The sequence below is a fragment of the Heloderma suspectum genome, chromosome 2, assembly GCF_057233095.1.
Source record: "Heloderma suspectum isolate Gila_16-S chromosome 2, 16-S_ref, whole genome shotgun sequence".
Lineage (NCBI taxonomy): Eukaryota > Metazoa > Chordata > Lepidosauria > Squamata > Helodermatidae > Heloderma > Heloderma suspectum.
The window spans coordinates 404,470,640-404,526,137 of NC_139459.1; the positions used below are offsets into that span (position 1 = coordinate 404,470,640).

General features: G+C 51.2%; 2 protein-coding genes across 9 annotated transcripts; one reads left to right on the forward strand and one right to left on the reverse strand.

The window, feature by feature from the left end:
* Positions 1 to 2,414: 2,414 nt before the first annotated feature.
* LOC146356714 (class II histocompatibility antigen, M beta 1 chain) lies at positions 2,415 to 14,794 on the forward strand. Of its 5 annotated transcripts, XR_014787323.1 has the most exons (7): positions 2,415 to 2,851; positions 5,786 to 6,070; positions 8,054 to 8,335; positions 8,903 to 9,019; positions 9,808 to 9,843; positions 10,618 to 11,141; positions 12,755 to 14,794. XR_014787323.1 is itself a non-coding variant. In XM_084831938.1 (6 exons), the coding sequence occupies exons 1-6, from the start codon at positions 2,791 to 2,793 to the stop codon at positions 10,623 to 10,625; spliced, it is 789 nt and encodes a 262-aa protein (XP_084688064.1). In that variant the 5' UTR covers positions 2,415 to 2,790; the 3' UTR covers positions 10,626 to 14,794. The 5 variants fall into 5 exon arrangements, 4 of the variants coding, with proteins under 4 accessions (XP_084688064.1, XP_084688063.1, XP_084688062.1 ...); XM_084831938.1 differs by having other exon boundaries at positions 10,618 to 14,794; XM_084831937.1 differs by lacking the exons at positions 10,618 to 11,141; positions 12,755 to 14,794 and having other exon boundaries at positions 9,808 to 10,332.
* A 555-nt stretch (positions 14,795 to 15,349) lies between these two features.
* RING1 (ring finger protein 1) lies at positions 15,350 to 28,122 on the reverse strand. 4 transcript variants are annotated; one of them, XM_084831931.1, is made up of 7 exons: positions 28,061 to 28,122; positions 26,723 to 26,806; positions 25,831 to 25,991; positions 24,007 to 24,222; positions 20,981 to 21,277; positions 18,524 to 18,692; positions 15,350 to 17,696 (listed from the first exon to the last, which is right to left on the reverse strand). In XM_084831931.1, exons 2-7 carry the CDS (start codon positions 26,798 to 26,800, stop codon positions 17,595 to 17,597), a joined length of 1,023 nt encoding a protein of 340 aa, XP_084688057.1. In that variant the 5' UTR covers positions 26,801 to 26,806; positions 28,061 to 28,122; the 3' UTR covers positions 15,350 to 17,594. The 4 variants fall into 4 exon arrangements, with proteins under 4 accessions (XP_084688057.1, XP_084688055.1, XP_084688056.1 ...); XM_084831929.1 differs by having other exon boundaries at positions 15,350 to 18,108; XM_084831930.1 differs by having other exon boundaries at positions 26,723 to 26,809.
* Between the last annotated feature and the right edge of the window lie 27,376 nt (positions 28,123 to 55,498).

A 55,498-nucleotide genomic window follows, 5' to 3' on the forward strand; every position in this document is an offset into this window, starting at 1 on the left:
CCTCCGGTAGCAGAGGCGGTATACCTATGTGCACCAGTTGCTGGGAAACATGGGCGGGAGGGTGCTGTTGCACTCATGTCCTGCTTGTGTGTTTCTCATGGGCAGCTGGTTGGCCGCAGTGTGAGCAGAGTGCTGGACTAGATGGACCCTTGGTCTGATCCAGCAAGGCTCTTCTTATGGTCTAATGGTGAAGAGGAGGAGCAAATCCAGGGGGCTGCTGTCAGTGGGCCCCTGCTGGGGCAAGGCGTCAGCCTTTGGCAGGTGTCCAACCATGCCTACCCTTGACGCAGGCCCTGGCTGGGATCATTTCTTCTCAGGACTTGCTCCCAAACAGTGCACAAAATGAAATGCACAGAGAATTTACGATCACATATTGCAGTAAACACCACCCTCAGGATCCTGTGTGTCACCTCATTCCACTGCCTGCATAGGCCAAGCTGTGCTCCGGTAACTTGAGATGTTGTTTTTGGCCACCGAGGGAAGTAGACTGGGTCTTGGGTTTTTTGAGCAGCGAAAGCGCTCCGAAAGGCACCGAGCAAAAGGGAAGTGTGCGACTGGCAGAAAAGAGGAAGCCGGAAAAGGAGATGGCTGCCTGGCCATGTCTGTGTGTGAGCTTTGGACATCCTCTGTGCAGGCAGCTTCTTTCTTGCTCAACTGCACAGTGTGATTCTCCGTGGCTTGGGTGGGCATCAGCTCTGTGCAGCCTCCTTTGGGTGCCGTTACCAGGCTCTCACTTTCTGTTCCCTAAAGCTCTGAGATCTGGGTGGGAGGCTTGCATTGTCACCCCACCGTTAGGAGAAGCATGTTGGGTGGTGGCGCAAGTCAGGGCCTTCTTTCTGGCAGCCCCCCAACACCAGAATGCTCTCCTTGCCCGAGAGGAGTCAACTTTATTGATGTTTCAGTGCCAGGCTAAGATCATTCATTTTGCCCAGGCGTTTATTGTATTTTTGCAGGTTCATTGTTGCTTTGACAATGTTATCTGCCCTGGGGTTTTTATGATGGGAGGGATATCGGTCCATCAGTCAAGTTTTCACTGGCTGTCTTGCAGTATTGCCTGAAGCTCACCGAGCATGAGGGGGAAGCCCCCAGCTAATTCTATAAACGTGGCAATATCATAGTGCCAGGGACCACACATGGAAAAGGATATTGTAGAGGTAGAAGAAGGGCAACTAAAATGATCGAGGGGCTGGAGCATCTCCCCTATGAGGGACGGTCACAACAGCTGGGATTGTTTAGCTTGGAAAAAAGGAAAGTAAGGGGAGACACGATAGAGGTGTACAAAATTATGCACAGTATGGAGAACGTGGATAGGGAGAGATTTTTCTCCCTCTGTCATCATGCTAGGACCCACTGGGGACATCCCATGAAGCTGATTGTTGGGAGATTCAGGACAGATAAAAGGAAGTCCTCCTTCACACAGCGCATAGTTAAACTATGGAATTCACTACCTCAAGATGTAGTGATGGCCACCAGTTTGGATGGCTTTAAAAGGGGGTTGGACAAGTTCATGGAGGAAAAGGCTATCGATGGCTGCTAGTCCTGATGGCTATGTGCTACTACCCCCAGTATCAGAAGCAGTAGGCTGGGGAACACAAACGGGAGGGCGCTGTTGTGCTCATGTCCTGCTGGTGGGCTTCCCATTGGGGCACCTGGCTGGCCACTCTGGGAACAGAATGCTAGACAAGACGGGCCCCCTTTGGTCTGATCCAGCATCAGGGCCCCCCCGTGTCCTCATCGGGGGTGGGGAGGTGGCACCCACACAGCCCCCTTGCCAAGCTCATGTTCTGAGAAGGCACCATTTGTGCCTTGGCTAAGGCTGTTTGAGCTGCTCTTCCAAGGACAATTCCTTGGGGTGCCTTGTGTAGGAAGAAAACAGACCCAATTAAAATGCCCTTCTTGCAAATCAGATCTGTTCACAACATTTATGGTTTTAAATGGAAAGCGGCCACATGCAGAGAGCACCTGTTGGTTCCCCCCCCCCCACCACACACACACACCCATTTATTTATTTTTTTAAAACTTTTGTATCCCGCCCTATAGCGTTAAGATCTCAGGGCGGCGTACAGATAAAATAAATTTAAACAGTATAAAACAAGGCATAATGTAAATAGCTAGAAACGTATTAGATCCGCAGCCGGGGTGCCACAGCAGGAAAAGGCCACGTGAGAGGGTATTAAAAGGGCGTTGAGACCTCACCGGGATCAGGGCCTCCGCCGGCGCCCCGCGCGTCGCGCTCCTCTCCAGGCGCACTTTCCTTCTCAGGCTCCCGGACCGGGCCGCTTCGCCCGGCGACCGATGACGCGGCGGCGGCCGCCTTCCCCATTGGCTCCCCGGGGGACGGGACGGGGATTTCCGGCTGCCCCCCCCCCCCCCCCGCGCTTCTCATGGGGGCGAGGGTGGGTCGGGCTGGGCCCGGACAGAGCAGCAGCTGCAGCGGCAGGAGGGGGCTTCTTGGGGCCTCTGCTCTCCTTCTGCAGCACAGAGGCCCCTCCCGCCTTCTGGCGCTTCCAGGACCCCCCTAGAAGTTGGGATCAAGCCAGACCGACTGCCCCCCCTGGACGGAGGAAGGATCTCTGAAGGGACCCCCCCCCCCCGAGAAAAGTTCAGCCAGCAGGAGCTGGGACCCGAGACATCCCCCAGGAGATCCGAGTTTGGGATCTTCCGCTGGGCAAGGACCCCAGCTCGATCTCCCCAGGAGCGCGGATCGCACCGTCCCCAAAGCGGACCGCCGCGCGCTCCCTTCCTCCTCCTCGCTTAGGCACGCACCCGGAGGGAGCGACCGGAGCCAGGATGAGGCCTCCCTGGCTTCTGTCTTGGGTGCTGTGCCTGGCGCTGAGTCACCTGAAAGCAGGTAGGGCTGCACTGCGGGGGGGGGGGGGATCTTGCGGGCGGGGATTGAGCGGGGCGGAGAATAGATGGACCCTTGGTCCGCTCGAGCGTGGCTCTCAGTCCATCGCTCTTGTGTCCGAGGCCACGATCTGCTTCTGCTGAAGTTTTATTAGGGTGTTGCTATTGTGGATTCATTCATCAGCATCAGCATCAGCATCATCACCCCCCCACCCCCGCCATTCTTCTGAGGAGCACAGGGCGGTATCCTTGAGAGTCTCCCTTTCTCCTCCGCCGCCACCCGCCCACTTTGGCCTCACAACAGCACCCCTGCGAGGTAGGCTGGGCCGAGCAACGCGGCGGCCCAGCAAGGTCCGCCAGCGGGCTCCGTGGGTCCCGAAAGGGGGCGGGGGGAGCTGGTGAAGCACAATAGGTCTGGCGCCTGGAGCAGACCGAGCTCGCTGCCAGGGGCGGGCCGGGCCGGGGGTGGCCTTTGGTAGCAGATCGATTCCGGGAGGGCAGAAACGTGCTGCCCGGATGGAACGGGGGAGGGACAGAGCCGCATGGGTGCGTGCGTGGGGAGGGGGGTTAATTTGTGCCGGGGGGGGATGGCGCTCAGGCCCCAGGATGTATTTCTATCCAGGGCTGAACCCCCAAACGTGGCCTGACAGCAGGGTGCCTCTGGCTATGTTCACAGTGCCACAGCGACACCCCCCCACACACACACACGCACACGCACACACATCCCCACACAGAGACCTGGGACGAGGGGCGCCACGGGGCAGTTTAACGTTAAACGGGTGAGGGAGGGTGAAACAATCCCCCCACCCGCCAAACCAGCAGCTGCTTCCTTCCCCCTTCCTGGAGTGAAAAATACGGACCTGGCAGGTCATTACTTCCAGCCCTCCTCCAGGGGTGGGGGGGGTTAATAACTCCGGGTGGGCGGCAGGGGGCAGCGAGTTTCTTTGGCTTCCTTGTCATTCTTTTGATGAGAGCCAGTGCGTAGTGGTTAGAATGTTGGACTGGGGAGATCTGGGTTCAAGTCCTCACTGAGCCATGCAGCTCACTGGGTGACGTTGGGCCAGTCACTGACTCTCGGCCCAACCTACCTCACAGGGTGGTTGTGAGGATAAGCACCGGGTTGGGGAAGGTTGTCCTAAACCAACCCTGATCACACCCCTCCCCAGGCAGAACGTTTTCTGGTGCCCAGGAGGAGTGGGGGTCTTTCTTCTTCCAGTCTGGCATAGCAGCAAAACCACAGGCCAAAGGGGCTTTTCGTTTGGGGTACAGGGAGAGGGGGGTGAGCCTCACTCCAGGCGGGTCAGAAAAGTTGCAAGGGGGAAAGAACAGCTGCCTGGGATGTAGCTTTGTCCACCCTGCAGGTGAGAAAGAGGTAGTATTAGGCTTCCCTGGAATTGGGGAGAGGGACTGGACTGGAAAGAGAAAGTGCATGGGGAGGGGCATGGGGGGGAAAGGCGGAGCACTCATTTAAAAGCACAGCGGTGTGTAAACACGTTTTAACTCGCCTTGACTGCTACAGAGGATGAGAGGCAAAGGTGGGCAAAAACTTCCTGCCTCTTTAAGACTAGCACAAGAAAGGGGAATTTTGCTGGGTGCAACTTCTCATACAAGAAAAAGAGAACCATCGGCCTATTGGGGAGAAATCCCTCTTCTGCAGGATGCCTCCTTCCTTTGCCTCAGGACCCCCCCCCCCACTTTCTGTGCCCACTGTGGAGGGGAAAAGATTGGCCAGAGATTTAGGACAGGTGAAAAGATGCATATGGAACGCATTCACTCGAGAAGATGTGGCGATAGCAAGGCTTCTTAGGTGATTTTGAAACAGGATTTGAGAAATTCACGGAAGAGGAGAGGTCTCTCAGTAGCTGCTAGTCATGGTAACAGAAGAAGAGCTGTGCTGGATCAGACCAAGGTCCCATCTAGTTCAGCACTCTGTTCCCACAGTGGCCAACCAGCTGTCGACCAGGAACCCACAATCACGACATGAGTGCAACAGCACCCTCCCACCCATGTTCCCCAGCCACTGGTGTACATAGGCTCACTGCCTCTCGTACTGGAGGTGGCACATAGCCATCAGGACTAGTAGCCATTGATAGCCTTCTCCTCCATGAATTTGTCCAACCCCCTTTTAAAGCCAGCCAAATTGCTGGCCATCACTACATCCTGTGGTAGTGAGTTCCATAGTTTAACTCTGTGCTGTGTGAAGAAGTCCTTTCTTTTCTCTGTCCTGAATCTCCTACCAATCAGCTTCATGGGAGGACGCCAGTGGGTTCTAGTATGATGACAGAGGGAGAAAAATCTCTCCCTATCATTCTCCACACCATGAATAATTCTGTACACCTGTCATTTCATTCATTCATTGAATTCATTCATTTATTATATTTCTATACCACCCCATAGCCAAAGCTCTCTAGGCAGTTCACAAAAATAAAAAAGCATTAAAATACATTATATAAAGTATAAAACCATTCACGTAATGACATAAAACAAATAGCACACACAACATACATTGAAAACAATGTAAAACAATCAGCCAGAGACAATCGCAGAGATGGTCTCCCCTCCCTCGCCTTTTCTCTCAGCTGGGCAGTCCCAGACACTTCGCAACCTTCCCTCGCCGCGGCCTTACTCCAGCACCTGGATCATTTTAGTTGCCCTTTTCTGCACCCATCCCAGCTCCACAATATCCTTTTTGAGGTGCACTAGATCAGCTCTCTCCAGAGAAGTGGGGCTACAACTCCCATCACCACCAGCCATCAGGCTGAATGGCTGGGGATGCTGGGAGTTGTAGTCCAACACTTCTGGAGGGCACCAGGCTGGGTGAAGGCTGAGCTAAGTTGTGGGGGGGGGTCTCTCCGGGGGTTGTCCCCCCTCCCAAAGATGTGCCCACTGCCCGAACTCTCTCCTCCCCCTCCCCGCTCCTTCCCTCCTCCCACTGCAGGGGGCTTCGTTCTGCACCTGGAGACGGACTGCCCCCTTTCCGCCGACGGCCGAGTCCTCTGGGCCAACTGGACCCTGGCCTTCAACAAGGTTCCCTTCACCTGCTATGTCAACGAGTACCGGGCCTTCCTGCCCTGCGGCCTTGGAGCGTCCTTCCCCTGGAACTACACTGCCGTACCGCTCTCCAACTATCTCACCAGTATAGCCCCCAACATGGGAACGGTGGCGCAGGAGGGCTGCCAGCAGCAGATCCAGTCCCTGTGGGAACGGACCGGGGACAGGCGGAGTGAGTCAAGGGGGACAGACGGGCTGCTGAGGCAGTATGCAGTCCAAGTAAGGCCAGCAGGCCTGAGGCCACGGTAGATGGCCAGCGGCTTTGCCTTTGGGGGCAGCGGTGCAGCTAGGCCCAGACCTAGGGGCCGGGCCCCTAAATAACCACCAGAAGAGGTGGCGGGGGCAGCAGCAAGGAGGCCCAGAGCCAGCCCAGATACGCCAGGCCCCACTGGGGTGCCGCAGCCCCCGTTCCCCATTCTTATTTTTTAAAACATATTCTAGTCAGGGGGCGGGTGGCTGGTGGCTGGGCAGATCCCCAGATGCAGGCATTCACTGTACTATTTTTTACTTTGGAAATGTGTTATTATCTAAAATTATCTTGCTGCACCACTGTTTGGGGCATCACAGAATCCTAGAGTTGGAGAGATCCTCAGAGGCCATCTGGTCCATCCCTCTTCTTGATGGAGGAAATTCAGACTTAGACCATTCCAACCAATGGCTGGCCAGCCTTTGCTTGAAGGCTTCCAGCAAGGGAGAGCCCACAACTCCCCGTGGTAATGGGTTCCGTTACCAAACTGCCCTCACCGAAAAAAGACATCTCTCCTAATGTCCATGGTCTCCCTTTTTCTGCATCAATCCCTCCTTGGATTCTGGTATCCTGAGACTTGAAAATGAAGCCTTTGGGGGCACTGATGCTGCCCCCCTCAACAGATGCCTCTGGACACTTAGCTTGGGAAATAAAACCTGTTTCCCCCCCTTTGCTGAAACCAGGGTGGGATGAAACAGCTCATGGGAGACAGGTGGAAAACTCAGATTTAGGACTTAGAGGGGGGGAAATCCTGCAAATTTGGGAGTGGGGGGTGAAATCAGAATTTTGATTCACACTTTGGAACCTTGGAAAGATTCTTATACTCCTTTTGAAATTCAAGTTTGGGAGATGGATGCTTTAAAAACCCAAAACAAAAGAGAAGGACACCATCCTTCTGGAAGCACCTTGACAACAATGCCGTGATTACTCGAAGCCAACATGGATTTGTCAAAGACAAGTCCTGCCAGATGAATCTGATCTCATTTTTTGATCAATTAACCTCCCTTGTGGACCGTGGGAATGCTGTAGACATCATATACCTCACCTTCAGCAAAGCTTTTGACAAAGTGCCCCTTGTAGGCCCCTTCCAACCCTACTGTTCTATGATTCTATGATCCTCCAGTAAGGAGTTGCCAAAGGGTTATGCACCAATTCTTAATGATGAACGTTGAGATACTAACATGTATGCAGAAGTGATTGATACCTTTACAACATCTCCCTTCTAACTCCAAAAATCCCCATCAGTATCCATAACTTGGAGGATGTGTGTTGGGAATGGGGGGAGAAGTAAGATTTAGGAAAACTGGAGTTAATTATGCATTGCTGGTTTCACATGCTGCCTGCAAACATTAGTTCTATTAGAACCAATGGGTGGAAATGGTGGGGAAGCAGATTTCGGCTAAACATTAGGAGAAACTTCCTGATACGAAGAGCTGTGTGGCAGTGAAACAGGCAGCCTCGGGAGGTGGTGGGTTTTCATTCGCTGGAAGAATTTAAGCAGAAGGCTGGATGGCCACCTGCCAGGAATGCTGTAGTTTCATCTTGCAGTGTGCAGAGGGTAGGACTAGATGCCCTCCAAGACCCCTTCCAACTCTATGATTCTATAAAATTTGAGACAGGAGAATTTACTTGACAGTGTTCCCTCCCCCAATGTATTTCACTTATAACCTAGGTTTGGAAGCTGAAAAGAAAACATGCAAGACATCCCACGTGAAGGGGAGGGGTGAAGATAATTGGGTTTGGGGGCTGCATAAAGAACAGACCTCTGTCCAATGCTGACAGCATAAGGGCACTGATGGCAAATGATGGCGCATCCTATACTGAAGAACACACAGCCCAAATGAGCCCCTGATGATAACAGCTGAAAATAACCGTGACTCCATCTTTTTCCTCTCTCCCTCTCCGTAGCACCCCCAAATGTCCGCATTTTCCCCGTCACCCCTCGGAACACCCCTGCACCCATCATGCTGGCCTGTGTCGCGTGGGGCTTCTACCCTCGAGAGGTGGGCATCACCTGGCTGTGGAATGGGGCCCCTGTGAAGCATGGCGTGGGCCCGCTCGTGGTCTCCAGCAATGGGGACTGGACGTACCAGGCTCGGCTGACGGTGCCGGTCGACCCCCAACGCGGAGGGACCTACACCTGCCGCGTGAACCATGCCAGCCTTCCTGAGTCTCTCACCACAGACTGGGGTGAGAGAGAGGGGAAGGGGGCTGAGATGGCATGAGCTTTGGGGGGTCATGCAATGTGGTGGGGTGGGGGGAGCCATTCTCCAATTTGATCTGCCCCAGAACCTTTTTTAAACGTCAGGATGAAGCCCTACTGCTTGGGAAATGATAACCGAAGCAGTGTGCCTCTGTTCCTGTGCAGAGTGTCCCCGCCCCTTGCCCCTCTCCAAGTAATCACAAGGAGCCCCCACTTTTCTGGGAGGAATAGCTTCGGGGACCATTTCCCCTCTCATTTTAGAGACGTCAGAGGGCAGGGACACCCATGCCTCACACACTGAATTAAAGGTTTGGGCTTATTTCATCTTTCTCCAGTGACTGCTGAAAGGGCTACAGAAACTTGCAAAAACTAACTTACTCAGAGACTAGGGTGGGGTGTGGATGGGAGAATATGGGTAATGACACAGGCAGAAATGGAAGGGGTCAGCTTATATTTCTTGCATGTTCACCTCAGCCGGGGCCCATCATGGGAGACACCCCATTAGTTCATTAATACGTTAATAGCCCCCAACGCCTCTCTTTCTTTCTCCCCAGTGCTAGGCCTGTCTCCTGAGCAGAGGGTCAAAGTCGGGGTCTCCATGGCTGGGCTGGCCGTGGGCATCTTGGTCTTCACTGTTGGCATCACCTGCTGGGTGAAGCGAGTGCCAGGAGGTAAGAGCGAGAGAGAAGAGAGTGGACTTTGGGAGCCAGGAAGCATTTTGGGGTGACGTACCAAGGACAGAATCATTTTCCATGGATCCAATAGCTTACAAAGGCCTCATTCTCTCGGGGGGGGGGGAACCCCTGTGGGGGCTGTACAACTTCTGGTTGCAGACAGGGCTTGTATGATAGAATGTGTCCTCCCCCCCGCCCAAGTTCCCTGTACATAGAAAACAAGCATGCCAAGGAGTGACCTGGGCCTGAAGCACTGGCTTTCCACACACAGGGGATTTTGTAGGATGGAGGAGCTGTCAATCATGTAAGCCCCCTTACCTGCTGCCTGAAGCAGTATAGCTCTCTTGTGAGAAGAGCCAGGGCTCAAGCACACAGATGTAAAAAAGCTCTATGTAAAAACGAAAGGGGTGGTAAAAAAATTCTGCACTCCTACACACAACTGCGTGAATTATGCAGATCAGAAACCTGGATCTCTTTGCTTTGTCCTTCAGTTTCTGCCAATTGTGTGTGTGTACGCGTGCGTGCGTGTGCACACACACACAAGCTAACCACGGGGACCCCTGCTCAGCCCCACCCCACATGTGGATTTCACTATGGTCTGGACTAAAACCGCCATCATCCCCTAGTCAGATAAAATTGGGACACAGCAGAGTTTGACTGCAGTTTTAACTGAGCCACCACCAGGGTTCTTCACCCCCATATGCATGTGGGTGCACCTGTCCCTCCTTGGGAAAGACTCCGAAATGCCTCTAACTCACCACCACCGCCCTTCTTCCTGTTTCCAGGTTATGTTCCCATCGACGGCAACACCTATCCCGGAGGTAAGCACTGAATGCCCGTCTCTCACAGAACCTCTCAAAGTCCTTAATTCTGGGCCTTCACACAGCCCCCCTCCCAGCCCCTGGCAAAGTCATACCAAGGATGATACCAAGGATCAGTCCACAATCCTTTTCAGGATAATTCCATGATCAGTCAATGGTCTTTTTCTTTTTCCTTTACCCCACCCTCACGAGCAAAGGGCTGGATGTGCCTGATCTCATCTGATCTCCGTCAGCCCTGGTTAGTCCTCGGATGGGGGACCGCCTGGGAACCAGGCTTCCTGCACTGAGCAGGGGGTTGGACTCGATGGTCTTGTAGGCCCCTTCCGACCCTATGATTCCAAGACCCCACACATTGGGGGGGAGGGGCGGCTGTGGCATTTCAGAAAAAATGGATACAAATCAGGGCCACATGCACTTACACAAAAGTAATGAAAACTAGCCTGCAGAGTGACACTATGCATGATTAGATGATTAGGAGACTGTTTAGCTTGGCCGTGGGGGGCGGGGGGGTTCCATCTATTTCAGCATCTTGTTTCCAGCAGTGGCTGGCCCAGTGCCTCTGGGTGAGCTCTCCCACCACTCCCTTTTGTCTTCACAACAACCCTGCAAGGTCAGCCAGGCCGAGACATAACCTCAGACGATGCAGTGACTACACAGCCGAGCGGAGACTTGGGCTCTCCCTGCTCCAAGCCCACCACAATCAAAGGTACCATCCTCAGTTCTCCACCCACCATGCCACAACCTGTATAACGCCTCCCGTTTTGTCCCCTTCAGATCACTAACTGCACAACTCCACCCAGACCCTCTGCTGCTGCTGCTCCTTCCCCGAAGAGACCAAAGGTTCTGCCCGCCAGAGGTCCACCATGTAGATCTCATGACTGCCTCAGAGCAGGAAGCATCAGTGGGCTATCAAGGCTTAGACATCCTAGCTGCAGATGGCGAGCCGGGAGCAACTAGAAAATGCACCAGCCATCCCATCTCAACCCCGTACAGGCCAACCGCATGCGCACACAACCATCTCAGTCCCACCTCCTTTGCTGTACCATCACTGCCCTTGCTGCCCCATTTTTCCCACCAAGCACCCTCGTCCTCCTTTTCCAGAGGTGCCCACCACTGCATTGGACGTCTTTAGTTTTTAATCATGGCAGCAGTCACCAAAATAAACAGTCAAATGTCTTTGGACACGCTGCAGAGCCCTCTCTTATTTCAAGGGCTGCGTCAGATGTTCTGGGGAGCCCTGCGTTCATGGAGAAGCAGCCGGGGCTAAACAGCAGGCAAAGGCGCTACATCACAGCTCAGTGGCAGAGCCCCCGCTGTGCATGCAGAGGGTCCCAGGCTCAATCCCCAGCATCTCCAGGTAGAGCTGGGAAAGAATCCTGCCTGAAACCCTGGAGAGCTGCTGCTGCCAGTCAGTGTTGACAACACTGGGCTAGATGGGCCAAGCTGGATGGCTTATGTCTACGGATAAGGCCGCTTCCGATGTTCCTATGCGTGTGTATTTGTGTCTGATGCAGAATCCAATTTGCTGGGCATCTCAGCTTTTCTTCAGAATTTTTTAAAGTTCCATTTTTAAAACGAGCATGCTTTTAGTCCTTGTGAGTGCTTAGCTTGGCTGGGGAGTGGAGGCTGTTTTTCAGTCTAAAAATGGCCCAGAAGTACTTCAGAACAGAGGAAGCTGTTGTCTATACTGTAGACTCCACAGCAGGGTTGTACAACCTTTTTGGCCCAAGGGCCAAATTGGGCAGCACTAGAGGGCTGCACTAGAGATGTAAAATTTCCAGAAAAACGGGGAAAAAATGGGGGTGTTTGGAAAAAACGGAAATTTTGGAAAAATTGAAAAATAAGCAATACTTATTTTTGTAGTGCTCTCTACAGATCTAAAGTTGCTTTGTTGCTTTAAGACAGCCTTCACCAACCTGGTACCCTCCAGATATTTTGGACTTCAGCTCCCATCAGCCTCAGGCAGCATGGCCAATGGTCAGGAATGCTGGGCACTGTAGTTCAAAACATCCAGAGGGCATCAGGTTGGGGAGTATACAGCAGACTTTCTGTTCCTAAAGTTATTTTATGTACGGCTTAGTTTGCTCATAAAATTATCATATTTTAAAACTTTTAAAAGTAAACTCAGTAAATTTGTAATTATTATCTGAATAGATTAGAAGTACATTAAATGACTGCTACAGAAATACAGGACTCTATAGAACAAAACCCAGCAATGCACATTTACTGCCAAGAATGCACAATGGTGACTGTACCCACATGCTGGGAAATGGAGCATAAAAGTCTATCAGTAAAATATACTTTAGATCAATAATTTTAATATGGAATGAAACAACTAACTGTGCTGGGAAACTTACAGAGAGGATTAAAAATATATTTTTCCCCATGCTTCATTATTTCCAGACATTTTACATCTCTAGCCTTTCTATAAAAGTGTTCTTATTACACAGTTTTTAGAAATCATTTTGTGGGGAGTAAAGGCTGGGTAACAATATAGAAATGCCTCGTCTTAAATTCTAAAAGGAAATATTTCATAACCCAAAGCTGTTCAATTTTTCCATTTTTCAGGGAAAAAACAAAAACGGTCCTCAGGGAAAAAACAGGGGAAATCCTTTCCCCTCCTAATTTTTCTGGTTTCCCCCCAGGCCTTCACATCTTTGGCTGCACATGTGGATTAATACACACACACGTTTTTCAGCTAGCGCTAGCAAGGGAATCCCCAGGCAGGGCTGCTGCTGTTTTTCAGCATGAGTAGATGCGTGCGTGTGTGGGACAAGGGCGTCTGGCAGGGTGTACTTTTTGGACCCCTGGTCTACACCAACTAGCATCTATTTTCCGGAGATGCTGCCTTACCTGGAGATGCTGCTGGGGACTGAGCCTGGGACTTCCTGCATACAAAGCAGGGGCTCAGCTGCTGACCGACGGCCCTTCTTAACGTCCTGTGGCGGCTGGTGGTTGGCCAGCACAGAAGTATGCAAAACAAGCACAGGCACACTTTGCATGGTTAATTCATAGGGGCTGGCGATTAAAAGGGAAACCTTCTGCGTCATCCTTCTTTCAGCCCAGAGATGGACTCCCAGGGGTTCACAGTTTTGGCCCATGGGGAAGTGATGCGAAGAAGAAAGCCAGAGCGGGGGAGATACTGCAGCCCCCAAAAGAGGAGCTAAGGGTACACAAGTGTTTAACAAGCCAAACTGCTTCGTTCACTCCCTGTTGGTGGCAGCAAAATACCACTAGTCTTCATTGAATAGTAGGGAACTAGGACAAGGGAGAGAGGAACAACTGAATTCCTTGAGATCTAGCAAGTTGAAAATTCACTCTCAGTGCATGGAGTTCACAACAGCCCTGAGAAAGTACAGGTGGGAACACAGGACATGACCTTATAGTGAGTCAGAGCATTGCTTCAGCTCCCTCAGTACTCGGTACCCTAACTGGCAGAAGCACAGAGAGGGTCTCTCCCAGCTACCTGGAGACTTAACCTGGGTGGCCCTACCAGGAAGAATGTGGAAAGCCACAAACAGGCCTTAAGAGGCCTGGAATCATCACTGGGAGGCCTCGAGCTAAGCACTTTTTCTCAGCCTCAGTTTACCCAATCTGTAAAATGGGAACAGTTGTTACCCACCCTCACAGGCCTGTTGCGAGGGGAGAATACAAATGGACAGTAAATGCTGTTGCTCTGTAAATGAGAAATGGTTGTTGTTTTCATGTCTGTGTGGGCTGGTTCCCCCAGACTCCTCCTTTCTTGACCACCGTTACCAGTTGTGCAGCCAGAGTGGCTAATCCAAAGTAAAAGGAAAGGGTCCCCCCTCCTCCCCATTTCTGCATGGGCAGAGGGTTAAGAGGAGTAAAAATAATAAAATGAATTGATTCCCCACTTTTCTTGAGCTGGGGGTGGAGTAATTATTCTAGAGGTCAACAGTCAGCCCTTCCCAGAATGACCTGCAAAAAGGGCCCTGCTTGTGGAAGGTCCCTCCACCTGATTTTTAGGCCACCCCCTTGCCCTCTGCCACAGCTCACCCCATTCAGCAAGGTCTCCCAGTGCTCTGTGTAGCATTTTCAAGGGATTGGAGGGGCTGCCATGGGAAGGGGGGCAGGGGGGCTGATCCAGCTGAAATCTGGACCCAAGCCCAGATACGTTGGCCTACAACTCCCAACCTTGGCTGGGAATGCTGGGAAACTAACTGCACAGCAGGGACGCTGTACGTGTAAATCTACAGCAGGGATAGGCCACTGTTTTTTGATGTTTTGACCTACAACTCCCATGATCCCTCACCATTAGCTATGCTGGTAAAGGCTGTGTCAGGAGCGCCCTAGCTGCCTCTTGCAGTCCCCTCCAATAGCCAACTCAGGACACAGACGACGAGGATTCTTTCCAAGGCTTTATTCCTTTAGTATCTGAAAGAGTCATAAAATAATAATCACTAGCGACTAAGCAAGGAACTGCACTGGGGATAGATAGCAGAGTAGCCCAAGCTCCAGGTAAGGCAGTTGGTACCCATTTGAAGGGGAACCACGGGAAGACCCTGAACTTATGGGCTAGGAGAGATCCTCCCTCTTTCCCTTGGGTCCTCGGGACGCGACCGTTGCTTGCGTGCCAAACGAGCGCTACGCCTCCTTTCCACGCCCTCCACCTGTCGTCGCTCCCTGCATCAGAGCCGAGCATCCAGCAAGCCCCCCTCCAGTGCTCTCTCGCTGCCAGGGTCACTATCTCTTCCAGGAATGCTGGCAGGAGGAATCTCTGCCAGCTGCTGTGCTTGTGAGAGATGAACGGGCTCCTCTCCCACGGATTGCTGTTCCTCCTCAGAGTCAGAACTGCTCTGGGGCTCTATAGGCTCAGTTTCCACCCTGACAGGCTGATGGGAATTCTATTCCAAAACCCCTGGAAGGCCACATGTTTCCCACACCTGATCTACAGCTTTGAGTAGGTGGGTGGACTCGATGACCTCCAAGGCCCCTCCCAACTCAAAAAGATCGATGAGAACGTAGACATGATAAAAAATAATTAAAGTTAAACATTTAGGAGCCTCTATGTGATCGGAAGCAGTGTCTCCTCCCCTCCCTAGATGTGGTGCATGTGCGTCAGGTCAGGGGGTTCCCACACCTTGGCACTTTGGGGGCCAGCTAAAGGACCTCACAACTCCCCGGAGCCTAAAAGAAAGGAAACAGCACTTCAGGGGCTTCCTGAGTAGCTCTCTGCAAGCCAGAGATTTACATCCAGGACTCAGATGACAAATAGTAAGATGTGTTTTGATACAACCCTGCAACAAAAAAATCCAGTCGAATATGCAAATTTCAGCATGAAAATAGAAAGCCAAGAAAAGTCAGTGGCGCCTGAGGGGCAGTCAAATTGTGGATGGGTCCAGAGCACAGGGACACAGCTCCTACTTTGGATGCAAACAGATCAAACACCAGCATCTCCCCATATTCTACTGGGAGCCCTTCCTCCCCCCAAATCACCCCCTTTCCATCTCCTTGCCCAAAGAAAGCTTTTCCCCCCAAACGAAGGAACCTTAAAGACTAACAATTTTATTATACCATGAATGTCCTGGATCAGGGCCCTCTTCTTCAGATGCATAAAGTGAGATCCTAACCTGGTAGGCATGGATACAGATGGTACGGAGGGATGGAAAAGAGTGACCTCAGAGGTAAACGGCATGCGACAAGGACAAGCAGCGATGACGACGGAAGCACAGCTAGCCGACAACAGGGCGGCCTGATGATAACACAAACATGGCATGCTAATTCACAGATGTCACGTGGCAAGCGCCTGTTATCCTGATTCAAGCCAGAGGGGACAGAATTGGATTTCCTGCTCAAATGGAATTCAGCAGTTTGACGCTGGAGTTTCCCTCTGCTGAACTTTCTTTGGTCAAGGATGACCAGTCATTACGCACATGCGCGTGCAACACGTCCACACGTGCTGCCTGCCAACGTGGGATTGCATTCCGTGCATCTGATGAAGTGGGCTGCAGTCCACAAAAGCAAACGCCATAATAAAATTGTTTGCCACACGCTGCAACGCAGACCACCATGTTGCAGCTTTGAAACCTTCTGTAAAAAAAAAGGTTCCCACCAAAGTGACTTTTCCACCCTGTGGGCTAGGGATGTCAGAGAATTTCGCCACAAATCTCGGGGAGGCCGAATGCCAGCGCATTCAGCCCCCCGAAATTGGCGGCGGAACGGTCTGCCCCCCCCCCCCCCCCCCGGGGACGGGACTTACCTTGGGCAGATCTTTCTGGCGGCAGCAGCAGCAGCTGCTGGTCTTCTGACCGGCTGCTGCCGCCGCTGCCATTTCCAGTTAAAAAAAACAAAAAACAAAAAAAGTGATAGGCTACATAAAGATTTACGTAGCCTATCATGGCTAGATTTTTAAAAAACACCGTGATAGGCTATGTAAATGTTTATGTAGCCCATCACGGCTGATTTAAAAGAAAAAAAAATCGCACGTACGCAAATGGCGGCGCCCATGGGCGCCGCCATTTGCGTTCCTTATTTTGGCATGTCTTAGTCTACGTAAACGTTTGCGTACGCGCTTTTTTTTTCTTTTAAATCAGCCGTGATAGGCTACATAAAGATTTACGTAGCCTATCACGGCTGACTGCAGGGATGCAAACGGCGGCGGCTACAGCCGCCGCCATTTGCATCCCTGCTAGCCAGTGGCCAGATGTCCAGCCGCTGGCGGAGCCGGCCGGTGGCTCCGCAGAATCCCTGCGGAGCGGAGCCGGCCAGCCAGAATTTTGGGGGGGAGGGACAGAGTGCCTCCCCCCCCAGCCAGAATTTCGGGGGGAGGGATGGAGCGCCTCCCCCCCCCCCTTGAATCAATTTCGCTAAAAGGTAAGTGACTTTCGTACATCCCTACTGTGGGCATCTTCGGGCCTCTTGCTGGAACTTCACACCGAGGAATGAGCTGTCAACTGAGAATCAGAGCAGAGGGAGGTGCCCATGTAGCCCCCCCCCCCCCACCGAGACAGGATGTCCTACCCAAACATCAAAATCCTTCCCCCGAGAGCTGCCTTGATGCCCATCCTGTGTGTCTTCTTTCCGACACGTAACGCTTTCAGCCTCTAGCACCGCTCCTGGTTCCTGCGTCTCTGACTCCTGGCCTCTAACCCACATCTCCTGATCCTCCAGAAGTGGGAACTTCCTTCCAGCAGAAAGAAGGCAGAGCCAAGAGCCAGGAAATCCAGAGAGGAGCAATTCCTGGATCTTATGCCCGGCTCTACACCTGTGGGGGGGTCTAGGGCACGTTCCCCTTGAGGCTGGCTTTCTCCGTCCCACCCACTCCCAAAGAGAGACTCCAGACACAGCCTTTCAAAGAGGCCAAAAATTCCGTGATGAATTCAATTCCACAAAAACAGCTGTAAAAAGGCCAGAAACAAAACCCCTCCCACAGCAGCCGTAACCCCCATACCCCCCCCCAACCCCAGCATGGGGTGAAAGCAGCGCGGACAGGAGGCAGCAGTCACTCGCGGGCGGGGGAACAAAAGGAGAGGGACACCACCCACTCCTCGCAAGGAGACAAGTCTTTGTTGGGGGGGTGCCAGTTTTTTCCGGGGGGGGGGGCGGGAGAAGCAATTGCAGCCATTCAAGCACTTGTCCCTGGGCACCTCCACCCGCCCCTTGCCAAATGTCTTCTTCTAACAGGTCCTCTCGCAGAGTCCCGGGAGGGTGGAGCTGCCGCCGCCCTGCCCCGCCCCCAGTCCACACACACACACTTGCTGTGCTCCAGCCGTTTCGGGGGGGTCCAGCAATTATTTCTGCTCCTTGGTGGGTGCGTAATAAAGCTCCAAGGGTTTGCTCAGCTTCCAGTACTTCTCGTTCACCAGCTCCAGGGTCACGGATCCGTTCAGCGTCTGAGTGGAGGAAGGAGGAAGTGGAGAGGTGGGGTGGGGAGTAGCCAGAGAAGCCCCCCCCCCCCCGCCCCGTCCCTGCTCAATGATTTCCACTGTGAAGTCTGACCCTTTGCCCCAAAGACAGGGACACTGACCCTGTCGCCCCTCCAGAGGTCAACCCAGGTGAAACTGTGTTCCAAGGAGGGAGCGGAGGACGCTACTGAGCAAGCAGGTAACTCAGGCAAGTGTGCCAAGCTGCGTGCTACAGGCAAAAGCCACGCACAAGGAGAAAGATGCACAGAGCCAATACGACCTGGACTTCCTTGGCCTCCCAACGTCGCAGCAACAGACTGCTGATAGTGAGCAAAACCCGTGGGCCAAGATATCCCTGGACGCAAATCCACACCCCCGTTCTCTTCCTGGGCATCAACTCCTAAGGTCCAAAAGGGAGGGGGAAGAAACCTCCCACAGTGACAAGCCGGGGACAAGAGGGAACCACAACCCCTGAATGTGACTGCCGCATCAGAAGGGAACCCTGGCAACATCCCTCACGAAGGCAGGCATGAACGCTGCCCCAGCTTCAGGTGGAGTCTTTGCATCACGACTCTTCCCAGGAAGGCTCAACCCAAACTTTACAGCCCCGACGGACAACAACCTCCTCCGCATTTGGCCCCAAACGTGTGGCTGGTGGACTCTTGAGCCCGCAGCTTCTTCTATCCTAACCAGCTCTTCCGTCCCCACTATGCCTGCACAGCGCTGCCGCATCCCGCTGCCCACAGCCCCTCTTCTGATCTGCCTCTGCAGGGAACCTGTTCCCTTCCCAATTGCTCTCCTCCTCCCACCCTTACCGTGAAGGCCCCCCCAGCTGTGGTGATGTAGATGGTGTACTGCTTCTCGCTGACGTCTTCCAGGGCGGGGCCTTCTGGGCCCGGGCCCGGCGCTTCCTCCAGGGCGATGCGCAAAGCCAGGTACTTGGAGAGGTGATCCACCGTGGCGTTTGCTGTGGTCTTGACGTACCTGCCAAAGAGGGAGGGAGGCAGAAGTGAAACCAGGGGAGAAGCCCACCTTCGAGGGGGGTCTCCACGGCTCTTCGAGGGAGGGAGCGGGAATTCTCAGTTGATACTCACAGATGACCTCCCCCCGTCCCCACCCAGCAACACACACATGGCTGATGCTACAGCCTCCAAAAACATGGAGGCCAATATTCTGAAGAATATTATTCAATTATTATTTGAAGATAATAATAATACTCTCCAAAATTAACTGAGGGTATTTTCAGGGGCCAAAGTACACCTCCAGGACGCATGAAAGATCAAGGTGTGTTCTTGATCTTTCTTTCATTCCTTTATTACATTTACGTACATTCAGAAAGATGATGGGATGGACCGTGATATCAAGGGGGGTCCCCACCAGAGCTCAGTTTGCCAGGGGAACCTCAAATCTGGGGCTGGCTGTGGGCCTCACAGCACCCTTCCCTTGAGGTATTGGCCAAAGACTGTCTTTTTCAGAGTGTTCAGCGTCCTCCCTGTGCATTCAAGAGGCAGGGGAACTGCTTTAGAACTTTTGGCAAGATTAATGTGATTATAGAATATTTTACCATTTTTACTCAAGCAGGACCAATGGGCTCAGTCCTGGGCCCAGTGCTCTTCAACATTTTTATGAATGACTTGGAGGAGGAGGTGCAGGGAATGCTGATCAAATTTGCAGATGACACAAAATTGGGCAGGATAGCTAATACTTTGGAAGACAGAAACAAAATTCAAAGTGATCTTGATAGGCTGGAGTGCTGGGCAGAAAACACCAGAATGAAATTTAATAGGGATAAATGCCAAGTTCTGCACCTGGGAAAAAGAAACCAAATGCACAGTTACAAGATGGGGGATACGTGGCTCAACAACACTACAAACAAGAAGGATCTTGGAATTGTTGTCGATCACAAGCTGAAGATGAGCCAAGAATGTGATGTGGCTGCAAAAAAGGCCAATGCTATTTGGGCTGCATTAATAGAAGCATAGCTTCCAAATCCCGGGAAGTACTAGTTCCCCTCTCCTCAGCACTGGTTAGGCCTCATCTGGAGTACTGTGTCCAGTTCTGGGCACCACACTTTAAGAAGGATGCAGACAAACTGGAGAGGGTTCAGAGGAGGGCAACAAAGATGATCAGGGGACTGGAAACAAAGCCCTATGAAGAGAGACTGAAAGAACTGAGCATGTTTAGCCTTGAGAAGAGAAGACTGAGGGGAGATGGGATAGCGCTCTTCAAGTACTTGAAGGGTTGTCACAGACAGGAAGGCCAGGATCCCTTCTCGATCATCCCAGAGTGCAGGACACGGAATCATGGGCTCAGGTGACAGGAAGCCAGATTCCGGCTGAACATCAGGAAAAACTTCCTGACTGTTAGAGCAATACGACAATGGAGCCAATGACCTGGGGAGGCGGTGGGCTCTCCCACGCTGGAGGCCTTCAAGACGAGGCTGGACAGTCACCTGTCAGGGATGCTCTGACTTGGATTCCTGCACTGAGCAGGGGGTTGACTCAATGGCCTTGTAGGCCCCTTCCAACCCTACTATTCTGTGATTCTATGACCTTGAAGATGGGGAAGAATCAAGGCTATAAAATAGCCACTTGCCCGGTCACTGGAATAAGCAAACCCCATGACACTGGCCAGATGCAAATAGATAGTGAGTGTCATACAAACATGAGAAGAGCCGTTTCTCTCTGTGGCCAACTGGATGTCCCAGTGGGAAGCTCACAAGTAGAACAGGGGTGCAACGGGACCCTCCTGCCCATGTTCCCCAGGAACCGCTGAACATACTGTCCCTGACATGGGACGCAGCACAAAGCCCTCAGGACTAGTAGCCATGGACAGCTTTTCCTCCAGGAGTTTGTCCAACCCCCTTTTAAAGCCATACAAATTGGTGGCCGTCGCTATGTCTTGGGGAAGCGAATTCCATAGCCTGACCCTGCTGGGTGAAGACATCCTTCCTTTGATCTGTCCTGAATCTTCCACCAATTCATGGGATGAGAAAAACGTCTCCCTCTCCACTTTCTCCACCCCGGGCATAACGTTGTACTCCTCTCTCCTGTCTCTCCTCCCTCGCCTTTTCTCTAAGCGAAGCAGCCCCAGGTGTTGCAACCTTTCCTCATAGGGGAATTCCTCCAGCCCCTGGATCATTTCAGTTGCCCTTTTCTGCACCAACTTGCCCAGATGCCCAAGGCCAAACCGGAAGGGGTGTTCACAGGCACGTGGCAGAATACAAGGCTGGAGAAGGAAGGTCCCCGGTTCCTCCCTAGCCCAGATCTTACCTGGTCTGAGAGTAGGCGCCCTTCTCCACCAAGACCGGGTGGGGCCGGAAGACGAGCTCGATCTCGCTGCTGCTGGGCTCGGCCCCGGGCTCGGGGCTGCCCCGGCCTCCCTCATGCGAAGTCTCCGGCTCGGGGCATGACTCGTCGGACGCCCGCGACCGCTTGCGGCTGGGCCCGGCTTCAGGCTGGCTGGGGGCGGAGGCGTTGCTGAGGTGAGAGCGGCTGTCGCAGTTGTCCTCTGCGCCACTGAAGGTGGTGTTGTCTGACTCCAGGGGGTGCTTCCGGACTCGCTGGCCCCTGGAGGTGGGAAAAGAGGCACGTGTGGAGTGCCAGGGAGGCAACAGCAGACCCGATTTACAGGCCCATGGTCCCTCCATGCCACCCCAGAGAGCAGAAGATGGGGGGGTGAATGCCGGAACCCCAACAGAGGAGAGGGGGGCATGGAAGCAGGCAGGGAAGACCCATCAACATGCCCCTCCCCATCAGCACCTACAATATGGGGCAGAATGCCACTGGCCCACCTTACAAGGTTCCTGTGAGCATTGCTGGGATAATGCGTGTCAGCCTTCCCGAACCGGAAGTGCTCCAGAGGGCACTGAGTTGGGGATGCCTGGCCTATCTGAAGTGCATTCAACACTGAAAGCTCTGTGGAGATGCTAGGTATTATCAATATTCTTATCGCCTATGAGTTATCCACAGTTGAACTACTACAAGCGAGAAGGATCTTGGAATTGTTGTCGATCACAAGCTGAAGATGAGCCAACAATGTGATGTGGCTGCATTAATAAAAGCATAGCTTCCAAATCCCAGGAAGTACTAGTTCTCCTCTCCTCAGCACTAGTTAGGCCTCATCTGGAGTACTGTGTCCCGTTCTGGGCACTGCACTTTAAGAAGGATGCAGACAAACTGGAGAGGGTTCAGAGGAGGGCAACGAAGATGATCAGGGACTAGAAACAAAGCCCTATGAAGAGAGACTGAAAGAACTGGGCATGTTTAGCCTTGAGAAGAGAAGACTGAGGGGAGATATGATAGCACTCTTCAAGTACTTGAAAGGTTGTCACAGAGAGGAAGGCCAGGATCTCTTCTTGATCATCCCAGAGTGCAGGACACGGAATAATGGGCTCAAGTGACAGGAAGCCAGATTCCGGCTGAACATCAGGAAAAGCCTCCAGACTATTAGAGCAATATGACAATGGAACCAATTCTCTAGGGAAGTAGTGGGCTCCCCCACACTGGAGGCATTCAAGACGAGGCTGGACAGCCACCTGTCAGGGATGCTCTGACTTGGATCCCTGCATTGAGCAGGGGGTTGGACTCGATGATCTTACAGGTCCCTTCCAACCCTACTATTCTATGAAAGGCAGGGGCATCATTTTTGCACCTCAAGTGAGATGTCAGAAACGCCCACAGTGACCACTTCTCCCAGTTGCCAGATCGCCTTCACTGGAGGGGTTCAAACAGAGGCTGGACGGCCATTGGTCAGGGATGCTGTAATGACACCTTGCTGTGCAGAACCTGTTTTGTGCAGGGGGTTAGACTAGATGGTTTCTGAGCCCCCTTCCAACTCTAAGATCCTATGACTCCATTACATGTGGCAACCGCAGCATGTGCAACACAACTCTTCCACATTTGCAAAGCCACACCGGATCCTGCCTGATTTCAGGAGAAGAGACCCAACCTCCCCATTTTGCCTTCTGGCCCAACACTGGATCCTATTGCACATGGACAACCAGACCATCCTGCATGGGGAGGCAGTGCAGTTCCATCCCTCCAGCCCCAAATGCACCAAGGCCTCACGTGGGACGTTTCAGTCCGACAGCAAATGTTATACTGGGGATGTTAACGACAATAACTTCATATAAAAAAATATAAAATACCACCCCAGAGTAACTCAAAGTAAGTCTTGGCATATTCCTGAGCAGGATAGAAACCTGTGGCCATGTGCAAAACTGCTTGACATGCAGAACTTCTTGATGTTGCATGGTGCACTTTTGGGAGGCTGAGCAACCCCGGAGAGGGAGAGGGCCCTGTTTTTTAAGGGGACAAACAATATCCCACAAAAGTTTTGATCAATGTTTTTTGCATCACGCACACAGATTGGATTTACTTTCATGTCCCTATCCGGCTAACGAATACGCAAACGCTTCTTTTGAATTGCCCTACGGTTGTTTATTCTTTAAAATGAACTTCTTGCCATTGGCATCCTGGAATAACTCTTGCCGTTGTACTGACCTGAAAAGAAAGTCAGATGTATTTTTTTTTTGGCATGACAGATTTGCCAACTAATTGTCTGTCCGTTTCCACTGACGTCTCTCTCTTTCCCCTGACAATGGAAACAATTGCTCAGCTCCGAATGTTTCCCCTGCCCGACCTCACTGGGCTCAGCCTCTGCTTTCCCCGACTCTCTGCGTTTGCAAGGACTCGGGTTCACACGTTACCATCTCCTCCCATCCCAGCTCCGTTCTGGCAAGAGACGGAGCAGTCAGTCAAACTGGTTCTTGATGCTTCGGCCTTCATGTCTTCTGACGTGAAGGGGCAGGGATGGGAGAGGAGGCCACGTCAAAAGTTATGGATCTTGGGTGCTGCCACAATAGCCTCATCCCCCCAAACTGTCAGGCATCAGTTCCCCCCCCCCCTTCCCAAAATATATCAAATCCTGGAGGGAGGAAACTTTGGATCATGCAGTCAAAGAATACAGACTATTTAACAGGCACGATGTAAGCACTGCATTGCGTGGTCATCTTAAGGACTCCGAATCCAGATCCCCTTTACTCATGCACAGCTCTTGTGGCTCATCTCCCCTTCACTTCCCCGCTTTCTTCCTCCTTCTCCTCTCTGTGCCCTCCTCTCTCTGAGCTCGCAGACTGCAACTGGTCCTGCAGGAGCAGAGGAGCAGCGGCAGCACTGGACACTGCTCCATAGTCACAGTCATGGGCGCCATGGGAGAGGCCTTCTGGCATTTGCGGGACCCTGGAGACACTCTGGGCACATCCACATGGTGCTACCCCCCCGCCAAGCCCGGCTACCTGTTCATGGCCTGCATCTTCAGCCCCTCTTCCATGCTGCTCCGGAGGGCCTGCTGGTTGTGAAGGCGGTTGAGCTTGGCCAGCACCCGGTCCTGGTGGGCTTCGTACTCGTCCCGGCTTGGGTAGATCTTGGAGATGAGCGCATCGAAATTGGGGTCGGGCCGCAGGGAGCGTTTGGAGACTAGCTTCTTCCGGCATGTGGGGCACTCTTTATTCCTACAGCGACAGAAGGGGGGATGGTGGGGGTGTGAAAGGCACCAGGAAAGGGTCGCAGATCCTCCCCTCCCCTGCAACACACCAGCAAACCTGTTCTTTCATCCAAGTCCCTGCATTTGGGCATCAATTGCTGTTACCTGCCCTGGGTTCCTGAGTCTGAACAGACAGCAAGTTTAACAAAACAAAACCAGGCCTTCCCTGCACCCCCCATTTGGCACTGATGTCTCCCGCTGTTTCTGGGAGAGGTGGGGGAGAATTTAATCCCTCCCCCCATAATACCGAATCCAGATTCCCTCACTTCCAGCTCCTCCTTTCCACCTCCAAACAGGCACAATTGTCCATTACCCACTTTGGAGCACACACAGTCCTTGAAACCCCAATCCCTTTCCCCGCCATGTCTTTTGGGCTGTAAGCCTGAAGGGGCAGGGACTCTTTCATTATTAATATTTGCATGCTGCTCTGGGAGCATTTTTGGGCTGAAGAATGGGATAAAAATGTTCTACAGAAATAAACCAGGCTGTTGTTTCAAGGTGTCTGTTTATATTGTTGTTGTGATGGTTATTTGATACTGTCAACACATTTTACTATTTTTAGGGTGTGGGTTAACTTTTGCAAGTTACTTTGCATTTGGTTCGAAATCAGGAGAGCTGGGTAGAAATCAGGCACAATCATTCCAGCTCCTGAATGAAGCCTTTACTCTTCAAGCACCTCAGCGACTGCTCGCACACAGGCTTGCTCCTGCAGCTAGCTAGGGACACGCTCCTGTTGGACACAGGGGCCCTGTTAAATTCTATTCCAAAACTTTTATGCTGATGTATTCTTGAGGCTTCTTTTAATTATTCTTGCTGTGGTTTTTGCTACATACATCATAAGCAGCTTTGGAAATCTTTTACCTTGGAAGGCAGAGTATAAATGAACAAACAGCAGCCTGACACCAAAAAGAGAACGGTGCAGGGGGAACCCAAAGATTACATCGGGTGAAAACCTCTTCTGACCACAACATGCTTGGGCCAAATGTGAGTGCCACTGAAAAGCCTGTCTTCGTTCCATGCAGAACTGGCAACATCTAAATACCCCATGCACACACTGCCAGCAACGGCACCACACAACGGAGTAAGCAGGAGGAAGTTTTTAGACACAAATCCTTCCACGCGCAGCGGCACCCCCACAGCACGGAAGAGGAATGTTGTAGCCAACACTCAGATGAACGTGGCAGGATTGGAATCCACCGCCCTGCCCCCTGCAAGTGTCAGGATCAAGGCTGCAACGTTTAGTCGATTAAGGAGTTACATTAACCAATGAAAATCCATTTTGAGGGACTATAAAAAGGTGGCCCCAGTTAATTTGGTCAGCAGACTTAAGGGATTAAAAAAAAAAAATCGAGCACTTATTAAACTACTGATGGCAAACATGGATGACCTCTACAGTCCCTTCCAACTCCAAAATTCCACAATTCTAAGTGAGGCCAGGTGGCCTCCAACGTTTCCCACATGCTAGCATATCCTCGGGCTGATTCAGCAAGGCTCCCCTTATCCCACTGCATTCCACGCTGCTGCCCCGTCGGCACAGGGCAAGGCGCCCCCTCTGGAAGGCCCCTCCCATTTGTACCCGCTGCGCAGCGCCGTGACGATACAGTCGGAGCAGAAACGGTGGAGGCACTCCTTGGTGGTCATCGTGTGCTTGAGCATGTCCAGGCAAATGGGGCACATGAGTTCGCTGTGCAGGCTGCGGGGAGAGACGGCAATCTCCGTCCCGTCCATGATGGCCTCCTGGAGAAACACAAGGAAGGGGGGGGAGAGCCAGGCCTGTGAGGCGGTCGCCCCGCATCCCCGAAGCTGCTTTGAACCAAGAAATGTGGGGCTCAGTATGAAAACTGGGAGCACAGCAGGAAAAACTCAGAAAAATGGGGCAACATTAAACTCAGCCACTATTTGGCAGGGGGGGTGGAGACTTGGGGACTCCAATCTTTGTCAGTTGAAAGTATGTTTATCTATTTATGGGATTGGACACGATGGCCTTGTAGGCCCCTTCCAACCCTACTATTCTGTGATTCTATTTATTTTCAATCCAGCCTGGGATTGTTTTTTGTTTAAGTGCAAGCCATAAATAAATGTCTAAAACAAATAAACAGAAAGCTTACAAAGAACTGGCGAACACCTCCCCACACACTGCTCTCCAAAACAGATCGGAAATGATTTCCACATACTGGAGCCACACCCGTGGGCTTCTAAAACTTTCCCCTTCCCCCCACACACAGATCTTTCTGTCTCGACCGAGGTGGGAGGGAGAGAAAGGCCCCTGCCCGAGAGGAGACGCCTTCCCCTTGCTTTTTCTAAGGAGAAAGGGGCTCATCTGTCTGGCCTCCGCTTGGCGTCCTGCCCCATGAGAATGGAGTTTCCCCCTTGGGTGCTCGTCCCGAGGCCTGCTCCACCAGCTCCCATTCCCAGCCCCACCTCAAGGGAAGGCCCATCGCCCTGGCATCAGGCCTGCTCCTGCTCACCTGAGGCGTCCTGTGCAGCTCATAGAGGCTGAGCTCCCAAGTCTTGCTGGCCGTCTGGGCGTTGGCCGGCGTCGCCATGGCGGGCTGCTGATTTGGGAGTGTCAGAAGAGAGAAAAGCCATTTTAGAAAGAGAAGGGGTCGGGGAGGGGGACATGGGGCTGCCCCATATTACGAGTGCCCAGAGAAGCCCTGTCTTTTGGCCTGGCAATCTTGCCACACAATAAACCCCAAAGCAGGTTTAGGTCATAAGAACCTCAGAAGAGCCCTTCTGGATCAGACCCAGGGTCCATCGAGTCCAGCATTCTGTTCGCACAGTGGCCAACCCGCTGTCGACCAGGAACCCACAAGCAGGACGCGAGTGCAACAGCACCCTCGCACCCACGCTCCCCAGTACTGCCTCTGCTCACTGCCTCTGGGGCTGGAGGTAGCACACAGCCATCAGGACTAGTAGCTATCAGGTTCTAGTATTTTGAGAGAGGGAGAAAAATGTGGAGCTGGTCCATCACTCCATGGAGCGGAAGTGCCCACTTTGGTGGGCAGCAGGTCCCCAAGCCTTGCCCAGCTGTCTTCCCAGCCCCCCTAACCCACAGGAGATGCTGGGCAGGGAACCCAGACGGTGCACGCCAGCATGCGGGGGCCTGAGCAGTGCCAGTGAGCATGGCAGCACAGGAGCCTGTGCCAAATCCACCGTCGGGCTGACCGCCTGTCTTTCTCCTCTGACCGGCAGCAGCTCTAAGGGGTCTCAGGCAGAGTGGGAGGGGGGCACTGCAAACACAGTCCTGCTGCCCCCCCCCCAATCTTCTCAGCTGGAGGGCTGAACCTGCAGCGCAAAGCCATGCCCTCTGAACCTGGCCTCGGGATCCCACATGGGCTCAGCCACAGCCTGCATGCTGAGCAGGAAGGCGCTCTGTGCATGCCCAGAGGCTCTGTCCTTCATGACCACCAACACCGCTCTTATGTTGCTCTGGCATTCAAGGTGGCTTTTCGGGAGGAGGAGCTGGATCCTGAGGCTCCAGTGAGGAGCCGTGCCCTCTGCACGTGGTCAGAGGCAGCCTCCTTCATCATCCCCCCCAAACCGGAAGGCTATGCATTCTAGGCGGGCATCGGGGCCGCCCTCTGCACATGCTCCCTGTCACCCACTCTTCGGCAAACCACCACCACCACCAAAGAGGTTCCGGGGCTGAACGAAGCGCCCCCCTTTTCTTTCCTTTTGGGGCGAAAGGGGGAGAATATCCCTGGCTCCCTCCTTGCTCCAGCCCCCCAAATCCTCGCCCTCATCCCAGTGGGAGACGCGGGGAGCCTCTGCCCCCCCCCAGGGGGGAGGGCTCCCTCCGGTACCTCCCCCGCGTCCAGGACCCCCGAAGGCGCCTCTTTCTTCGCCGCCGCCGCCGCCTTCTTCCCCCTTCGGGGGGGTGGGAGAGGGGTGGGAACCTCCGAGCAGCGCGTCACTTCCTCTCCCCGCCCCTCCCTGACGTCACAGAGAGGGGCTCTCCCCACCCACCGCCCCGCCCGTGACGTCACGGAACCCCTTGGGCAGCGGGCGGGAGGGCGAGAGAGGCGAGAGTGCAGTCAGATGGCCGTCCGGTGCAGCTCCAGCCGAGGAAGCGCCCCTCTTTGGGCAAGGCGGCCCCGTTTACTCGGGAGCAAGGCTGGGTGCAGGGGAGCAGCAGCACCACTACTCGGAAGTAAGTCTGGCCGCTGGGTTCTATTAATTATTATCAATTATCATCATCTAGGATGCTTCCCCATTGCAGTTATTATTAATTATAATTATATTTATAATTATAATTATAATTATTAATAATATCATCACCGAGGATGCTTCCCCCACTTCAAAACTATCGTTGTATACAGATTGCTTGCTTGCTTGCTTGATTGATTGCAATTATTCTTCAGCCTGCCTACTTTCAAGAGCAGCTCGCAACAACTATAACAAGAAAAGCAGCAAAAGGGGCATGTTCAGACAGGAAAAAAAGCCCTACAACTCCCAGCGCCCCCCTGGCTGGGGATGCTGGGAGCTGTGGGACTTTTTTCCTGCCTCGACCTAGCATAGGGCTGTGCCCTAAAACTTGCAGAACAGGCAAAAGTCCCAGCATTCAAAACTTGAGTGAAAATCCACAGAACTGAAAAAAGGCCCAGGCAATGACAATGTCTCTGCCTTGCTCTCGGAGGACATCAGGCTTGGTACCTGGTCAACATTTGCTCAAGCCAGAGAGGATGATCTTAATACATATGTGTTTCTGATTTGTTTGTTCAAAATAGGTTTATACCCCCATTTGAGGTAAAGCCTACTCATGGAGGTTTACAAAGTAAAAGGCTGAAACAATCAAATATAAAATACAACAGCGGCGGAAAAGCATTTAAAATAGCAGCAACAAAAAGTCACATTTATGAAATAAAAACAGGCTTCCCTTCATTTCAGAGCAGACTGGAACGTCCAAGCCAGTTGAAAGTCCATTTAAAAACAGTCAGGGAGAGGCCACAAGTACATCCCGTGGTGGGGCACTTCATAAGGTTGGGGCCCCCACAGAAAAGGCTCTGTGTCTTGCGCCCGCCAACCTAATAGATCTTACCAGGGGGCATGTAAGCAGGGCTTCCATCTTAGGGCCTGGGCAAGTTCATATCGGTGCAGGCAGCCCTGTCAAATAACCTAGTCCCTTTAGCCCTTCAAAAGTGATCACCATCACTTGAAATTGGGCCCAAAAACTGACTGGAAACCACCGCAGCTGGTACAGAACCAGCGTTATCAGCTCTGATCGCCTAGCCCCCAGGGGTAATCAGGCTGCTGCATTCCACGCCAGTGGAAGTGTCTGAACGGTCTTTCAGGGCAGCCCCATACAGAGCACATTGCGGTAGCATAGTCCGGATATGACCAGGGCACGGATGACTTTAGCAAGGTCCGCTTTCTCCTAACCGGGGCACAGCTGGAGAATCGGCCAAAGCTGATAAAAGGTGCTCCTGCTAAGCCATGGCGCCTGAGTTCCCATAGAGATCCCTGGGTCCAGGAGAACCCCACAAGCTGCACACTTCATTCTTCGGGGGAATGTAACCCCATCCAACACCAGTCTCACACCTCCATCCAGATCAGCCGGTTTCCCCACATACACCGCAGAACCTCCATTTTATCTGCATTAAGCCTCAGCTTGTTTGCTTGTTTGTTTATTAGACTTATTAGCTGCCCATCTGGCCGGCTATCCAGCCACTCTAGGCAGCATACAATACTAACAACATGAAATACAGCACATTTACATAATCAGTTGAACAAAACAACGTAAGAAAACAACACTGCTCTAAAAGCCCCTAACCTACCCCAAATGCCCGCCAGGCTTTTAAAGCCCAGCAGAAGCTCCTTCATGGATCACTGCCTTGTTGTGGCGAAGGGGCTTGCGTAACTCAGTGAAGCCATAAGCTGTGCCATGCAGGGCCACCCAAGACGGACAGGTCATGGCGGAGAGTTCTAACAAAATGTGGTCCACTGGAGAAGGAAATGGCAACCCACTCCAGTATCCTTGCCAAGAAAACCCCATGGAACGTATCACAAGGCTAAAAGAGATGACGCCGGAAGATGAGCCCCTCAGGTCGGAAGGTGTCCAATATACTACTGGGGAAGAGCAGAGGGTATTTCCAAGTAGCACCAGAAAGAGTGAAGCGGCTGGGCCAAAGCCGAAAGGACACTCAGCTGTGGATGTGTCTGGTGGTGAAAAGAAAGTCCGATGCTGTAAAGAACAATATTGTTGAGGAACCTGGAATGTCAGATCAATGAATCAAGGCAAGCTGGAGGTGGTCAAACATGAGATGGCAAGATTGAACATCGACATCTTGGGAATCAGCGAACTAAAATGGACAGGCATGGGCGAATTTAATTCAGGTGACCATCATATCTACTACTGTGGGCAAGAATTCCTTAGAAGAAATGGAGTAGCGCTCATAGTCAACAAAAGGGTGGGAAAAGCAGTACTGGGGTACGATCTCAAAAACGATAGAATGATCTCAGTACGAATCCAAGGCAAACCATTCAACATCACAGTAATTCAAGTCTATGCCCCAACCACTGAGGCCGAAGAAGCTGAGGTTGATCGGTTCTATGAAGACCTACAACACCTTCTAGAACTCACACCAAAAAAAGATGTCCTCTTCATCATAGGGGATTGGAATGCCAAAGTAGGAAGTGAAAACATCACCGGGATAACAGGCAGGCATGGCCTTGGTGTACAAAATGAAGCAGGACAAAAGCTAATAGAGTTTTGCCAAGAGAACATGCTGATCATAGCAAACACTCTTTTCCAACAGCACAAGAGGCGACTCTACACATGGACGTCACCAGATGGTCAATATCGAAATCAGATTGATTATGTCCTTTGCAGCCAAAGATGGAGAAGCTCTATACAGTCAGTAAAAACAAGACCTGGAGCTGACTGTGGCTCAGATCATGAGCTTCTTATTGCAAAATTTCGGCTGAAATTGAAGAACGTAGGGAAAACCACTAAACCATTCAGGTATGACCTAAATCATATCCCTTATGAATATACAGTGGAGGTGAGGAATAGATTTCAGGGATGAGACCTGATATACAGAGTGCCTGAGGAGCTATGGACGGAGGTCCGTAAGATTGTTCAGGAGGCAGCAACTCAATCCATCCCAAAGAAAAAGAAGTGCAAGAAAGCCAAATGGCTGTCTGATGAGGCTTTACAAGTAGCTGACAAAAGAAGGGAAGTGAAAAGCAAGGGAGGAAGGGGAAGATCTATCCAACTGAATGCAGAGTTCCAGAGAATAGCAAGGAGAGAAAAGAAGGCCTTCTTAAATGAACAATGCAAAGAAATCGAGGAAAACAACAGAATGGGAAAGACTAGAGATCTCTTCAAGAAAATTGGAGATCTCAAGGGAACGTTTTGTGCAAAGACAGGCATGATAAAGGACAAAGAAGGCAGGGACCTAACAGAAGCAGATGAGATTAAGAAGAGGTGGAAAGAATACACAGAAGAACTATACAGGAAAGATCTGAATGTCCCTGATAGCCATGATAGTGCGGTCACTGAACTTGAGCCGGACATCCTAGAGAGTGAAGTCAAGTGGGCCTTAGGAAGCATTAGTAACAACAAAGCTAGTGGAGATGACAGTCTTCCAGCTGAGCGATTTAAAATCCTAAAAGATGATGCTGTTAAAGTGCTGCATTCAATATGCCAACAAATTTGGAACACTCAACGGTGGCCACAAGACTGGAAAAGGTCAGTTTACATTCCAATGCCAAAGAAGGGCAACGCCAAAGAGTGTTCAAACTACCGCACAATTGCATTCATTTCACATGCCAGCAAGGTGATGCTCAAAATCCTACAAGCTAGGCTTCAGCAGTATGTGAACCGAGAACTACCGGAAGTACAAGCGGGGTTTCGAAGAGGCAGAGGAACTAGAGATCAAATCGCCAACATTCGCTGCATCATGGAGAAAGCAAGAGAATTCCAGAAAAACATCTATTTCTGCTTCATTGACTACGCTAAAGCCTTTGATTGTGTGGATCACAACAAACTGTGGCAAATTCTGAAAGAGATGGGGGTACCAGACCACCTTACCTGTCTCCTGAGAAACCTGTACGAGGGTCAAGAAGCAACAGTAAGAACCAGACATGGAACAACAGAGTGGTTCAAAATTGGGAAAGGAGTACGACAAGGCTGCATATTGTCACCCTGCTTATTTAACTTATATGCAGAGTACATCATGAGAAACACCGGGGTGGATGAATCACAGGTCGGAATTAAGATTGCTGGGAGAATTATCAACAACCTCCGATATGCAGACGATACCACCCTAATGGCAGAAAGCGAAGAGGATCTCAAGAGCCTCTTGTTGAGGGTGAAAGAGGAGAGTGCAAAAGCTGGTTTGAAACTCAACATTAAAAAAACAAAGATCATGGCATCTGGCCCCATCACTTCCTGGCATATAGAAGGGGAAGAAATGGAAGCAGTGACAGATTTTACTTTCTTGGGCTCCAAGATCACCGCAGATGGTGACTGTAGCCATGAAATTAAATGACGCTTGCTCCTTGGGAGGAAAGCTATGGCAAACCTAGACAGCATAGTCAGAAGCAGAGACATCACCTTGCCGACAAAGGTCCGTCTAATCAAAGCTATGGTTTTCCCAGTAGTAATGTATGGCTGTGAGAGCTGGACTATAAGGAAGGCTGAGCGCCGAAGAATTGATGCTTTCGAACTGTGATGCTGGAGAAGACTCTTACGAGTCCCCTGGACTGCAAGGAGGTCAAATCAGTCAATCCTCAAGGAAATCAACCCTGAGTGCTCATTGGAAGGACAGATCCTGAAGCTGAAGCTCAAATATTTTGGCCACCTAATGCGAAGAGAAAACTCTCTGGAAAAAACCCTGATACTGGGAAAGACTGAAGGCAAAAGGAGAAGGGGACGGCAGAGGATGAGATGGCTGGATAGCATCACCGATGCAATGAATATGGACTTGAGCACACTCCGGGAGAGAGCACAGGACAGGAAGGCCTGGCGTGCTATGGTCCATGGGGTCACGAAGAGTCGGACACGACTGAACGACTGAACAACAACAACAACAACAGAAGCTCATCAAAGAGTTTGCCCTCATCCATCCCAAAACTGCCCCCAGAGACCTTGTTCGGGGCTTCCACAGCCTCCCTGGGACTATTTGGGGGAAAGGAGAAGTAGAGCTGTGTGTCATCTGCATATTGATCACCCTTTAGCCCAAACCCCCTGGTGAACCCCCGGTGGCTTCACGTAGATATTGGGAGCATAGGAACATGGGAAGCTGCCTTATACCGAGTCAGACCCTGGGTCCATCTAGCCCAGTATTGTCAGCACTGACTGGCAGCAGCGGCTCTCCCAGGGTTTCAGGCAGGTGTTTTTCTGGCTGTACCTGGAGAGGCCGGGGATCAAACCTGAGACATTCTGTATGCCAAGCAGGAGCTTTTAGAACCATGGCTGTAAAAAAGAATGGGGATCAGATAGAACACCAAGGAGCCCCAAAGGCCAGTGGCCTTGGGGCGGAACAGGAGTTCCCTGCACTTACCTCTGCATATGTCCCTCCAAAAAGGACTGGAGCCACTGATGAACCATGCCTCCCCCAAGTCCTACCCTGGTCAGACAACTCAGGAGGATACCACGGATGATCGTATCAAAGCCCGGCGTGGGATCCAGGAGAACTCACAGGGTTGCCCTCCACTCATCCATTTCCAGGCACAAGTCATCCGCCACGGCAACCTATGTCCCATGCAGGCAGATCTCATCAACGCCTCAATTAAAAAACTCAAGAAAACAACTCAGTTCTCTTTCGCGGAGTGACAGCCCTAATTCTTTTCATTTAATTCAATTTTGTTCTTCTAATTTGAGGGACAGATCTGTGCTGTCACACTCGTGTCCCATTTGTGGGCTTCCCATTGGGGCAGTGTGTGAACAGAATGCTCGAGTGGATAGAGCCACTTCGGTCTGATCCAGCATCAGAGCTCCTCTTCTTTTTTATTGCATTAAAATTGCTTTACATTTTAATAGGAGATCATAAGATATGCAACAAAAAAAAACAGTCAGTTGTGTGTGTGTGGAGGGCGGCGGGAGGTATCTGACAGGGTGCCTCTCCCAGTCCTACCTGGAGACGTTGTTGACTGAACCAGGGACCTTTTGCATGCAAAACAGGCCACCGAGCTATGGCTCCTACAATAAAAACAGAGTAAGATTCCATTCCTCGTGGTTCTGAGCAAAGGGCTGATTTAAACAGGATCAGAGCATGTTGGTTGGGGCTCGCCAGGGTTTCCTGGAGAGGCCGGGGATAGGACCTGGGACCTTTGACATGGCCGGACACGTGAAGCAGAAAAGGGAGGCAACTGCTTCAGGATCTGTGTGCCCCTGCTGCTGATTCATTTGTAAGGATGATAAAGAGCAGCAGAAGAAAAGAAAAAAGGGAAGTAAACTGTGCCTGGTGAGACAGTGGACAGGGGGACATTTTTCTCCCCCTCTGAAAATACTAGAACCCAACAGGACCATCCCGTGAAGCTGAATGGTGGGAGATTCAGGACGGATAAAAGGAAGGAGTCCTTCCATAACTTCTGTGTCCGGGCGAGACGATCTCCAAATTCAGGATCTGGCCTAGAAAAGCCCCTGGTCCAGTCCAGCACGGCTCTTCTTGTGTTCTCAGTCTGTGGGAAATGATTCGGAAGGGAAGAGGTGGCCAACTCTGGGAAGATTTGGAAGTGGAATGGAATGAAACGATCCGTGAGATCTGAATGAAAGGCCAGCTTTCGGTTATGCCGAATGAAGCGTTCTGTGGAAGGGGGGAAATCTCGCTTCCCCCCTTCCCTTTTTTGATGCTGAGAAAGAGATCCTTGTAATTCAGAAGCCTGCCACTCCAGCACTAACACAGCAAAAAAGAAAAGAAGAAAAAAGCCAAATAATTGCTACCAGTAGAAGACTTTGGGGGTGTGGAGGGAGACTGGTGTTGGGGGGGGAGGAGCCCCCCTTCGAAAGGGACTGTTGGGAGGAGTCCGACCTAGAGCTGAGGGGCTGGTCTGGGAACGGTCGGCGGACAGGCTTGGCAGGGTGTCTTTGGCTGGACATTGCTGGTTAGTTTGAAAAGGGCCGAGACCACCCAAGCCGGCCCAGCCCCATTGTCCCCATGAAAAAGGGCCTGGGGGATTATGGGGAAGCTATTTCATAGTGGTGTGAGGCTCTGGTTGGGGGTGGGGTGGGGGCTGTTACCGTATGTAGCAGCTATGTCACCCCTTAAGTGCCAAAATCCCTTTCCATTCAATAGGTTACTGAGTTGGGCCTAAGGAACAAGAATTGTAATGAAAGGCATAAGGCAAAGATCTATAGGGCTAATTAAAAAAAAAAAAAAAAACTAGAGGTATTGGGGGGCTCAAGTCATCCCTTCATCCCTGGGGGGGGGGATAGGGTCATTCAGTGATGTGAGGAAGCACTCTACACATGCTCAGAGACTATTAGTACTGCACAATTTGCACCTCACTTCAGGGAAGCAAAAATACATTCAGGATGGCCAGACCAGGCTTTCACTAAAGCAGGCGTACGGGCTGTCCGTGAAACAACAACAACAAGCACAAATGCCTCATAATTGTATGTTTTATTTGTTTAAAATATTTCCAAGCCGCCTCTCATGGCAAGAGCCCCGATTATTATATACCACGGCCAAAACAGACTGACGCTGGCCCCTCTAACTTTAGTTTGGGTCTCCTCGGCACGTCACCCCTCCCAGCTCAGAGTGGGGTGGGCCAAACACAGCGGCAGAGACCACCAGCTTGGCGTGCGGAAGGCCCGCCCGGCTCAGTCCTGCCTCCCACCTCAGCGTCTCCAGTTCAAAGCGATCAAGTAGCAGGCAATGGCACGGCCTTCCAGCGCCTTCTGTGAAGACAAAAACGACAGCCCCTACCCCATTTGCTGGTGCCACCCTCGTGGGGACCGCCGTTGTGGCGCGGCATTCCCGCAGTGGCCTGCGCTCACTGCCTGTGGCACCCCTGTGGACGGGTTGTGGCCTCCCGCGGGCCAGCCGCCTTCCCGGGGCTCTTCCAGCAGCCATCTCGGGGTCCCCAAGGCGGCCTGCCAGAACGGGGGGTGCTGGACTGGGAGGAGCTGCGTTGGGAGGGGCTGGGCTCCTCCTGGGGGCTGTGTCTGGTGGGTGGGCCGGGCGGGGGGGGGGAGATTTTCAGAGCCCTAGCAGGCAAAGAACAAAAGCTGTGGATAGCCCTGGCGAACTTTCCGTACGCCCCCCTATGTATTCCCTATTCGAAATCACCCCTGGATTCATCCTGTTAACTCAGGCAGTGGAAAACTTGGGGCCCTCCAGATGTTTTGGCCTACAACTCCCATCAGCCCTAACTGGCATGACCAGTGGTGAGGGATCATGGAAGTTGTAGGCCAAAACATCTGGACAACCACAAGCAGCCCACCCCTGTGTTGCGTCTTATGGGCCATTGTCTGGCCCCTTCCGCTTCTCCTTGCTACTTCAGGGAGAGGTTACGCCTTGTTACGCCAACAGTGATGAAGGTGGCCTCATGAAGAACGCCTCACAAGGCGCGTCCATCAGAGGCTGCGCAGGATCGCAAACGAGTTGTTCGTCTCTGGCTGTGCAAATGGAAAGGTGCAGAGTGGCCATTTTTTCAGTTACGTATATGTTACCATTTATTACTTTTTGTAAACTGACTCCGAAAGGTGTTGTTGTTTTTACCTTTAAAATACCTTAAATAAATTTAAATGCATAAATAGATTGGCTTTGGGGGACTGTGCCTTTCTCAGTTTGTTGCTGTTGGTTGGTTTGGTTTAATTTAATTTCTGTTGGATTTTATTGGGTTTTTTAATTTTAAACTGCAAGCCCCCTGCACAGTTCAAAGGCACTGGGAGAGCAGGGCATAAATATTAAATGAATGACTTTTTTGTGGGGCTTCAGTATCCTTCGTGGCTTGAGCTGACTCTCCCATGAAGCAGCCTGGATGCTGAGATCTTCAGAGGACTTTTCTCTTGCTGCCTCCACATCCCAAGATTAGGCAGTGCATTACTGAAGGGAAGCCTACCCCAACACTCCCAGAAGTGCTGGACTACAACTCTCAGTATCCTCCAGCCAACCGTTGTCCTCCAAATGTGTTCTGGCTGGGGATACTGGGAGGTGTAGTCCAACATATCTGGAGGGCCTCAGGTTGGGGAAGGAAGGCTGATGCCTAGCTAAAGGAGGAGAGCTGTGGCAACATTTGGGAAAGCTTCACCTGGTTCCTTGTTGCAAAGTATCTTCAAAATACGATGTGCAGAAGTTTTGGATTCATCACTTCCCTTCTAAGCAGTGAATGACATGTTTTATTGAAGAGGACAGAGAAATGTTCTCCAACCCTCCAGATGTGTTGGAGTACAACTCCTAGCATGCCCCAGGTTGGTGAATGCTGCTGTAGTACATTTCCGCCCTGTACTGGTAAAAGGACATTATCATCCAATTTGTTCCCCTCATTAGGTTTATGGATTCTGGGGGGAAACAATAGCAGCAATGCCTGCCTATCAATGTTGATATGGCCCTCTTCACATGTGAAGCTTGGGGCAGTCTCTCCCCCTCCACCCCACACACACACAAAGAGTATGGTGCAAGGCAAGTGATGTCTGGGGGCTAAATAACCCCATTCGCTTCCAAGATGGAAGATACCATGACATTTTCTGTCAGGTTTCTGTATGTATGTATGTATGTATGTGGCTGCAAAAAAGGCAACTGCAGTTTTTGGTTGCATCAGTAGAAGTATTGTTTCTAAATCACAGGAAGTAATAGTTCCGCTCTTTCGAACTGTGGTGCTGGAGAAGACTCTTACGAGTCCCCTGGACTGCAAGGAGGTCAAATCAGTCCATCTTAAAGGAAATCAACCCTGAGTGCTCATTGGAAGGACAGATACTGAAGCTGAAGCTCAAATATTTTGGCCACCTAATGCGAAGAGAAAACTCCCTGGAAAAGACCCTGATGCTGGGAAAGACTGAAGGCAAAAGGAGAAGGGGACAGCAGAGGTTGAGATGGCTAGATAGCATCACCGATGCAATGAATATGAACTTGAGCACACTCCGGGAGAGAGCGCAGGACAGGAAGGCCTGGCGTGCTATGCTCCATGGGGTCACAAAGGGTCGGACATGATTGAACAACTGAACAACAACAACAACTCTGCACTGGTCAGAACTCCCCTCAATACTGTGTGCAGTTCTGGATAGGGATGTATGAGAATTGCAGGGGTGAAAACTCAATGGATTTTTCTGGTTCAGCCCTGCGGATTTCATTCCATTTCCCTCCACTGCTGTCGACTTGACCGGTGTAGTGAGTCAAGCCAATACACAGATTCTGGGGTTTTTAAATGGTGGCAGTTTGCTCAAATTGGGGGGTTTTTTGAGCGGGGGGGCTCTTGAAATTTGCACAAATTGTGTCATTTTTTTTTAAAGGCAAACTTGCAGAACTGTGTAAAATTGCAAGTCAGCATGTCCTCTATGTAGCGTGGCATATCCTTCTCACTTTCATCCTCTCCCCACACTACTTCCATTAGTCCAGCAGAGCCCTATTCCATACTTGTCAAAGAACTTGTCAATTTCATCCCCCCACTTCTGTACTTCCAGAGTGAAATGGGGAGGATATTGACAAGTTCTTTGACAAGTATGGAATAGGTCTCTGCCGGGCTAGAGGAAGTAGCCTGTGGAGTGGATGAAAGTGACAAGGATAACGACAAGAGGGGAATATGTCTCTGTTGGGCTACTTAGCGGAGGGCAGACTTGCAATTGTGTGCATTTGCACAAGCTCACCAATAAAAAATACTTTAAAAAAATTACGACACCATTTGTGCAAATTTCAAGATTCCCCCCATTACAGAAATTGCAAGTTGCGTGAATTGCAAGTTGCTTGAATTACAAGTTGCACAAATGGTCGCCCTGCCCCCCCCCCCCAAGTGTGCAAAATATTTCCGGAATTATTGTCTACCACCACTTACTGGAATGGAACCACTGCAGAATCCCATCAGGCTTAAAAAGGACACTATTCCCAGCATCACACATCCCTAGTTCTGGGCACCACACCTTAAGAAAGATTCAGATAAATTGGAACAAGTTCAGAGAAGGGCAACAAAGATGATCAGGGGATTTGAAACCAAGTCCTACAAGAAAAGATGGAAGGAGCTAGGTATGCTTAGCTTTGAGAAGAGAAGGCTGGCTGGGTGGGATATGGGAGCACTTTTCAGGAGCTTACAGGGCTGTCATAGCATCATAGAATAGTAGGGTTGGAAGGGGCCTACAAGGCCATCGAGTCCAACCCCCTGCTCAGTGCAGGAATCCAAGTCAGAGCATCCCTGACAGGTGGCTGTCCAGCCTCATCTTGAAGGCCTCCAGCGTGGGAGAGCCCACCACCTCCCCAGGTCATTGGCTCCATTGTCGTATTGCTCTAACAGTCAGGAAGTTTTTCCTGATGTTCAGCCGGAATCTGGCTTCCTGTAACCTGAGCCCATGATTCCTTATCCTGCACTCTGGGATGATCGAGAAGGGATCCTGGCCTTCCTGTCTGTGACAACCTTTCAAGTACTTGAAGAGCGCTATCCCATCTCCCCTCAGTCTTCTCTTCTCAAGGCTAAACATGCCCAGTTCTTTCAGTCTCTCTTCATAGGGCTTTGTTTCCAGTCCCCTGATCATCTTTGTTGCCCTCCTCTGAACCTCTCCAGTTTGTCTGCATCCTTCTTAAAGTGTGGTGCCCAGAACTGGACACAGTACTCCAGATGAGGCCTAACCAGTGCTGAGGAGAGGGGAACTAGTACTTCCCGGGATTTGGAAGCTATGCTTCTATTAATGCAGCCCAAATAGCATTGGCCTTTTTTGCAGCCACATCACATTCTTGGCTCATCTTCAGCTTGTGATTGACAACAATTCCAAGATCCTTCTTGCTTGTAGTGTTGTTGAGCCACGTATCCCCCATCTTGTAACTGTGCATTTGGTTTCTTTTTCCCAGGTGCAGAACGTGGCATTTATCCCTATTAAATTTCGTTCTGTTGTTTTCTGCCCAGCACTCCAACCTATCAAGATCACTTTGAGTTTTGTTTCTGTCTTCCAAAGTATTAGCTATCCCGCCCAATTTGGTGTCATCTGCACATTTGATCAGCATTCCCTGCACCTCCTCCTCCAAGTCATTCATAAAAATGTTGAAGAGCACTGGGCCAAGGACTGAGCCCTGTGGTACCCCACTCGTTACCTCTCCCCAGTTTGAGAAGGTCCCATTGATAAGCACTCTTTGAGTCCGATTCTGTAGCCAACTGTGGATCCACCGGATCGTTGTTTCATCTAGCCCACTTTGAGCTAGCTTGCTCATCAGGATATCATGGGGCACTTTGTCGAAAGCTTTGCTGAAGTCGAGGTATATGATGTCTACAGCATTCCCACGGTCTACAAGGGAGGTGACTTGATCAAAAAATGAGATCAGATTTGTCTGGCAGGACTTGTTTTTGACAAATCCATGTTGGCTTCGAGTAATCACGGCATTGTTGTCAAGGTGCTTCCAGATGGATTGCTTTATGATCTGCTCCAGAATTTTCCCAGGGATTGATGTCAGACTGACTGGTCTGTAGTTCCCAGGTTCCTCCTTTTTACCCTTTTTGAAGATAGGGACAACGTTAGCCCTCCTCCAGTCATCTGGCACTTCCCCCGTCCTCCATGATTTCTCAAAGAGAATAGACAGCGGTTCTGAGAGTTCTTCTGCCAGTTCCTTTATGACTCTAGGATGCAGTTCATCTGGCCCTGGAGATTTGAACTCATTCAAAGTAATGAGGTGTTCCTTGACCATATGCCTGTCGATCTCAAGCTGCAATCCTGCCCCTTCAGCCTGTACTTCGCCTTTGCCAGGGGGGTCATAGACCCTCTTTTGGGACAAGACTGAGCCAAAGTAGGAATTGAGCACCTTTGCCTTTTCTTTGTCATCTGTTATCGTTTTGCCATCCTTATTTAATAGCTGAACCACCATTTCTTTCCTCTGCCTTTTACTATGCACGTAGCTGAAGAAAGCCTTTTTGTTGTTTTTAACATCCCTCACTAATCTCAGCTCATTCTCAGCTTTAGCCTTCCTGACGCCATCCCTGCAATTCTGTGCTATCTGCCTGTACTCTTCTTTTGTTACTTGGCCATCTTTCCACTTCCTAGATGTGTCCTTTTTTGTTTTCAGGTCATCCCTAAGCTTTTTGTGAAGCCACATTGGCTTCTGTTGTCTTCCTCCTTTTCTTCTTGTTGGAATTGCTTGTGATTGTGCCTTGAGAATTTCCTTTTTTAAAAGCTCCCACCCATCTTGGACTCCTTTTCTCGCTAGCATCGCTTGCCATGGGACCTTACTGATCATTGTTCTGAGTTTATGAAAATCAGCTTTCCTAAAATCCAGGGTACGTGTTTGACTACACTCGGCTTTTGCTTCCCTTAGAACCAAGAACTCAAGTACAACATGGTCGCTTTCCCCCAGAGTTCCTGTAACTGCTACTTTATCCACTAAGTCATCTCTGTTGGTTAGGATCAAGTCAAGGATAGCCGATCCTCTAGTTCCTTCCTCTACTTTCTGTAGGAGGAAGTTATCCGCCACACAAGTCAGGAATTTCCTGGAGGGGTCATGTTTTGCAGAATTTGTCTCCCAACAAATATCGGGGAAATTGAAATCCCCCATTACTACTACATCATGCTTCCTTAAAACATTGGCTATTTGCTTTTCAAAAGTTTCATCCTTGTCTTCTCCTTGATTGGGTGGCCAGTAGTAGACTCCAACCACCAGGTTCCTTTTATTCTTTGCTCCATTTATTTCAACCCAGATGCTCTTGATGGGGCTACCAAGCTCCTCCTCCTGTATTTCTGTGCAGAGATATGTATTTTTCACATACAGGGCAACCCCACCTCCCTTTCTGTTCCTCCTTTTCTTTTTGCACAAGTTATATCCTTCCATTGCTGTATGCCAGTCATGAGAGTCATCCCACCAAGTCTCAGTTATACCTGTCAGGTCATAATTTCCCTCTTGTATTAAGAGTTCAAGTTCATTCTGTTTGTTTCCCATACTCTGGGCATTCGTATATAGACATCGAAGACCATGTGCTTCATAGTCTGGCTTTCTTCCTGCATGTATCTGAAGACTATTATTGGGCGCTATCAGAGCTGTTCTCTCCATTGCAGTGCATGCGCCTACGTCCATTGTTACCCCCAACATTACACCTCCCTTCCCTGTAGGATTCAGTCGTGCAGAAGAGCAACCTGTTCTCTGTCGTCTAAGACTGTTGTTGTTGTTGTTCAGTCGAGTCCGACTCTTCGTGACCCCATGGACCATAGCACGCCAGGCCTTCCTGTCCTGCGCTCTCTCCCGGAGCGTGCTCAAGTTCATATTCATTGCATCCGTGATGCTATCTAGCCATCTCATCCTCTGCCGTCCCCTTCTCCTTTTGCCTTCAGTCTTTCCCAGCATCAGGGTCTTTTCCAGGGAGTTTTCTCTTCGCATTAGGTGGCCAAAATATTGGAGCTTCAGCTTCATTATCTGTCCTTCCAATGAGCACTCAGGGTTGATTTCCTTGAGGATTGACTGATTTGACCTCCTTGCAGTCCAGGGGACTCGTAAGAGTCTTCTCCAGCACCACAGTTCGAAAGCATCAATTCTTCGGCGCTCAGCCTTCCTTATAGTCCAGCTCTCACAGCCATACATTACTACTGGGAAAACCATAGCTTTGATTAGATGGACCTTTGTCGGCAAGGTGATGTCTCTGCTTCTTACTATGCTGTCTAGGTTGGCCATAGCTTTCCTCCCCAGGAGCAAGCGTCTTTTAATTTCATGGCTACAGTCACCGTCTGCGGTGATCTTGGAGCCCAAGAAAGTAAAATCTGTCACTGCTTCCATTTCTTCCCCTTCTATATGCCAGGAAGTGATGGGGCCAGATGCCATGATCTTCGTTTTTTTAATGTTGAGTTTCAAACCAGCTTTTGCACTCTCCTCTTTCACCCTCAACAAGAGGCTCTTGAGATCCTCTTCGCTTTCTGCCATTAGGGTGGTATCGTCTGCATATCGGAGGTTGTTGATAATTCTCCCAGCAATCTTAATTCCGACCTCTGATTCATCCACCCTGGTGTTTCTCATGATGTACTCTGCATATACGTTAAATAAGCAGGGTGACAATATGCAGCCTTGTCGTACTCCTTTCCCAATTTTGAACCAATCGGTTGTTCCATGTCTGGTTCTTACTGTTGCTTCTTGACCTTCGTACAGGTTTCTCAGGAGACAGGTAAGGTGGTCTGGTACTCCCATCACTTTAAGAATTTGCCACAGTTTGTTGTGATCCACACAATCAAAGGCTTTAGCGTAGTCAATGAAGTCTAAGACTGTAGGACACGAAATAACAGTCCTGTTACAGGAAGTCACATTTTGGTTGACCATCAGGAAAAACTTCCCAACAGTCAGAGAAGTCAGGAAATGGAACCCACTGCCAAGGAGGTGGTGGTCTGTCCATCACTGGAGGTCTTCAAGAAGAGACTAAAACAGCTCTGTCAAGGGTGCTTGAAACTGGAGTTGTGCACTGAGCAGGGGGATCAAGATTCCCACGCCAAGATTCTAAGATTCGATGAATCACAACCAGCAACTGGGGCATTGATCTGGGGGAACCAGCCTCTGCCTGGGGGTGATGGGACTTGTAGTCCAACACATATGGAGGGCCCCAGCTTGGGGACGGCTGATCTAGAACAAAATATGCAACCCAGTTTGGTGCCGGGCTGTCTCCATACCACTGCCTGCGTTGCTTGGAACCATCTTGTCACAGCCGTCTCTGGGCGTGGGCCACGCAGATGGGACCTCTTTCTCAGAAGGAAAGTGTCAAGGATGGCTCTGCTATTGTGCTGCTTCAGAGTCTGCACAGGTTACGCAGCCATTTGTCGCTATAAGGGAAGCTGTGCCGGATCAGACCAGGAGCCCAGCATCCCGTCTCCTGCAGGGACCAACCACCCTGGGAAGCCCATAAGCAGGGCATGGATCTTTATTTACTTTATTTTATGTATTATATTTCTAATCCTCTTCAACGCCATCTAAGATGAAAACCCACGTGCTGCTGTAGACCAGTTTTGTTAGCTGCACATGTGGGTGATCTGACAGGAGACAGGTAAAGAGACCGTTCCAGATACATGATGGGGCTGCCTTGAATAGAATGAAAGCAGTTGAGGGCTGCCTGGATTTGGGGTGATTTAGCATTGCTATTTAGCACTCCCCCTGAAGGAGCAGGTCCGTAGCTTGGGGGTCCTTCTGGAACCATCTTTGTCACTTGTGGCTCAGGTGGCTCAGTGGCACGGGATGCCTTCCACCAACTTCGGTTGGTTGTCCAGCTATGCCCCTATCTGGATAACCTGGCTTCAGTTGTCCATGCTCTGGCAATCTCCAAGTTAGATTACTGCAATGCACTCTACGTGGGGCTGCCTTTGAAGACAGTCCGGAAGCTGCGGCTCATGCAAAATACAGCGGCCAGATTGCTAACAGGGACCAGAAGGTCCGAACATATAAGACTGACTCTTGCCTGCTTGCACTGGCTGCCTACATGCACTGGTGCTGGTTTTAACCTATAAAGCCCTACATGGCTTGGGACCGCAATACCTGATGGCATGCTTTTCCCTAAATGAACCTACCCATACTCTGCATTCAGCATCTAAGGTCCTCCTCCAAGGGAAGCTCAGAAGGCAGCAACAAGGGAGAGGGCCTTCTCAGTGTTGGCCCCTCATCTGTGGAACAAGCTCCACAATGAGGTCCGCCTGGCGCCAACATTGTTATTTTTTCCGTGTCAGGTTAAGACCCATCTCTTTTCCCAGGCATTTGGCAGCACATAATGAGTTTTAATCAGTCCTGGATGTCTTTAGTTATGACTGATAGTTCAATGTTGTTTTTAGTTATATGTTGTTTGTGTATATTGTCTGTGTGCTTTTATGTAAATGGCTTTTAAACTTTCTATATTGTGTTTAATGTTTTACTTTCTGTAAACTGCCCAGAGAGCTTCGGCTATGGGCCAGTATAGAAATGCAATCAATCAATCAATGGGAAAAATCAAATGCGTTTGAACAGAAATTCTTGCGTTCTCTTCTGCCTGATGAATTTAGTGTGACACGAAAGCTTGCACATATTCTTTTTCTGATAAAGTGCTCTGTGTAATTCACAACTTTGCTCATTAGAGCTATGTCTAACAAACTCTTACCTTTGATTGACTGATTGATTGATTGATTGCCTTGTTCTCTGACACTTAACACAGAAAGACCTGTCTACAACAAATCATTGCTACCAAAGGAGGAATTGGGTTGGGGTTGGGGGAATAACAGAGAGAAGTGCAGAAAAAAATGGAGACACAAATGCCTCCCCACCACCAGGAGCTTCATCCCAACAATGTGGTGGAATGTATAAAAATAAATATATTTTGCTGAATTTAATGCTTCATTTCTTAAAAAAAGAAAGGAAAAAAGAAAAGAACCAGGATCACTCAAACTGCAGCAAAGTGTTGCTTCCCCTCTTCAAAGCCCCCGGCACCTGGGTCTTTGCTAGTTGTTGGCATCAAACCTCTGGCTCGTGATGCCCAGACTCAACTCTCAGATGCAGAGACAAGAATTGCGTTTGGACAATCACAAGCCAGGGTTCAGTATGGCGGTGCGGGGAGCTGGAATTCCAGGGCTGAAGGTGTCAAGAGAGGTTAGGATGAAACCCTGCCGCGAGAACAGAGTCTTGGTGAGGGGAGCTGGCGGAGGTCCACTCGACATGCAGTTCCCATCCAATTTGTTTTCAGTACAATTGCCAAAGCATCCAATAAAAGGAAGAACTGAACACATGGGACATGGCAGTGCGGCGAGGGCCTGCTCAGGCTGCCAGCCAGACATGGACTTCATTCCATTCCCACCCCCCACCCCCAGTAAAACAGTCAGTATTCCATGGTAACTGATCAGGCTCCACGCTCACTGGGCTGTTTGGGGTTTTCTCCCCTCAGGGCATCCCCAACCCCACCCCACCCACACTAAAGATTATTCTGCAACCCTTGGGATTCCCCAGGCCTGTGAAGACGTCCCTCTTGTGCCTGGAAGGTGCTGTTTCAGCTACAGAAGAACCGGCACTCACCTCCAATAGGCTGTTGGCCTAATCCAAGTACTTGAAAGGCTGCCGCAGAGAGGAAGGCCAGGATCTTTTCTTGATCCTCCCAGAGTGCAGGACGCGGCATAATGGGCTCAAGTGACAGGAAGCCAGATTCCGGCTGCACATCAGGAGAAACGTCCTGACTGTGAGAGCAATACGACCATGGAGCCAATTCCCTGGGGAGGTGGTGGGCTCTCCCACGCTGGAGGCACTCAAGACGAGGCTGGACAGCCATCTGTCGGGGATGCTCTGACTTGGATTCCTGCACTGATCAGGGGGTTGGGCTCGATGGTCTTGGAGGCCCCTTCCAACCCTACCATTCTGCGGTTCTATGATTCTATAATCCAGCACAGCTCTTCTTGTGTTAGATTCGGTGTATTTCAAATACCAGCCTTGTCTTTAGAAGTCGATGGGCATGAAGAGCTTCTTTTGGGCAAACTGAATTACAGTCTCCCTGGAGGGGTGAGCTGGACTCATTTGAATTACATTCACGGCAGAAGCGTGCTTTGGCGGAACACCCTCTTGCCTCCCAGGCACAGGCCCAAGCCCCTGCAGAAGAGCCAGGATCAAAGGCTTTGGCAAGGGTGCTCCTATCGCCACTCTGATCACTGCCAGGGTGTGACGGAAGCACTGAAGAATGCCATCAGTGGAGTTGCCTTGCCATCCGTTGCATCACTGTCACCATCATTTTAATGAAATGCATCAGACCAAGGTCCATCTAGTCCAGCATTCTGTTCCCACAGTGGCCAACCAGCTGCCCACAGGAGTGCAACAGCATCCTCCCATTCATGTCCCCCAGCGACTGGTGTGCATTGGCATACTGCCTCTGATACTGAAGGTAGCACATAACCATCAGGACCGGTAGCCATGGAAGGTGGTGTGCTCGCCTTTGCTGGAGGTATGTTTCCTGTACTAAGCAGGGAGTTGGACTAGATGACATCCAAGTTCCCTTCCAACTCTATGTTCCTATGCTTCTAGCTGCCTTCAGTGCACATTTTTTTAAAAAAATGTTTTAAATAAGTAAATAGAGTTAATTAACTTGCCTACTGGGGATCATCCGGGACTCTTCACTATAGAGCAAGGTGCCAAGGGGCACACCAGCCTGCTGTTACTCCAGGTGCCAAAACCAGTAGTAGGCCTTACCTGTGGAAGCTGCCTCATCCCAAGTCAGACCCACTGCCCTTCTTGCCCAGATAGAGAAAGGTTGCTCCATTCCCTGCTGCCTGAACTTTTTAACCAAAGATGCTGCTGGGCGTTGAACCTCGGACTGTCTGTGTGCAAAGTGGGGGCTGTGCCACTGGGCTATTAAACACATTTTGCGCTGACCTGCCCCCCCCATGCCCCAAGCGACAAGGAAGGCAGCAAAGTGCACAGACGGCTTTAAAATGTGCGTTGCCGCGAAGTCTGTGTCCCTGATCCTGAATTCTGAGTGAGGCCATGGAATGCACCCAAGCGGGAATCGTTCAAATGGTTTTGCCACCGATTTGGTGGACTCACAAACAAAACCCGTTTCTCATGGTTTTCTCAGTACCCATTCGTATCCCACTGAAGTCAAACATATTTTTTGCTCTTTTGTCTGAGGTTGCCCCGTTCCACAACCCACGTGCATTTTGTGGTATGTGCAGGCTGGTACATAGACACTCCATGTTTCTCTAGGGCAGGAGCAGATGATAAAGCAATCCATCCGGAAGCACCTTGAAAACAATGCCGTGATTACTCGAAGCCAACATGGATTTGTCAAAAACAAGTCCTGCCAGACAAATCTGATCTCATTTTTTGATCAAGTAACCTCCCTTGTAGACTGTGGGAATGCTGTAGACATCATATGCCTCGACTTCAGCAAAGCTTTCGACAAAGTGCCCCATGATCTCCTGATGAGCAAACTAGCTCAAAGTGGGCTAGATGAAACAATGATCCGGTGGATCCACAGTTGGCTACAGAATCGGACACCAAGAGTGCTTCTCAATGAGAACCTTCTCAAACTGGGGAGAGGTAATAAGTGGGGTACCGCAGGGCTCAGTCCTTGGCCCAGTGCTCTTCAACATTTTTATGAATGACTTGGAGGAGGAGGTGCAGGGAATGCTGATCAAATTTGCAGATGACACCAAATTGGGCGGGATAGCTAATACTTTGGAAGATGGAAAGAAAATTCAAAGTGATCTGGATAGACTGGAGCGCTGGGCAGAAAACAACAGAATGACATTGAATAGGGATCAGTGCCAAGTTCTGCACCTAGGAAAATGAAACCAAATGCACAGTTACAAGATGGGGGATATGTGGCTCAACAACACTACAAGAGAGAAAGATCTTGGAATTGTTGTTGATCACAAGCTGAAGATGAGCCAACATTGATGTGGTTGCAAAAAAGGCAAATGCTCTTTTGGGCTGCATTAATAGAAGCATAGCTTCCAAATCCCGGGAAGTACTAGTTGCCCTCTACTCAGCACTGGTTAGGCCTCATCTGGAGTACTGTGTCCAGTTCTGGGCACCACACTTGAAGAAGGATGCAGACAAACTGGAGAGGTTCAGAGGAGGGCAACGAAGATGATCAGGGGACTGGAAACAAAGCCCTATGAAGAGAGACTGAAAGAACTGGGCATGTTTAGCCTTGAGAAGAGAAGACTGAGGGGAGATATGATAGCGCTCTTCAAGTACTTGAAAGGTTGTCACAGAGAGGAAGGCCAGGATCTCTTCTCAGTCATCCCAGAGTAGAGGACACCGAATAATGGGCTCAAGTGACAGGACGCCAGATTCCGGCTGAACATCAGGAAAAACTTCCTGACTGTTAGAGCAATACGACAATGGAACCCATTACCTAGGGCGGTGGTGGGCTCTCCCACACTGGAGGCGTTCAAGACGAGGCTGGACAGCCACCTGTCAGGGATGCTCTGACTTGGATTCCTGCATTGAGCAGGGGGTTGGACTCGATGGCCTTGTAGGCCCCTTCCAACCCTACTATTCTATGATTCTATAATTCTAGGGATGTTGAACTGTAGGCTCGGGGGCCAGATCCAGCCCCCTGTAGTTTCCCAGACAACCATGTCCCCCCTTCCCCACATCACCAGGCGGTCCTGCTTTGACACCCCCCCCCCCAGCTGCCTATCCTTGGGTGTTTTCCCAGTGTTTGTGCAATTTCTCCCCTGTTCTAAAAGGCTGAAATGTCTCTCCTAAGGCTTAGTGGCTGGCAGTCAGAGCTTTAAGCTAAAATATGCTGGCGTTTTTAGTGTTTCTGGCATCTTGGCCCTGCCCTCTTTGCTTTCAACCCATCACTGGAATGCTTCCAACTGTGAGCTACGTGAAGACGTCCTTCCTTTTCTCCCACCAAGCAGCTTCACAGGATAACCACACTGGGTTCTAGTATTATGAGCAAGGGAGAAGAATGTCTCCGCGTCCACCCTCTCCGCACCACGCAAAATGTCCGAGTTGTGCCCCGTTATTCTTTCGCGCAGAAATTAGCCTGCTTGTCCTGTGCAGAATGCAGCGAGGCATTGCATGCCCACGGTGGCCTGTATCACATTGGAAGATGAGCCGGGGGATGAGCCCCTGATGTTGTGCGTGGCGTTTTTAGGTCCAGGAATCATGTAGCCAGAGTAGATGTGAAGACGGAGTTGGCATCTGGGTCAGCTTCCAGCATCTCTGTCTCACTCTGTCCCAAGGCCTGTTGTTGCTAGTGAGCAGCTGCTTCTTGGGGGTGGGGGAGCTGCCTGTAAGCAAGTACAGGCCCCCACCCAAGGCCTGTGAGAGGGAAATGACGTTGTCCTGGATAGACTGTAGATCACGGATGGTACACTGGAGTGGTCTTAGCTGGGAACGGTCCGTGACAACAAGGGCAATTCTGTTGTTTTCTCTTCTAAGTCTGTCCTGTAGGAGATGATTTGTGGCTACCAGTCACTTCACTGGGTGCTGTAGAAGTGGATTTCCGGCACTGGCAGAGGGTTGGACTAGATGACCTTTGAGGTTACTCCCAAATGTAGGATGTTGATTCTGTGGCTAGGAGCAGAAGTACCGTGCCAGATCAGACCAAACTTGGTCCATCCAGGCCCATCTCTTTGACACTGACCAACCAGACACTGGGGATGAAGAGAACAGCTGCCCTCCTCCACTGGTGTCTCCAACATCTGCTGTTCAGAGCTGCCATTGACAGACCCATTCTCACCTGTGAATTTGCTTCTCCTTTTCCTAAAAAGCCATCTAAGGCATCAGCCATCACATACTTCATGGCAGTCCAGTCCTGAAGTCGCAGCGGATAAGACCAGGGAGACCAGAGTTCCCATCCTGTCTCAGATAAAACGGGTGATTTGGGGCCAGTCGCTCTCCCCTGCTTGGTCTAACTTACCTCACAGGGTTGTTGTGTCGATAAAGGGGGTGCTTAGAGCTCCTTGGAGGATGGGGGATGCAAGCAGGCAGTCCACACATCTGAAGGGCACACAGTTGGGGACAGGGTGACTCAGTCGAAAACATCTGTCTAAACACCCCCATCCCACCCCCCTGCAGTGGCCCATACAGCTAGAGACGTCAGGCTTGGTGTGCGCTGACCCAGGAGTGCTGGCTGCAGGACTCTTTGCCCAGGGAGATGGTGGCATCCTTGCAAGCTGAGCTAGCAACCTGTCAAGGAATCTCTTCCTTGGGTTTGGTCCCTCCTATTTTAAAACTCTCCCCCCATTGGGAATGCTCTGGGAGCCCCCACCCCACACTTTCTTCAGGCTTTCTCCATTGCTTTGTCCCTGCTCCAAATCTCCCCCCACCCCCAGCAAGCCTCCAAGACAAACCCACCTGCTGTTACAGCTTCCTCCTGTGTTCTGCCCCCTCCGCCCCCGACTGAGGGCTGCACAGGGGCTAACCTCCAAAGGTAGGCAGAGACAGGAGAGAAAAGTTGTCCTGGGGGACCCCTGCAAGGAACCACATCCAGGAGTACACAGAGCCCATTTACTCCAGGTTAATAACTTCCATATTCCAGTTCCACATACACAACGATGCAGATTAGAATCCCCACTTCATCCCAAGGCATGTACTGGAGACAGAATCTGAATGTGGTGTGTGTGTGTGGGGGGGGGGGCTGGACCCAATCTTGTACAGTTCTTTAAAGCCCTGAAGAGAAGCTCAAAGCATGACTGGGGGCAACTTACCTGTATTAAGTGATTTGGAGCCTCTTGCAAAATAGCTAGAGGAGGTGCAGGAAAGGGCCACCCAAGCGATCAAGGGGCTGGAGCAGCTCCCCGATGAGAAAATGTTTGGGACTGTTTCCCTTAAAAAAAAGGCAAGTAAGGGGAGACATAATAGAGGTGTACAAATGCAAGCCTGGTGTGGACAATGTGGATCCGGAGACATTTTTCTCCCTCTCTCAGAAGACTAGAACCCGGGGTCGTCCTTTGAAGAGCATCAGTGGGAATTTCAGGACAAGTAAGAGGAAGGGCTCCTTCACATAGCGCAGAGTTAAACCATGGAGTTCGCTACCACCAGATGTAGTGATGGCCACCAACTTGGATAGCTTTAAAAGGGGGTTGGACAAATTCCTGGAGGAGAAGGCTATCAATGGCTACTAGTTGTGGTGCCTCCAGTACCAAAGGCAGTACGCCTAGGTACACCAATTGCTGGGGAACACAACTGGGAGGGTGCAACTGCAGTCATGTCCTACTTGGGGGCTTCCCGTTGGAGCATCTGGTTGACCACTGTGAGAACAGAATGCTGGACTAGGTAGGCCTTGGGTCTGATCCAGCATCAGGGCTCCTCTTCTGTTCTTATGGGTTGGTATTTTAGTGCTACGCAGGATGAAATGCCTGAAAAATTGAGGATCAAATGGCAGAAGGTCTGTGTACAGACTTAGCCACAGGTAGCCACGGAGTGGACACAGCCATCTTCCCCGTCTCTCCCCCCCCCCCCCGGCTAGGGTCTCCAGTTCAGGGACACAAAACTCTCACCATGCCCCATGGAGAGATAAGAGATACAACTGAGTTATAGCAGCTCCTCGGATCCCATATGAATCCTCCCCCCCCCCCGCCAGAAAAAAAGTTGTGAATTTTTAAAGTATATGTTCTGAATAAAGGTACAGAAGTTATCAATTAGAAACAAAGCTGATAAACCAACTTCCCTTCTTAAAAGAGGTGTTGCTTTTTAAAACCCACATATTTCTGCCATCTTTGAATGGTTGTTTGGGATTTTTGAATGGGAAATACCACATGCGTGCACACACACACACACACACTTTCTATTTTTGAGAAATCTGAAACCTTCTTGCCCATTTGTATTTAGAGGTATCGACCCCATATGCACCACCCACCCGGCATGGATCCCTTGCTGAAAACCCAGTTAAATAATTTCTTGCCACACGCGTATATGTGTGTGTGTGTGTGTGTGCAAGTAGAAAGGGGGTTATAAGCCCCAACTAATGGAAAATAAATCCGCTACTTTCAAAAAACCTCCTTCCAGCTTCATATACACCACGGCATTTGCCGAAACTCCTTCGGAGTCCAACAAGGGACCAAACTGGGAAAGGATCTCAGATTTTCCCCATGACTCCTTACAGATGAGTTACAAGCAAGCAAAGTTTTGCCCTTCGGATATTTTTGGAAGGTGGCTGGCATTTAAACCCATCCATGTCTTTCCACTTGAATTTTTGCACAAGAAAAGTGGTGGTTGAGCATTCGAAATAAAGAAATGAGGACATCACCATCCTAAGCAAGATGCAGGACTTTCTATAAGCTGGTGATAATCATGAGAACTGCATCACTCCTTCTACCCATCATGCGGCCACCTTCCTGTTCACACTGTGCTCCATCCACTTTCCCCACTTCTTCCACCACTACAATGTCCTGTACCCCAGAATTCCCATGCAAACTCCATCGGTCCCCCCCCCATTCCATTCATCCCTTTCCTTCCCTCCATCCATGGGTTGCTTCTTACTTCTCTTTCTGATGCTTTGGGACTTCAGGTCTTTCCAGGGTTTCCCCCCAATACAAAGTTGGGGGTGCAGAGGGAGGATTCACACTGCTGGCCCAGCCTCCCCGTAGCATCAAAGGTCACCATCTCTTCATCAGAGGTCATCTTGGCTTGTCTGTGGGCTCCATCCATCTGTCCATCCGCCCGCCCGCCCGCCCGCCCGCCTGCCAGCTGCTGTCGCTGGTCCCGCGCTCCCCCTTTGGCCCTCCAATAACTCACCACTCAAATTCTAAAAAGGGACCCCCCAAGTCTGTCCTCGTGTCTCCCACCGCCTGACACCTCGGCTGCAGAATCCATCAGTTGGGGATGGGATGTGCGATTTCCTTGGCCTTCATGCACCTGAAATGCACTTTCAACCAGCCGCGGTGGTATCCCATCCCCCAAGCCCCCCCCCACTCACATACAGTGACACCCCCCCCCAGCAAAATCCAACAAGATCTAAAGCCTGAGCTCAGCCAGCCTTTTAATCTTGAATTGCAGCCCAGTTGCACCCTAACCCTGTCCTCCCAGTGGGTCCCAAAAGAAAGTTATTCTAGACAAGGGAGTCATTCTCTCAAGCCGGAGCTGAGGTGGGGTGCTCCCCATGGCTTCTCTCCCTCCCCGCGTTCCCCCCCCCAAGGGCCCTCCCCAATTTTCACCCCAAGCCCTCCTTTCTGGGGTCTCTCCGCCAGCATCGTTGCTCGTTTTATCCGCCTGCCTTTGGGGGAACCCGCCTCCCCGCCCCCTTCCCTTGCTTGGGCTTCTAAGGGGTCTGTGCAGCTGTGCCCACAATAGGCCCAAGGTATGGGTGGGGGAGAGGAAGGGAGAGAGGGAGGGAGGGAAGGCGGCTGAATAGGGGGAGGCCTCCTCAATGGGGAAAACCCCTCCCATCCCCATGAAAGAGAAAAAGGGGGGTGGAGAGCCACCCAAGGAGATGGGGGTCACCGTGGCGATGGTAGGGGGATACAGTTGCCGTGGTGATGGGAATAGATGCCAAAAAAGGCCATGGGTGGGGATGGGGGCATGGGGGCACTGGGGTGAGGAAGGCCGAGGACCCCCCCAGCAGGCCAGGGAGCACCCACACAGTGCTGCAACTGTGAGGGGGGGCTCCTGGCTTCTGGACTCTCCGTCCCCTTTTATGCCCCCCAGCCGTTGCCCTGGGTGATGAGGATTTGAATGGGCGGTATTGGAGCCGGCAGCTTCAAACAGGGGCCAGAGAATAGGGGCTGTGGGGGGAGAGACCCCCGGCTAATCCCCTCCCCGCCTCCCCCGCTCCCCTTAACCCTAATCCCGCCCTCCCTTCAATTCAACCAGGCTCTGATGAGCCAGGCCAGGAGAGAAAGGGGTTGCCTAGGCCCATCGGAGGCAAGGGGCGGCAGGACACGATGGGGGGCGCACCGCTCCGGAGCCCACGCCTTGGCCTTGAAAGGAATGAGGAAGAAAACCCCTTGGAGCAGCTGCCACAACACTGTGTGATGGGCAAAACCAGGGCAGGCTCTCATCAAACACACAGGGGAGGGCGAGAAGAGGCAGGCCGCAGAACAAACCATAACTGGTTTCTCATAACCACTGTCAATTAAGTGCTTCGCTTGCTGGATCATCAAAGCAAAGTGCTTCTCGTCCGTCACAGAAGGAACTGGCTTGCCACTGAGCGGGCCTGCGCTGCAAAACCCTTTGCAACTCTTGGACCTTCATAAACCCCGCAGAACCTCAGCTCTGGGATCCGACAACCCCATGCCTGGACGGACATAACGCCGTGTGCGCTGCTTCCCCCACGTTCACATTTGAGCCGACGTGACCGCTTGTCAACCGACCGGCGCTCCTCGCACGGCTGCGGCCGAGCGCCTGGAAACCACGCCGGGTGCCGTCCCGCAGCCCCACTCTGGCCCGGCTCAGGACTGACTTAAGGCAGGGGGGAGATTTACAGCATTTGGCAATAAGAAGCGTGCGGCTGTTGTCCCACGAGCAGGAGGGTTCCCGCGCATGCGTGTCCTGCTTGTGGGCTTCCCACTGGGGCATCCGGGTGCCCACTGCGGGAGCAGAATGCTCGACAAAATGGACCCATGTTGGCCTGATCCAGCGTCAGGGCTCTTATGTTACGTTTTCAGCATCTGCGTAGCGGCGAGAGCGTTGGACTGGGAGTTGGGAGACCTGGGTTCTGGTCCCCATTCGGCCACGAAGCTCACTGGGGGACTATGGAACAGTCACCGGCTCACACCCTAACCTACCTCGCAGGGTTGT

Bases quoted from the DNA above. Each gene is read 5' to 3' on its own strand.
- LOC146356714 (XM_084831935.1), top strand. From the start codon at position 5,620: ATGCTGGGAGTTGTAGTCCAACACTTCTGGAGGGCACCAGGCTGGGTG. The intron at 6,071-8,053 runs GTGAGTCAAGGG...CCCTCTCCGTAG, and splicing joins ACGGACCGGGGACAGGCGGA to CACCCCCAAATGTCCGCATT. The intron at 8,336-8,902 runs GTGAGAGAGAGG...CTTTCTCCCCAG, and splicing joins GTCTCTCACCACAGACTGGG to TGCTAGGCCTGTCTCCTGAG.
- RING1 (XM_084831929.1), bottom strand. From the start codon at position 26,800: ATGGCGACGCCGGCCAACGCCCAGACGGCCAGCAAGACTTGGGAGCTC. The intron at 24,223-25,830 runs GTACAAATGGGA...CTGTCGCTGTAG, and splicing joins GTCACGGCGCTGCGCAGCGG to GAATAAAGAGTGCCCCACAT. The intron at 18,693-20,980 runs GTAAGATCTGGG...CCTCTTTGGCAG, and splicing joins GGCGCCTACTCTCAGACCAG to GTACGTCAAGACCACAGCAA.